At 44.1% G+C, this 71827-nt stretch overlaps 2 protein-coding genes and 1 pseudogene across 2 annotated transcripts; 1 reads left to right on the plus strand and 2 right to left on the minus strand.

The window, feature by feature from the left end:
* Nucleotides 1-2110: 2110 nt before the first annotated feature.
* LOC139424528 (DNA polymerase lambda-like) lies at nucleotides 2111-9665 on the minus strand (annotated as a pseudogene).
* A 492-nt stretch (nucleotides 9666-10157) lies between these two features.
* Nucleotides 10158-17041, plus strand: LOC139424531 (protein DPCD-like). Its single transcript, XM_071176457.1, has 6 exons — nucleotides 10158-10250; nucleotides 10484-10564; nucleotides 10690-10814; nucleotides 11035-11168; nucleotides 11540-11642; nucleotides 13128-17041. The coding sequence occupies exons 1-6, from the start codon at nucleotides 10187-10189 to the stop codon at nucleotides 13230-13232; spliced, it is 612 nt and encodes a 203-aa protein (XP_071032558.1). The 5' UTR covers nucleotides 10158-10186; the 3' UTR covers nucleotides 13233-17041.
* On the minus strand, nucleotides 16387-21208 carry LOC139424529 (fibroblast growth factor 8b-like). The gene is made up of 5 exons (XM_071176455.1): nucleotides 20431-21208; nucleotides 20268-20304; nucleotides 19373-19562; nucleotides 17054-17160; nucleotides 16387-16680 (listed from the first exon to the last, which is right to left on the minus strand). The coding sequence occupies exons 1-5, from the start codon at nucleotides 20487-20489 to the stop codon at nucleotides 16387-16389; spliced, it is 687 nt and encodes a 228-aa protein (XP_071032556.1). The 5' UTR covers nucleotides 20490-21208.
* Nucleotides 21209-71827: the final 50619 nt, after the last annotated feature.

The following is a 71827-nucleotide window of genomic DNA, read 5'->3' on the forward strand; positions in this document are numbered from 1 at the left end:
ACAATGCAGTAGTAACCAACAAGTAATCTAACCTAACAATTCCAAAACTACTACCTTATACACACAAGTGTAAAGGGATAAAGAATATGTACATAAAGATATATGAATGAGTGATGGTACAGAACGGCATAGGCAAGATGCAGTAGATGGTATCGAGTACTCAATGTTAGTGGTGGCTGTTTAACAGTCTGATGGCCTTGAGATTGAAAAATAGCTTCTGTCTCTCGGTCCCTGCTTTGATGCACCTGTACTGACCTTGCCTTCTGGATGATAGCGGGATGAACAGGCAGTGGCTCGGGTGGTCGTTGTCCTTGATGACCTTTATGGCCTTCCTGTGACATTGGGTGGTGTAGGTGTCCTGGAGGGCTGGTAGTTTGCCCCCGGTGATGCATTGTGCAGACCTCACTACCCTCTGGAGAGCCTTACGGTTGTGGGCAGAGCAGTTGCCGTACCAGGCGGTGATACAGCCCGACAGGATGCTCTTGATTGTGCATCTGTAGAAGTTTGTGAGTGCTTTTGGTGACAAGCCAAATTTCTTCAGCCCCGAGGTTGAAGAGGCGCTGCTGCACCTTCTTCACGACGCTGTCTGTGTGGGTGGACCAATTCAGTTTGTCCGTGATGTGTACGCCGAGGAACTTAAAACTTACTACCCTCTCCACTACTGTCCCGTCAATGTGGATAGGGGGGTGCTCCCTCTGCTGTTTCCTGAAGTCCACAATCATCTCCTTTGTTTTGTTGAGGTTGAGTGTGAGGTTATTTTCCTGACACCACACTCCGAGGGCCCTCACCTCCTCCCTGTAGGCCGTCTCGTCATGGTTGGTAATCAAGCCTACCACTGTAGTGTCGTCCGCAAACTTGATGATTGAGTTGGAGGCGTGCATGGCCACGCAGTCGTGGGTGAACAGGAAGTACAGGAGAGGGCTCAGAACGCATCCTTGTGGGGTCCCAGTGTTGAGGATCAGCTGGGTGGAGATGTTACCTACCCTCACCACTTGGGGGCGGCCCGTCAGGATGTCCAGTACCCAGTTGCACAGGGCGGGGTCGAGACCCAGGGTCTCGAGCTTGATGACGAGTTTGGAGGGTACTATGGTATTGAATGCTGAGCTGTAGTCGATGAACAGCATTCTCACATAGGTATTCCTCTTGTGGGTTAGGGCAGTGTGCAGTGTGGTTGCGTCGTCTGTGGACCTATTTGGGCGGTAAACAAATTGGACTGGGTCTAGGATGTCAGGTAGGGTGGAGGTGATATGGTCCTTGACTAGTCTCTCAAAGCACTTCATGATGACGGAAGTGAGTGCTACGGGGCAGTAGTCGTTTAGCTCAGTTACCTTAGCTTTCTTGGGAACAGGGACAATGGTGGCCAGCAGACTGGGATAAGGATTGATTGAATATGTCCGAAAAACACACCAGCCAGCTGGTCTGCGCATGCTCTGAGGACACGGCTGTCAGCTCAGAACAAAAGTGATGTAATTAAGCACGTGGAGCAATGAGTGTTGCAAAAGTGATTGCTTTTGCTAAAAACACTTTATCTGCCTTCCCAAAGAAAACTAGTTTGAAAAATTCTAAACATACAGTATTTTATGGAAGAGATGTATGTTTCTGGACCATGCACCATTCTGCCTTGTCGACTACATGATCGAGCAGCACAGATTACTGTTGGATTTGTGAAGGGAGTTCCTCCCTCACCACTTTTGCCCGTTAATGTCAATGGCCATAAACCAGTGTCCCGCAGCTCAGCATCATCGAATCTGCTCATCGGTTCCTTCGAATGGGGACTCTGGTTTGGCCTAGGTGTGGTGGGTTCGGTCACATCTTTTGTTCCATGTGCGCAACGTGATGGGTGTTGAGATGCGTTGCTCACCATCACTCACTTTGCAGGCTGACCTATGGTGAAGCAAAAAGAGCCAGCTGGCTCTTACCTCAGCCAATAATATTTGAGAGTGAGGACAGGCATGAATGAAAAAGAACAGTGGTTTAATATTCAATTCTCTGTAGTAACAAAGCAATAATAAACAACAAAGTTGTAAAAACAAGGATTACCTAAGTGATTGTTAAAAGTAGTGTTTAATATTTCTGTAATCACCATTATCTTCAAGAAAACATACCAAGCAGTCACCATGCATCTTAAGTGATTTTCCTTCTGTAAAATGAGATTATCATACAATTCAAGTCTAAAATCACAGTTGACATGTTGATATGACACTGTCTGAAATCTGCATACATAAGCATGATCTTCACCTCACCACTATCACCATCATAATTTTTCTGTAAAAATATATAACTTATGCATTGACTCATTCCACCAGTGTTAAAAACATTAACATCACCAGTCTCTTTCCTGAGGTTCCCTGAAAGGTATTCCCAGATGGGTGAAGATATCCTTCTCAGTGAGCGTGGGTCGTGGTGTCCCCCCATACACCTTCAAACTTCCTTGTCTCAACACGTCGCTGTTCAATGAGTGCTCTGATAGGCTCATGCGTTTTGTCTTGGCCAATGCCCTCATAGAGCGGTTAAATGTGCCGAGCCGGTGAAGTACATGAGGGAGCAGGCGAACTCGCCGTAGGGCACCACAATGATGTCGAGGCGGCGGTGGAGCCGGCCAGGTCCTGGCAGACGACACACACCCATGTACTTCTTATGCTCGCCACTCTCCTCATGGCTCACTAGGTCGTCCGTCAGGAAGCCTGAATAAAAAATTTAAAAAAGAACAAGAACTGGGTCGCATTCATTAGGGCACACTGTAGTAAATTGTTTTGAAAAAGAAAACACAAACGATCATGCCTAGTGAATTATGATCCGGCTCTCAGCTCATCCCATTATTAAATGAAAAAATAAATGATGAATGATATCATGTTGAAAGAAGATGAATTGTCAATACAAGAGAGAAAAACTATTAATGTAGCTATAATTGGTTGGGAATTCACCGACAGTTAATAAATCAAATGCCCTGTGTTTGGACATGTCCTCCTACCGCTCTGGTGGAGGCTCTGTAACACTTTGCTAAAGACACCCCGGTGGGACTTCCCGTCTGGGTGAGAGATGAGGACGTCAACATCTCCACATGTGTCCTTCCCCGGCGGTACGAACCACAGGCCATGGCCAGCAGGCCAGGGTCCAGGAACTGAGCTGCCTCCTTCACCTATACAGTAGAAAAGGACAGGGATATGTTACCGTTTGTCATGGAATAAGAGCGCTGCCTCCTTCACATAGATACTGTACATGCACAACTTGAGAGGAAGTTACAGTTTGCGATATCCAATAATTGTTTTTAGTTGGTAGCCCTTTACACTCGTACCTATAAATGGCAGATTTGGGCACTAATAAGTGCCTAAATTGGGACGTAGTAGCTATACAGTAACTATACATGACATCAGAGCTCAGGCTCTGCGCTTCACAGCGCTGTATGGGTTTGGACTGACAGCCGTTGTTCTGAACTCGAGCACCGCACGCGTTAAGAAGTTGCCCCACATCTCTCCCAGTACTTGGGCAAAATGTGATTTTTTTTTTGTTCTCTTAGTGAGGGAAATGCTGTAAATTAAGAGGACTCTATGTACTTTGAAAGATGAGACGATGAGGATTATTATAATAAATACCACGTTGATGTCACACAAGCCAAACACCTGTGAGTCCAAATGTGCACTTCACATTTCCATATCATAAAACTCATGGCATATACAGTGTCAGCGTTTATGATCACTATGTTTGATGTACAGTTACAAGATGACATGGCGTCATACCCTGGGTTGTTCTGAACAGAATAAGCCTGTTTGTAATTATGAAGATAATTTGCCACCTGAAAGCACTCGTGACTCCTTTTTCTGCGCACCAAAATTACAATCCTTTTCTCTGAATGACCTGGTGAAAGCCTAACTTAGTCATGTTGCCAATAGAACAAGCTTTCAAATCATGCCCACCTGACCCAGACTGTGATTTATGACAGACTGTTTTGGGATTGTGTAAACAGCAACAGTAAATTGTGTGATGGCGGGAATGCAGGGTTGTGTTTTAAACTAAACAACTACAAGTGTGCTTGCTCTAGTTTCTCAATGTTACAGCTAGGAGAGGTAAACATTTAAAAAAAGTACCTTTACAGTTGAAGACTTCTTTGAGTCATAAAAGTGCATTGAAATTGCTTAGGAACTGTGCACACTTTGGATAGGTGTGTGGCAACTGGAGACACCAGTTAGTCCTCTCACTCAAACTACCCCGCATTTTTTCAGGAATAGTGTTATCATGTTACAGAATGTATCCAGAGTATTTTCAGATTTCGTTATCAAAAAAATGCAGAGAAAAGTGCAGTAAATGTAAAATGCACATAAAATCAACAGTGTAATGTTTGGATTCAGTCTTGTGTCAGGTGAAATGTTGTGTGCTCACCTTTGGTCTAATAATTTTCCCATTTTCTCCAAACTGTTCTCTTTCAATTGTTACCATGGTTATGCATGTGCTTTTCATATTTCTTCTGTAAAAAGCATTTCAATTTAGCCCAATCCATATAGGCCAATTCCCACAAGTGTAACGGGTTAATGACTGAATTATTCCAGTCTGGGCCATTTTTGTGCTTATTTGCGATATTGTAGTCGCATTCTCATTAAATATTCATTGTATGGCAAAAAAATAAAAAAATAAAGACTTAATTCATTCATTTAGACTACATTTTCAACATATTGATACAACCTAACTGATAAAACGGCATAGTTTTGATTTGTAAAGCTCAATTAGAGTATAGTCTTGCACATCATGATATGTCATCAATGTCAAATATCACAATATTCAATTTAAGCATAAAATCGCCCAACTCTAGACCACACTGAATTAACTTCGTTTCACATACAGTGAAAAATGTTACTGTTTGGGATACAATATATGGTGGGGGCTATCTCACCTATACATTTACAACAGGACAAGGACATTTTGATTGTTTGAAATACAGTCAAATCTGCGGTGGGGGGTAGCCTGGGAATCCAAGTTGAATAGTTGTTTCCCTATTGTTTTTATGATACACTATTGTGTTTCCCTATTGTTTTTCTGATACACTATTGTGTTTCCCTATTGTTTTTCTGATACACTATTGTGTTTCCCTATTGTTTTTCTGATACACTATTGTGTTTCACAATTGTTTTTCTGATACACTATTGTGTTTCACTATTGGCTCAGTTAAAAAACAACTGTGAAAAAGAACAATTCAGCTTGGATCCCAGACCAGTGGTGGGGAGGACCACTTTGCATACAATGTATTTATCATGAATGGTTATGGGTTCTAGACCATGTTTCAAAGTTTTCCCCAGTAATGTTCTCTCAGGGGCCTTCATTATAACAGAAAGTTTGGTTTGTTTCTCGTTCATATTTGGACTCAAAATAACATGCTGTACACGTGTTGAATCTTCAACATAAGTCCTCAAGTTGTATTTATATTACCTACTTGAAATTAGAAAAGAAAATGGTCTATTTTCATAAAGCCTTGCAGGTCAACAGGTAAGCATTTGCCGTATTCAAGCAGGCCAGATACATTTTGACGACACTACCTATTATTTTGACAAGCCACAAGTCAAAAGGACACATGCTATAGTCATCTTTCTAATCTGCACTTTGTATCTGGCAGCCACGAAAGCAACAAGGAAATCCAAGTAATACTATATGAAAACAACTGGCTTTGTACCCGGTGCTCCCAGTGACCAGGGCCGCGTTTCATTCCACGATTATGTTCCCTCCCCTTCACAGATCTGATAGGACTGGACTGGTAAAAGCAATAAGGCAGAATCATAGTTAGATAGAGGACTCATCTTTGTATCTGTGCCATTATACATGCGACAGCATGGAGCTATCTCCATTTTAAAGTAGTCCATTTTCTTCTTCATTGGCTGATTGCTCCCAACTCACAGGACTCCCCACGCAGTTGACTACTTTAAAGTGGTGGAAGCCCATGCTAAAACGGGTTATATCCATGATGAGTCCTCTATCTTTATGGGCGTAATCTAGATGAGTTCTTGCTTTACACCCACCCAGTTATCTCAGATCCATGAAAGGGAGTGAACGGAGGCAGAGGGGGAGGAAACACCTTTCTGGAATGAAACACAGCCCTGGTATCTGCTGACATATGATGCGCCAAGTTTCTAAGAGTGAGTTCCCCCCCTTTGGGATGCGGCCGGCAGGACTCTGACAGTGGTATGTCTGCTTTCTCCATCACACACAGACCAGGCTAGGAGGACTGGACTGACAGTCTGCTTAGGGGCCAAGGCAAACTTAAAACATCTGAACTTGGCTTTGAGGTCCCATAGCATTTCACTTTACAAGATCTCTTGTTCGCAAGGGGGTTAGAGTACTGGACTGGAGACACTTTTCTAAAGAAACTCTCTTAACCCCACTAGATGAAGTGAGAAGAAAAGGCCTGTTTAGTCTATAACTAATATAATGTTAGAAGGTTACATTTTAACATTGATTGACCTTTAATGTGGGTGCTTGAGACAATAAGAGAGAGATGTGTTATCATTTCTTCAATGGCGGCTGCCTCTTCTCTGGGCATCCGGTCCAGAAAGTCGTCGTAGTGTTTGAGTCCAATTATTTGGCTGTGGTTCAGATTGGCCTTGGTGCGGATGTCCTCCAAAGTGCGGAACCCCTAAAATGGAAAATATATATTTTTTAATCTCATGTCAAATCGATTTGTATCACACCATCAAACACTAAATTAACTGCACGCTCCGCAATACAAAAATAACAAATCTTACACAGGCATAGCAGTGTTGCATGCAAAAATCAGAGAGCGAGAAAGAGAGACACACACAGACAGAGAGACTGACTGTGTGACAACCAACACCCTCTAAGATCAATCCATCTAACCTGTGTGTACCAAAGCTGGGCAGTCTTGGCCCCTGCTCCCCAGATATTGGCGAACATCTCCAGTACTGGCTTTGCCTCTCCCAAGTGATCTATCTTACGGAGGTGCCCACTCTCCATGACCTTGTCAGCCATTTCTTGCCAATGCCCTGGATCTTACAGGCCTCCTGAAATTTGACAGGCATGGTTTAGTCAATTACAAGGAGTTAAAAGGCCCACTGTAGCCATTTTATACCAATATAAAATCTTTCTGGATAGAAAATGATGTACCTTACTGTAATAGTTTTCCATTCAAATGGTCAAAAATAAACAAAAATAGCTTTTAAGCAAAAAACTAATTTTCTGAAGAAAGAATTTAGCAAGGACTGTCACAGTGGGGAGGGAAAAACAGAAAACTAGCTGTTATTGGCAGAGAGGTTTGGAACTGTGTTACTGGTCTACTAACTAATTTACCAAGCTGAAACTCCACCCAGGTTTTTCCCCAACGAATGGAAGAGAGGAGCTGTGCCAGCATATTTTATTTTTGTTACTTTAATTACTATTATTTTTGTATTTATATTGCAAGAAATGGCAGTTACAGGTGTTAAAAAACGCAAAGTTCAAACGGGGGGGCACTACCCTCCTCCAGGCCTCCCCCGCCGGGACTCAGCAGCACAACCTTGTTAAAAAAAACCTTGTCAAACCATGCAAAACATGCTGATTAGAAGGTCCTGTGTAGATTGTGTTTTCAACAAATGAAGCAACTATCAGGAAATAACATTGATCACATAGTTCACTAACTCCACTATACACGTCACGTTGCTTTTCCATCAGCATCTCATCAATGTGACGTTTTACTTGCTACACAGAGCACGTTGTTTTGAGAGCGGAGAGGAGCAGAGCGGGAGTGTCTATTCTATTTTTCCTACTGTACTATACCATATTAATTGATTATGCATAAATACAATAGCTTTTGCTCAGTTTTTTGCAGGTACTAGTGGTTGTACTAAATTATCCTCTAATTTTACAAGTTGCTAGATAGTCAATGTAGCTAGCTAACTAGTAGTAGCAGCTTCGTAACTTCATAAATCTATGTAAAATAACCATCGGTGTATAGCTGAGGCAATATGCAACAATAATCAACTATTTCTCATTATTTCAATTCACAAGATAGAATGAAGTTGATTCTTGAGCTTGACGTAACACCCCTTTGGACGACTAAAACACAAACCAATGTGACAATGCAGATGGTTTAAAAATAATTAAACTTCCAGTACGTTATAGACCTATTTTTAGTTCTTGCACGACAAAGTTACATATTTTTCGAGAAAATATTGTAAAAAAAAAAAAGTATTATTTATTGAGTAAATGTAAACATGTTTTTGACAGTTCATTGATTTAAAAGGAAGCATTTCCTCAATGACTTCATCAGCTGTTGTACAATATGATACAAAACACAGTAAAAACAGCATTTTTACTGCACTGGGCCTTTAAGGACTCCTTTCAGGACACCTGAAATTGAACCAGCAGCAATCAATTTATGCATCCATCAATACACGATTTATGCATCCATCTTGTCAATAACAGGGATGCAGTTGCGTAAACCAACCAACCAATCAGCCACATTTCACTATGTTTGCAATTGTGCGAATAGAGAGACAGCAATGAATTATGCTGACACAAATACAAAATGGCCGACCATAATCACCAACTATACAGATATGGGACTAAATAACCTACCTCATAGGATGTGATAGGCTTGTGGTAGCTCTTGAGGGGGTTGATGGCTTTGGAGTAGCCCAGTGCTCTCCATCTGTCCCCCTGGTGAGTGTAGGCCTTGGCCAGCACCTCCAGTCTATCGGTGATGTGCTTGTTGTGGTTGTCAACCTTGGACTGGGAGGACTGGGCACACACCCACTTCCCTGAGAGAGGCTTCTGTTGGGGGTCTGAGGGGGCAGTGGCAGTAATGGGGGTCTCGTCCTTGGGGTGCAAGCCACTGATCAGAGCCTCCAGATCGCTCTGGGAGACGCCATATTCGTCTTTGAAGTCATCTTTAGTGTCTTGGACCTATGGATATATGAAGTAATGAAGTGTATGATTAGAGCCAGAATAAGCTATCATGCTGTGACAGGGTTATGGTTAATGGTTATGTGGTCGTCAACCTACAGTCTCTGTCGACTCATCTGGTTTTGTTTCATCAGAGATCGGCTGCTTCATGTCCTGTGTGGCTGGGAGTGGGATTTTGTTGAGTACGTCTTCTTTGACACCGTCCTTTGTAGTTTCCATGTCTTTGTCTGGGTCGATTAGGCTGTAGTCTGCTGTATCCAGCAGTCTCTGCTCACTGATGCATAAGCCAGGTGCACTTCAACAGATAAACTCCAGAGGGCAACCTGTCCACTTTGAGCAGCCTGAGAGCCCTGTCACAGTCCATACTCTCATCCACTACTACATGGGTGACTGTGGGACAGAGGGAACTCTCCGTTTGGCCTCCATTCTGGACAATCTGTCTCTGGAAGATCTGACGCTCCCGATGCTGGCTGGTAATATGTGTACGGTGACGCCCTGGAAAGCACTCCCTGAAATGGGATTGTGAAAAAGTAGTTTTACACACACAGGGCTTGTTCAACATCGACTGCTGACTGATCTACCGTTATAAAATCATTATTATTTGTAGATCTGTCAGTCACAATTTGTCCAAAATGCATTACGAATTTGATTCTCTCAAACACGGCCCACACCTGTAACAGGTACAGTTTCATCAGACTTCCTCTTTGGTGGGGGGCATCCTTTCCCTCACGTGCCCTTGCTCTCTTCACTTTGGGGAAAGCTTTCATAATTCCGTAGGCAGACATTTCGCCAGGGAAAGGGGAGCTCTGAAAAACATAGAACAGAATGTGACAACTGACACTGGCTAGCTAGCTAACTTTAGCTGACTAGCTAAGTTAGCTAGCAAGCAGACAACAACAACGGCATTTAACTGTTTAGAACAGCTGGGATTCACTCACTCCACTGAAATATGTTACGTTATATATTTATTAAACTAATTTACTATCATTGGTCGATAAACTCTTGAAAATACATATGTTTTACCCCTTTGGACGACCAAAACACAAACCAATGTGACAATGCAGATGGTTTAAAAATAATTAAACTTCCGGTACGTTATAGACCTATTTTTAGTTATTGCACGACAAAGTTACATATTTTTCGAGAAAATATTGTAAAAAAAATCTGTATTATTTATTGAGTAAATGTAAACATGTTTTTGACAGATTATGGAGTTTAAAAAAAGGACAAATTAATTATACGTTTCACGATGACCTCCGTTGCCGTGGCTACACGTGATGTTTAGGAAGTGTCCGTTTTTTTCAATATGGCTGTGGAGAGCTGGACAGCTCTCCTAAAAGCATCCACGAAAACCGCTTTAATACACGATGGTGAGTGAAACAGAGAGATGCAGACAAGTTATCATCATTATTGTGTTTTGTATCACGACATTTACCCTTACATTCATCTAGTAAGACTTCAGTGTCCATTATAAGCTCGCTAGCATTAGCTGCGAACTACCACTAACCTTCACTTTGCCTAGCAAATCTGTTTAGCAAATATGACAGCTAGTTAGTTCACATTTAAATGCATTTCTATTGGTGCTTTGCAAACCTCTTTCCAGGGAAAAGGAAGATACACTATATCTTTACAGATGGGAAAGAAATGGCAGAAGAATATGACTTGGCAACAGATGAGCTCATTGGTAAGCTTGTTTCAGATTAGACAACATCTTCTAAAAAAGTATCCTGCATTAGCTACATTGCTTCCGGTGCATTATATTATTTCCACTCTCAGTTGTTGTTACTTACATGTATTCTTACTTTGCAGTACGAAAGTGGCGTTCGAAAAGCACCTTGAAGGGACAGGGACCATGGGAGATAGAAGTTGGAGAGCCAGTCCCATCTACTGTAGCCTGTTTGGAATCAGATGTTATCAAGGAAAACTGTTCAAACGTGAGTTGTATTATACAATATTTACATCTGTTATATTTCAGGCCATGATCTAAATTGCTAATTGATTCTAGTTCACTATCACCAACAGTACTCATCCAAATGTGTCAACTAATACTTTGACGATCGTGGAATTCACTTCATTTTCATCATTTCACTATTCAATTCATCATAAATAAACAGTATGCATTTAACAGTACAATGCTTTGTTGTATTTCCTCAGCCTGTATTTATGCGCAAAGACACAAAGACCAGTTTCCTGTGGAGAGTCCGGAACCTTCCGTACCCCAAAAAGGTCTACAACATTTCAGTGGAGCCTGATCAACGATGCTGCATCATACGAACAAATAACAAAAAGTAACATCCGAATAGCCTCTATTCCACTCTCATGCCAAAATGGCTTTACTAGTTATGCATACAGCTGATATGTTTCCCCTCCTTAGAAATCTACTGATAAACTGCTAGGCCTATATCACTTCAGATATTGTTAACTACAGGTCCTTGAAAAGTGATACCACATTCAAAGTCTATATAATTTATACAGTTGTAACATCTTCACAAAGGAGAAGGCCTCCTATATTTTCCTTTATTTTCTTTGTCAGTGCTTGTTACAGTTCCGCATATGTAAGTGAGGCTGGCTCTCCTATAGGTGGCACTGTTGACAAAAATATTGATCTCTTTGCCTTCAAGAAACCCTTTTCTCACTGCGGTGTGTTTATCCTTTGCAGGTACTACAAGAAGTTTAATGTTCCTGATCTGGACCGAAGCCAGCTGCCAATGGATAGTTCCGCGCTCAACTTCACCCACGGCAATAACACGTTAATTGTCAGTGTAAGTACTCCTGACAACAACAACAACAGCAACAAACAAACCAATTACAGTACTTCTCAAATCCCTTCTTGGATGATTTTACACTGAAAGTCTTATATCCAATATCCAAATTATTCCTTGTGTTTGTTAAAATAGGCAAACTATAATTTGATACTGGAGACTAGATTGAAACTCTATTTTTCTATTCGTCTCACTTGTATCAGAACACGCCTATAAACTCAAGGGAATCATTGAATTACTTAGAACAAACATTAGGATAGCCTACTAAGTATCTGATGAAGAGATTGACCGTTACTTTATGTGTATACCTATCATAATCGGTTTCTCTGTACTATTCGATTTCTTATTCCTTGTGTTTGTTAAAATTGGCACCCTATTCCCTATATATTGCACTACTTTTGAGCCCGACTCTGGTCGAAAGTAGTGCACTATATAGGGAATAAGAAGCCTCTGTTATCCCACTTTAGGTCAAACATTACACTACAGGATGTACATGGAAGGGAAATGGGTTTCTGTAGAGGTAATGACATATTCTGCCTTTCAGCAATGAATTATGCTGACACAAATACAAAATGGCCGACCATAATCACCAACTATGCAGATATGGGACTAAATAACCTACCTCATAGGATGTGATAGGCTTGTGGTAGCTCTTGAGGGGGTTGAAGGCTTTGGAGTAGCCCAGTGCTCTCCATCTGTCCCCCTGGTGTGTGTAGGCCTTGGCCAGCATCTCCAGTTTATCTGTGATGTGCTTGTTGTGGTTGTCAACCTTGGACTGGGAGGACTGGGCACACACCCACTTCCCTGAGAGAGGCTTCTGTTGGGGGTCTGAGGGGGCAGTGGCAGTACTGGGGGTCTCGTCCTTGGGGTGCAAGCCACTGATCAGAGCCTCCAGATCGCTCTGGGAGACGCCATATTCGTCTTTGAAGTCATCTTTAGTGTCTTGGACCTATGGATACATGAAGTAATGAAGTGTATGTTTAGGGCCAGAATAAGCTATCATGCTGTGACAGGGTTATGGTTAATGGTTATGTGGTCGTCAACCTAAAGTCTCTGTCGACTCATCTGGTTTTGTTTCATCAGAGATCGGCTGCTTCATGTCCTGTGTGGCTGGGAGTGGGATTTTGTTGAGTACGTCTTCTTTGACACCGTCCTTTGTAGTTTCAATGTCTTTGTCTGGGTTGAGTAGGCTTTAGACTGCTGTATCCAGCAGTCTCTGCTCACTGATGCAGGTGCTAAGCCAGGTGCACTTCAACAGATAAACTCCAGAGGGCAACCTGTCCACTTTGAGCAGGCTGAGAGCCCTGTCACAGCCCATACTGTCATCCACTACTACATGGGTGACTGTGTGACAGAGGGAACTATATAGGGAATAAGAAGCCTCTGTGTTATTCCACTTTAGGTCAAACATTACACTACAGGATGTACATGGAAGGGAAATGGGTTTCTGTAGAGGTAATGACATATTCTGCCTTTCCTTTCAAGTACAAGAAGCCCAAGGAGATATTAACCCTTGAGCACGAGCTACTCCGGGAGGTGAAGAAACTGAAGGGAACCAATGAAGGGGACGTCGACTGCAAAACACAATGAAGTCCCAGTGTGGATCTGAGGGGATGTCACTCAAACAAGTCGTTTTTGATTTGCACTGGTGATGCAGTATCCTGTATGTTTTCTACTCTGATTTCTGGTTCTCAATGGGATTCCACTATTGGAACATTTTTGCACAGTGCCTTGTCCATACTTTCCATTGTGTTTATTGTGGTCGGGTGAACAAACAGTTACTTGTTTAAACTTGTTAATTTTTGATGGAACACTTACAAGTGTTCTGTCAAAAAGGTATTTGAGAAACGTCACTGCTGCTCTGTAAAAAGTTCTGAATCGTTGTTGTCGAGATACGAACACTTATTGGGTTTAATACGTGATGTTGTCCTTTGAAGGTGAATACAATTCCATAACATTGTTAACAACTGTCTCTACATCTCTCCTTTAACTATGCAAACTATTAGTTGTTAAAATAGTCCAAACGCAGAGAGTTCATCCCCCTCCCACAATTCTTGGTCTCCTTCCCTTGTAAAACACTTTAACACACAATGCCTTTTCCCTATTCTTTCCACACACACAAACACACACACACTTTTGTCGACGGGGTCGCCCTTACAAGCACGTCCCATTTGTGTTAACTGATTACCCTTATGCTCATGATTGTGCAGCCCAGAGTAGGCCACCCTGAAAGCCATTATGGCCGAGCTAGCCAGTACTAGCAGGTCTTACTGGTCCCCTGAGCCTCGCCCTGTCCTCTAGGGGATGACTTTGCTGGCCCAGAGTCCTCCAACAAATCCTCTCGCAAACCCCAAGACTGGGGATAGCCAATGATAGGTATGGAGCTTGGATGACAGAAGCACTATATTACTGGGAAGTGAACAAGTCGTATGCTTCTTTGTAAATCTAGGCTCTTGCATGGCAGTAGTACTGAATTACCGCAAAGTGGGAAAAGGTTGTAGTCTCTTTTGTAAATCGAGTACCACGGTGAGCCACAATGAGAAACGTTATCTGACTGAATGCTTGCTAACTTTGACCATCAAACTCTAGGGAGATGAGTAACAAGACATTATATCTGACTAAGCTAATATGACTGAGGTTTGACCATCAGTTTGATTGTGAAGTTTTACTGATTTACTTTTGAACACAATGTGTTATTGCCATAGCAGCTGACCTAGAGCAGTTCAAAACAAAACATAGAGGCTGCGGGAAAAGAAAACAATGCTGCAAAAAAAAAGGAACAATTCCATTTAAATATAGATTCCTCTAACCTAGTGGTAATTCCTTGCATTTCTGGGACTCTATGTGCCTAACCAAGTGAGCAGTACAAGGGCTAAACACGGCGACTAAACCACAGGTCACTCGCTATTGTGCTTTGCGTACTTCCTAAAGGGGAGGAGATATGTCATGGGATTTGGGAACCAGATCCAACCAAAGCATAAGATCTGAGAAATAAATTCTCAACTAATTTCTCAAATCAAGAGTTGCTGTTGGATTGCTTTGACTTTGTGTTGTCCAAATAAAATCTTGGACACGGAATGAAACGACCATTTGGAGGGTGATTTGCGTACACTGCTGTCTTTTCTCATTTGGCAGAGCAGGATAATGCTTCAATTAAAGTGCACGATGTGTCCTAGTAGCCATGAGGATAGCCATTCAGTTCTCAATAGGAGTAACAATAATAACACTAAAAGTTAAGTTTTTATCCTGTCAGATTTATGGAACCTTTTTGATCACAGCTTTTAGTTGTTCATTTGTTTGCAAGCCCTCAAAGCTGGCGCTTGGCGCTTAGCTATACTGAAAAACCATTCCTCATATTTAGAATCCGACCTTTAGCAAACAACCAATAGGACATCCAGACTTCAAACAGTGAGAAAGAGAGAGGAAGGGAATAGAGCGAGAGAGAGGGTCTGCTCTGATTCTGTTGTGCAGCCAGGCCGACCGGGTCTTCTTCCCTGTCATCTGATTCTGTGGTGCAGCCAGGCCGACCGGGTCTTCTTCCCCGTCATCTGATTCTGTGGTGCAGCCAGGCCGTCCAGGTCTTCTTCCCCGTCATCTGATTCTGTTGTGCAGCCAGGCCGACCGGGTCTTCTTCCCCCTGTCATTTGGCCTCTGCTGGTCATGCTCAGTTGCTCCTGGGAAAGAGAGGAGGGTTTCTTTCTGCCACGTCCTTTCATTCCCGAACGCCTCTTCCCAGCCATTCCCCCTCTTTCAGCCGGTGCCACATTTTGCCACACTGAGCCCTGGTACTCTTTCGCTTTCTCTCCCTCCCTCCCTCCCTCCTGTGAGACTAGCTTCTTTTTGATAACTGACCCCTCCTCGTGTTATTATTCAAACCCACTATTGTATCACATGTCCTTTTATATGAGGGCCACAAAGGGCCCATTTGATCACAGGGTTACGGTGTGTGATCGTGAGAAATGCATCTACATGGTGGTAACCTTTGTCTCGAAACAAAATTGTGGGCTGACCTCATCTGCTTTTAATGCATAGCCCCAACTATTCAGGCCCAAGTCTCACTTGCTGAGCACATTGAATTGCAGTAGCCTGTCACAGATATTGCCCATCAGTTATCTGGGTCTCCAGTTTTTTAGGCAACGTTAGAACCTTTTGGGACCCCAAAGTGACCCAGCTATAAAAATGGTTAGAAACGGCACATTAACTCAAACTTCTTTTGTGATTTTAATACACACTCTACAATAAATATTTCCATCATTTAAACGTATTTTACAAATCTTCCAATTAAAAATATATTCATATATGTAGAAAACAGATGAATGAAAATGGCCTCCTAAATGCTAAATAATGTGTTTTACATGTATTCACTGTTATTTAGTTGATGCAACCACATGATGATCCAAAGATAGCTGCCATGTAATGTGTATTCATTATTTCCCTCTCATAACATCCTCTCTTTATAGCTGAGTAGGGTTATCACTAAGCCCAAGATGTCCTTTCATTCATTCAAATCTCTTCGAGTGCTTGAGCACTAAAATCGTACTCTGGTTATAAAAACTCTTTCCTGCGAATAAACCTCAGTCTGACATAGCAGATTAGATAGTCTACTCATTGTTTTAGACACAATCAGGTACAAAACATAACAAAAAGGAGTCCTTGCAAGGAGCAGAAGTATGGTAGTGGTATTTTAGTTTGGTGTGTTCCCCTCCCTCCCTATGCTTCCTCTTCTTCTTCATCTGTTCTTTCCTCAGTGGGCCCCTGAGCTGTGGTGATGGGTATGTTTAGTCCTCCGGGGGTGGAAGGGGACCACGGGGAGGGGGAGGACATCAAAGGGTTGGGTGCCACCCAGGAGGTGGCCCTTGGGCTGGCGTTTCATGAAGTGGGCCTCCCTCTGGTGTTGCTTGGTCCTGGAGGCCTTGCGGGGCCTTCCTTTACGTGTGAAGGCCATGTACCAGCCCTCATATTTAGCGTTCTGAAGAGCAGTGTAGTTGTTCTCCAGAACGATCTCTGTGAAGATGCAGTCTTTGCCGCGACCCTTCCGCTGTTAGAGAGAGAGAGAGGAGGTGGTGGGTGTGAGGGTGAGGGTGAAAGACAGAATGACGGAATGATTTAGGGGGTCAGTCTCTGAGGATGTTAAAATATTGTTTTGACAAGTAAATGTCCTATCAATCCTTCAAGTTTCTTTCCAAATCATGTCCCAACTCCCTACAAGGGCTTTTCTGGTCATAACTCAAGTGAAGAGCCTTACACAGGACAGACATAACTTTTCCCTGAAACTTTGTATTCATGGTCACAGTCAAAATTCTGACCGGATTTATTGAACTCAACCAACCTCCAGGGCTCACATGAAAAGAGATGTACATTTCAATGTGACTTCCCTAAATAAAGGATTAATAAGTAAATCTAATGTTTACCTTGCCAATCAATTTCCCCGTCTTGTTCATGCAGATGTAGTAGCCCGTCTTTGCCCCTTTGATCCGAATACGACTACCAAACGTGTCCGTCTCCACCACAAGTTTGGCTAGAAAAACACAAAACACATCATATTCTTAATGAACTTTATTCAGCTCAGACACAATGCACAATGATTCTCAAGCTTATGAGGTTATTCTATTTTGTGAACACGATATGCATGCATTCGTAACTTTGAGCTAAAACCTTTGTGAAAAATAATCCAATAGCGGTATCATTTGAGACTAAATTGAATTTGAAGACTGTGAGACTATGCCGGCCCAGTAGTATTGACGTGATGACATCAGAAAGGGTGTGAAGTTATTGTCATGACTGGTTCAGACGACTACATTTAACCTCGATCTAATAACCTTAAGTTATGTATTATATTATAATGACTTTAGCAGAGTTCTACTACTCGTTATCATGGCATCAATCTTGCATGCAGCGGGGAGACAAGTATTGTATATGGCAAAACATTCAAACATAAATTAAATTTGAAACATTGGCAAAAAACACAAGTCTTTTAGAATAGCAGCAAGTGGCTTTGACTTCACACTGAGCCATTGTCATTGAACGGCTATAAAATGCCGCGCTACACTAGATGATGGGGAGGAAGGAGGAACGAGGGAGTGAGAGAACATAGCGGTCAGCGACACAGCCACAAAAGCACAGAGCAGTGGTCAGATTTGGGCCTGCTACAAGAGTGACACCCACTTAGGACATGCACGCTTGAGCCAAGACGAGGTGTGTGTTTGAGGGAGAGGGAGATGAAGAAAGAAGAACAGAGAGAGGAAAGAGGGGATAAAATGAAGATGCTGACTTCACCGCTCTTTATAAACCGAGTCATACATTGAGTTGTAAAGCAATGAAAATTCCTCATTAAATGACACTCCAAAAAGCAGGCAGCAGGCTTAGGGAGAAATAGATGGTTGTGGTGGAAAGATGGCTAGACAGACCAAAAAAATACTTTGGTGACAGGAATTTGCTCCCTTTAAATTTCAGACAATTTTTTCCTTGAGGGGAGAAAAAAATCCCAACCTAGCATAGATTTCATCAAAACAGCTGTCTATATTGTACACTTTGTCCATAGGCTATACTCCAAGAAAGAAAAAAATCTAAAAGGGTTCTTTAACTGTCCCCATAGGATAAGCCCTTTTGGTTCCAGGTAGAGCCATTTTGGGTTACATCTAGAAACCTCTGTAGAAAGGGAACCCGAAAGGGTTCAATCTGCAACCAAAAAGGGTTCTCCTATGGGGACAGCCGAATAACCTGTTAAGGGTCTAGATAGCACTTTTTTTCAAATAGTGCACAGGAGGCCTATGAATACGTATAGACCACCACTGTTGAGAAATACACATTTTTAACTTCATGTGGATGAAACAGTGCGATGAAGTTGCCCTGAGAAATGTTGTGCTAATTATTCCACTTGGCAGAAATGCAGTTTACCCAAACCCTTCCAAAAACAATGCATTGTCTATAAGGGCCATTCAGCACCACTCTGGATAAGTGAGTTAAAACAATTCTGTTTTATCAATGACATTTATCACATTTTTGTAATTCTCGTGGCAAATGTCAATCAGTCACTGATATTTTAAACCACTAAATCTAATGTAAAAATGTCGTACTTTTTTTTGGAATGTTTAAGCAGATATGAATTAATTTATTTTGTGTTCAAATGATGGACTTGAGAGAGCTACTGTGTATTTATAACATTTAAATAGTTCGGTATTTGAATATTCATTGACATGTGTCCATCAAAGACCAATGGGGGACAGAATTAAACAAAAACACATTCGCCTCAAATAACTTTGGGTAAAAAATAGGGCATCTCAAGGTTATGAAAATTGCAAGTCATATGTCTTTCTTTCAACCGCTTCTGAGAGGGTAAACTACTCAGTAACTGTTTAAGAAGGTAGAAAGTAAGACGAGTTCTGATGTGTTTACCAGATATTCTGAGTGGGTTTCTCCCGAGAATCCCAGTCCAGAACAATACTATAGAATTCATTTCGAAATAATTTTCTCCCTCCCGCCTCCTACTCAAACCTAAACTTCTTCATGCTAAATAGAACTGTTTGCTTTTTAAATGGTAATATTTTCATAACACACCACTTTTCTTCTCCAATAGGCCTACATGACTTGTAAATTGACGTGTCCATAAGTAGACTTAGGTCATTTCAAAATCTGGAATAAGCCTGTTAAATCCTACAATTATTACGAAAATGCCTAGGTCTACTTGAAGGCACCCATTTGGTGCTAGGCGTGATTTATTCGTTTCTTACCGTGCACAGCTCCGTCGTCGCCCATGGCATTCACTTTCTTATTGCCCAGAACCTGGACATGTTTGCCGCTGGTCCGGCTGTAGAGCTGGTAGGTCCGAATCAACCTGCGGCTCATCCGGTCAGACAACCGGCACTGCTCGTTCACATGGTGCTTGAAATTAGGAGGTGGGGAGTGGGACTGCACTGTGTTCTATCAAACAAGAAAAACACATACAAAAGAAATGCATGAATAAAATAAGTACAAAATTAAAGCATCAATGAGAGAATAGCCGAACTGAAAGTTAATGCGAATTGATGTTCAGTCTAAATGAATGAGAAGCAGATCAAGTTATTTTCCAACTAAAACATATGTATTTCAATGAACACCAATCATATGCTTTTCATATGGGCTTAGGCCATAGGCACTTCAAAGGGAATTGCGGGCACATGGTTTTTAGAAGAGAAAAGGTGCCCTTGCACAGTGAGTGTTTGGGGAGATGCACGCAGCGAGTCCGCTGTCCTCACTCGAGATGACATGCCTATGATAGGTTGTTTTACCACGAATGATCTTTCACCCCCATCTCCCTTAGCTATATCCCTTAACGATTATTTTTCAATTCAGCCATACGCCATACCCATATGTTTTAACAATTACCTTTTAGGCTCGCTTTTACGTCTTTTCAAGATGTTTGACTTGTTGCCAACTACTTAGGGCTCATAATAAAATGTTTTCATTGTTATTACACTTTTATTGCAGATATGCAAACGAATTGGATTAATATCAATAAGAATAAAAACGTTTGTAAATTGATATAATTAGTTGCATTGATGGACTGAAATCTTTTTAAGGGGCTATGAAATGTTATTGTATGCCCATTGCGCTGCAAACTTCATAAAAATGCATGCAAGTTCGTACCTGTGTGTAAAAACACAGCGCTAAGAACTGAAGTAACCTGAAACATAAAAAAAATAATCATATTTATGTTTCATATACATTTCCAAATATGTCAAGTAACTGTATAGGCCTATATAGCCAATTCCTTAAATCTTCAGTTCAGTTCAGTAGTATAATAACTCACAGGTAGCCTAATCTCGATGTTTTAAACCTCATATTGAAATAAGTCAAATATTTCTTCATGAATTCCACTATTCCACATGAGTTCTCTGGGAAATAACAGTCCTTCCCAGTGGGAATTTCAGCCTGGATTTGATCTCCCTTCTGTTACAGCTTATAAATTGATAGCCCGACGATGGAGATCCAGAAACAACTGAAGGTTCGGTCCAATGTTCCAGGTAGGATTCACATTCACTCATTGACAGTATTCACAATCAAACGTTCCAGGACGATTTAAAGACGTTCAGGGGGCCATCCAGAATTACAAGTCCCAGGGATAGAGATCGCACTGTGATCAAGCGACCACCGTTATTCCACAAATCGGTCAATTCCCCCTCGTGTCAATCATCCCTCCTCTGCAGAATTCAAGGTCTTCTTTGATGTTGCTTAGTAGAGATAATGTATATCCCGGTTGCTTTCGTGGAATTGTAATACATCCGTATGCACTGGTGGGATGGAATTTTTACGCGCATGGAGATTAGCCTATTTGTATGCATATTTTACGCGCGACAGTGAGGAGATGCATGTCCATTCAATAAAAAATAAAAAGGGTGAATATTGCATAGATATTAATTAAAAATGGTAGCAAAATGTATAGTTCTATGTATTTGCAGCCACTGGTGATGTTTGCCTCTCAAAGAAACGCTGTTAGATGGTCGGTATAGCGGGGCTCCAATGTCAACCTCCCACACGTGTGTTTCTTGTGGTCCGGTTTACTTCAGAATACAGCGGCTCCTGCCCTCATCATTTACATACATTCACTTGCGAGAAAGGCAATATCCTTGCAGAGAGCAGGCGGAGCCTTTGGTGGGAGATAGTAACAGGCTGAGGAGGACTGAAAGTGGCATGCATTGATTGACACCTGACCATGTTGAGGTATTAAACAAATATTAGGCACATTAATTGACTAGGCTTGTGCCTTAATAGGCTACTTCCAGTGTTGGGATTGTTCCCGATTTCACAAGTTATCAAACATGAATGATTCAGCTCAATTCTTGATAGTATAAAACATGAACAATCCCGAACAAACCTATGAATTGTTATTTGTCAACTATTCAATCAACTAATTAATTTCCAATAAACCACGAATAAAGGTTAAATACAAATATGAATATAATGTTGGCCCTGCTGCATCACACAAGAGAATAGCAAGGAAACAAAGCCTCTGTTCCCTGGAATCTACTTAAGAAAATATACAGCTACATTAACCTCTTTCCCTACGGCAGGTTAGTGGTTGTTTCATACTGGAGGTTAGTGGTTAGTTCATACTAGAGGTTAGTGGATGTTTCATACTGGAGGTTAGAGGTGTTTTGAAGGACTCTGTTGCTATATATGACAAAACTGAAATGTTTCAATGAGCACTTTGTATCATCTGGTAGGCTGTTTGATTCAGTGTCTCTGTACAACCCTGTGTGGATGAACCAGTGAGAGCTGGTCAAACGTTTAGCTTTTTGCCATTCTCAGTGCAGGTGGTACATAAAGCCCTGAAATCTTTAGATCAGAGAAAGCTGCTTTTTAAATATGGCAGCTGATTTCATAGCTGAACCACTTACATATCTGTTCAATCTAACCCTGGAATGTAATAAAATTCCAAAGATCTGGAAATCAGCATTTGTCCTACCACTTTTAAAAGGTGGAGATCCAACTCTTTTAAATAATTATAGGCCAATCTCAAAGCTGTCACCTGTGGTGAAAATACTTTAAATCCTTGTAAGTGAACAGCTAAAATAGTTTTTATTTACTAACTCTATTTTATCAATGTACCAATCGGCCTTCAGGAAGAAGCATAGCACAATTACAGCAGCCATGAATGTTTTAAATGATATCACTGAAGCCATTGACAAAAAAACAGCACTGTGTTCACTTTTTATTGATCTCTCTAAGGCTTTTGATACAGTTAATCATGCTATACTAAGGCAGAGATTGTCGAGTGTAGGTCTTTCGGAGCATGCAGTTGCATGGTTTGCTAACTACCTGTCTGATAGAACTCAGTGCACTCAATTTGATGGGCTTATGTCTGTTAAATTGTCTGTCTTGAATGGTGTGCCCCAAGGCTCTGTACTTGGTCCTCTCTTATTCACTATTTATATAAATGATTTAGACAAAAATGTCCAAAATGCACAACTTCATTTTTATGCTGATGATACTGTTATTTACTGTTGTGCCTCGTCTCTTACAAAAGCTTTCCAGAACATGCAAACTGCTTTTCTTACTGTTCAACATACCTTGTGTCAATTGAAGCTTATCCTCAATACTGACAAAATTAAACGAATGGTGTTTTCTAATGCAAGAAATAGACCATTGAACCTTTCACCCATTACTACCTGCCAGGGCAAGGAGATTGAGGTTGTAACCTCATGTCAATATCTTGGAATTTTAATTGATGACGGCCTCTCTTTTAAATTGCATATTCAACAACTTACAAAAAAATTGAAGCTGAAATTGGGATTTTATTTTAGGAATAAGGCCTGTTTTTTTTTGAAGCCAGAAGGAGGCTAGTATCAGCTACATTTATGCCTTTACTAGACTATGGGGATATTTTATATATGAATGCTTCCGCTCAGTGTTTGAGATCAATTGACACTCTTTACCATGGCACTTTGTGATTTATTTTAAACTGCAAAACCCTTATGCACCACTGCACTTTGTATACCAGGGTTGGCTGGCCTTCTCTAGCCACTCGTAGGCTCAGTCACTGGTATACTTTTATTTACAAAGCCATTTTGGGTTTACTACCTTTTTATTTGTGCATTTTTATTGTTCAGAATGTGGTGGGTACTCTCTTCGTTTGCTGGACTTTATCCTGCTAACTGTTCCAAATGTCCGAACTGAATTTGGTAAAAGGGTTTCTATGTACTCTGCGCCATCGTCTTGGAACACCTTACAAAATACTTTTAAACTGGAAGAACTTGTCCCGATTGGTGTTTTTAAATCACTGATGAAGGATTTTGAGGCTGATTCCCTGACCTGTCAATGTTTTTAATTTGCTGTTTTATACTCTTGTGAATTCAATGGTTTTTACTAGATTACTTGTAGTTTTTCATGTTGTCTGTCTGTAATTTTTTTGTAATGACTTGGTGCTGCCTATCTTGGCCAGGGCGCTCTTAAAAAATAGATTTTAATCTCAATGAGCCCTTCCTGGTTTATTTATTTTTTTATTTTACCCCTTTTTTCTCCCCAATTTCGTGGTATCCAATTGTTGTAGTAGCTACTATCTTGTCTCATTGCTACAACTCCCGTAGAGGAGAGGTTGTTTCATAGTGCAGGTTAGTGGTTGTTTCATACTGGAGGTTAGAGGTTGTTTAATACTGCAGGTTAAGTGGTTGTTTCATAAAGAAAGTTAGTGGTGGTTTAATACTGCAGGTTAGAGGTTGTTTCATACTGCATGTTAGTGGTTGTTTCATACTGCATACTGTATTGTTGGTTGTTTCATACTGCAGGTTAGTGGTTGTTTCATACTGGATATTGGTGGCTGTTTCAAACTGGAGTTTAGTGGATGTTTCATACTGCAGTTTAGTGGTTGTTTCATACTGGAGGTTAGTGGTTGTTTCATACTGGAGGTTAGCGGATGTCTCATACTGCAGGTTAAAGGTAGTTTCATACTGGAGGTTAGAGGTTGTTCATACTGGAGGTTAGTGATTGTTTCATACTGCGGTTTAGTGGTTGTTTCATACTGGAGGTTAGTGATTGTTTCATACTGCGGTTTAGTGGTTGTTTCATACTGGAGGATAGTGGTTGTTTCATAATGAATGTTGGTGGTTGTTTCATACTGCAGGATAGAGGTTGTTTCATACTGGAGGTTAGTGGTTGTTTCATACTGCAGATTAGTGGTTATTTCATACTGCAATTTAGTGGTTGTTTCATAGTGGAGGATAGGGGTTGTTTCATAATGAATTTTGGTGGTCGTTTTATACTGGAGGTTAGTGGTTGTTTCATACTGAATGTTGGTGGTTGTGTTATACTGGAGGTTAGTGGTTGTGTTATACTGCATATCGGTGTTTGTTTCATACTGGAGGTTAGTGGTTGTTTCTTACTTCAGGTTAGTGGTTGTTTCAAACTGAAGGTTACTGGTTGTTTCATACTGGAGGAAGGTGGATGTTTCATACTGGAGGTTAGTGGTTGTTTCTTACTTCAGGTTAGAGGTTGTTTCACCATGGAGGAAAGAGGTTGTTAATACTGGAGGTTAATGATTGTTTCATACTGAATGACGTAGGTTCTTTCATACAGCAGGTTAGTGGTTGTTTCATACTGCAGGTTGGTGATTGTTTCATATTGGAGGTTAGTGGTTGTTACATACTGCAGGTTAGTGGTTGTTTCATACTGGAGGTTAGTGAATGTTTCATACTGCAGTTTACTGGTTGTTTCATACTGGAGGATAGTGGTTGTTTCAAAATGAATTTTGGTGGTTGTGTTATACTGGAGGTTAGTAGTTGTTTCATATTGAATTTTGGTGGTTGTGTTATACTGGAGGTTAGTGGTTGTTTCTTACTTCAGGTTAGAGTTGGTTTCATACTGGAGGATAGTGGTTGTTTCATACTGCAGGTAGGAAGATGTTTCATACTGGAGGTCAGTGGTTGTTTCTAACTTCAGGTTAGAGGTTGTTTCATACTGGAGGTTACTGGTTGTTTCATGCTGCAGGTTGGTGGTTTTTCTCATACTGCATGTTGGTGGTTGTTTCATACTGGAGGTTAGTGATTGTTTCGTACTGAATGATGGAGGTTCTTTCATAAAGCAGGTTAGAGGTTGTTTCATACTGCAGGTTAGAGGTTGTTTCATACTACAGGTTAGTGGTTGTTTCTTACTTCACGGTTATGGATTGTTTCATATTGGATATTAGAAGATGTTTCATACTGCAGGTTAGTGGTTGTTTCAAACTGGAGGTTACTGGTTGTTTCATACTGGAGGAAGGTGGCTGTTTCATACTGGAGGTTAGTGGTTGTTTCTTACTTCCGGTTCCAGGTTGTTTCATACTGCATGTCGGTGGTTGTTTCATACTGGAGGTTAGTGGTTGTTTCTTACTTCAGGTTAGAGGTTGTTTCACCATGGAGGAAAGAGGTTGTTAATACTGGGGGTTAATGATTGTTTCATACTGAATGACGTAGGTTCTTTCATACAGCAGGTTAGAGGTTGTTTCATACTGCAGGTTAGAGGTTGTTTCATACTGGAGGTTAGTGGTTGTTTCATACTGCAGGTTAGTTGTTGTTTCATACTGCAGTTTTGTGGTTGTTTCATACTGGAGGTTGGTGGTTGTTTCATATTGAATGTTGGTGGTTGTGTTGTACAGGAGGATAGTGGTAATTTCATACTGCAGGTTGGTGGTTGTTTCATACTGCGGTTTAGTGGTTGTTTCATATTGGAGGATAGTGGTTGTTTCATAATGAATGCTGGTGGTTGTTTCATACTGCAGGTTAGAAGTTGTTTCATACTGGAGGTTAGTGTTTGTTTCATACTGCAGTTTAGTGGTTATTTCATACTGCAGTTTAGTGGTTGTTTCATACTGGAGGATAATGGTTGTTTCAAAATGAATTTTGGTGGTTGTGTTATACTGGAGGTTAGTGGTTGTTTCTTACTTCAGGTTAGAGTTGGTTTCATACTGGAGGATAGTGGTTGTTTCATATTGAATTTTGGTGGTTGTGTTATACTGGAGGATAGTGGTTGTTTCTTACTTCAGGTTAGATTTCGTTTCATACTGGAGGATAGTGGTTGTTTCCTACTGCAGGTAGGAAGATGTTTCCTACTGCAGGTCAGTGGTTGTTTCTAACTTCAGGTTAGAGGTTGTTTCATACTGGAGGTTAGTGGTTGTTTCATACTGGAGGAAGGTGGATGTTTCATACTGGAGGTTAGTGGTTGTTTCATGCTGCAGGTTAGTGGTTTTCTCATACTGCATGTTGGTGGTTGTTTCATACTGCATGTTGGTGGTTGTTTCATACTGGAGGTTAGTGGTTGTTTCATACTGCATGTTAGAGGTTGTTTCATCATGGATGAAAGAGGTTGTTAATACTGGAGGTTAGTGATTGTTTCGTACTGAATGATGGAGGTTCTTTCATAAAGCAGGTTAGAGGTTGTTTCATACTGCAGGTTAGTGGTTGTTTCTTACTTCACGGTTATGGATTGTTTCATATTGGATATTAGAAGATGTTTCATACTGCAGGTTAGTGGTTGTTTTATAATGAAGGATAGTGGTTCTTTCTTACTTCAGTTTACAGGTTGTTTCATACTGGATGTTAGGGGTTGTTTCACACTGGAGGTTAGTGGTTGTTTCATACTGGAGGTTTGTGGTTGTTTCATACTGCATACTGTATTGTTGGTTGTTTCATACTGCAGGTTAGTGGTTGTTTCATACTGCAGTCTAGTGGTTGTTTCATACTGGAGGGTAGTAGTTGTTTCATATTGAATATTGGTGGTTGTTTCATACTGCAGGTTAGGGGCTGTTTCATACTGCATATTGGTGGTTGTTTCTTTCTGGAGGTTAGTGGTTGTTACTTACTGGAGGTTAGTGTTTTTTTCTTGTTTCATACTTCCAGGATAGAGGTTGTTTCATACTGGAGGTTAGTGGTTGTTTCATACTGCAGGTTAGTGGTTGTTTCATGCTGGAGGTTAGTGGTTGTTTCATTCATGGCTGTTTCATTCTTCAGGTTAGTGGTTGTTTCATACTGCAGGATAGTGGTTGTTTCATAATGTAGGTTAGTTGTTGTTTCATTCCTCAGGTTAGGGGTTGTTTCATACTGCACATTAGTAGTTGTTTAATGGCCCCATTGGACCAACCTTGATCTGCTGTTTTTCATTTTACATATACAGTGCCTTGCGAAAGTATTCGGCCCCCTTGAACTTTGCGACCTTTTGCCACATTTCAGGCTTCAAACATAAAGATATAAAACTGTATTTTTTTGTGAAGAATCAACAACAAGTGGGACACAATCATGAAGTGGAACGACATTTATTGGATATTTCAAACTTTTTTAACAAATCAAAAACTGAAAAATTGGGCGTGAAAAATTATTCAGCCCCTTTACTTTCAGTGCAGCAAACTCTCTCCAGAAGTTCAGTGAGGATCTCTGATTGATCCAATGTTGACCTAAATGACTAATGATGATAAATACAATCCACCTGTGTGTAATCAAGTCTCCGTATAAATGCACCTGCACTGTGATAGTCTCAGATGTCCGTTAAAAGCGCAGAGAGCATCATGAAGAACAAGGAACACACCAGGCAGGTCCAAGATACTGTTGTGAAGAAGTTTAAAGCCGGATTTGGATACAAAAAGATTTCCCAAGCTTTAAACATCCCAAGGAGCACTGTGCAAGCGATAATATTGAAATGGAAGGAGTATCAGACCACTGCAAATCTACCAAGACCTGGCCGTCCCTCTAAACTTTCAGCTCATACAAGGAGAAGACTGATCAGAGATGCAGCCAAGAGGCCCATGATCACTCTGGATGAACTGCAGAGATCTACAGCTGAGGTGGGAGACTCTGTCCATAGGACAACAATCAGTCGTATATTGCACAAATCTGGCCTTTATGGAAGAGTGGCAAGAAGAAAGCCATTTCTTAAAGATATCCATAAAAAGTGTCGTTTAAAGTTTGCCACAAGCCACCTGGGAGACACACCAAACATGTGGAAGAAGGTGCTCTGGTCAGATGAAACCAAAATTGAACTTTTTGGCAACAATGCAAAACGTTATGTTTGGCGTAAAAGCAACACAGCTGAACACACCATCTCCACTGTCAAACATGGTGGTGGCAGCATCATGGTTTGGGCCTGCTTTTCTTCAGCAGGGACAGGGAAGATGGTTAAAATTGATGGGAAGATGGATGGAGCCAAATACAGGACCATTCTGGAAGAAAACCTGATGGAGTCTGCAAAAGACCTGAGACTGGGACGGAGATTTGTCTTCCAACAAGACAATGATCCAAAACATAAAGCAAAATCTACAATGGAATGGTTCAAAAATAAACATATCCAGGTGTTAGAATGGCCAAGTCAAAGTCCAGACCTGAATCCAATCGAGAATCTGTGGAAAGAACTGAAAACTGCTGTTCACAAATGCTCTCCATCCAACCTCACTGAGCTCGAGCTGTTTTGCAAGGAGGAATGGGAAAAAAATGTCAGTCTCTCGATGTGCAAAACTGATAGAGACATACCCCAAGCGACTTACAGCTGTAATCGCAGCAAAAGGTGGCGCTAGAAAGTATTAACTTAAGGGGGCTGAATAATTTTGCACGCCCAATTTTTCAGTTTTTGATTTGTTAAAAAAGTTTGAAATATCCAATAAATGTCGTTCCACTTCATGATTGTGTCCCACTTGTTGTTGATTCTTCACAAAAAAATACAGTTTTATATCTTTAAGTTTGAAGCATGAAATGTGGCAAAAGGTCGCAAAGTTCAAGGGGGCCGAATACTTTCGCAAGGCACTGTATGTATGTGTAAGTAATATCTATTCCATGTGAATTCACGGCACAGAATGGTTTTCACATATAACATTCTAGACGCTGTTGCTGCCTTTGACAAATGGTCTCTTTCTCTCTGTCTCTCACAATCTCCATCTTGCTTCACTTTCACTGTCTGTGTTGGGTTCTTTATAGTTGTGTGTGTAGGTGACCTACACTACCGTTCAAAAGTTTGGGGTCACTTAGAAATGTCCATTATTGTCCATTAAAATAACATCAAATTGTGTAGACATTGTTAGACATTGTAGACATTGTTAATGTTGTGAATGACTATTGTAGCTGGAAAAAGCAGATTTTATATGGAATATCGACATATGCGTACAGAGTCCCATTATCAGCAAACATCCCTCCTGTGTTCAAATGGCATGTTGTGTTAGCTAATCCAAGTTTATAATTTTAAAAGGCTAATTGATTAAGTAGTACTCGCAAAACACCAGTCTCAACGTCAACAGTGAGGAGGTGACTCTGGGATGCTGGCCTTCTAGGCAGAGTTCCTCTGTCCAGTGTCTGTGTTCTTTTGCCCATCTTAATCTTTTCTTTTTATTGGCCAGTCTGAGATATGGCTTTTTCTTTGCAACTCCATCTTTGCAAAGGCCAGCATCCCAGAGTCGCCTCTTCACTGTTGACATTGAGACTGGTGTTTTGCGGGTACTATTTAATGAAGCTGTCAGCTGAGGACTTGTGAGGCGTCTGTTTCTCAAACTAGACACTCTAATGTACTTGTTCTCTTACTCAGTTGTGCACCGGGGCCTCCCACTCCTCTTTCTATTCTGGTTAGAGACAGTTTTCGCTGTTCTGTGAAGGAAGTTGTCATGTACTGTCATGTTGTCTTGTCTCTGTCCTTTCCCTTCACCCTGTCTCCCTCTGCTGGTCGTGTTAGGTTACCTTTTCTCCCCCGCTTTCCCCCAGCTGTCCCTTGTCTCCTCTAACTACCCATTCACCCCGTTCCCCACCTGTTCCCTTTTTTCCCTCTGATTAGGTCCCTATATCTCTCTCTGTTTCTGCTCCTGTCCTTGTCGGATTCTTGTTTGTTTGTGTCATTCATGCCTGAACCAGACTGTCGTCATGTTTGCTGTAACCTTGTCCTGTCCTGTCGGAATCTGCCGGTCCATCTGAGCCTACCTATGTTTGGTAATTAAAGAAGCTCTGTTTAAGTTGATTCGCTTTTGGGTCCTCATTCACGCACCGTAACAGAAGAATCCGACCAAGAATGGACCCAGCGACTTCGGATCCTCTCCACTCAGCCGTCGAGATCCAGGGAGCGATGCTAGGCAGACACAAGCAGGAATTGTCTGCTGCTCGACATGCCGTTGAGACCCTGGCCACCCAAGTCTCCAACCTCACAGAACAGGTTCACCATCTCCGCCTCGATCCACCGGCCACTTCCAGGGCTTTCGAATCTCCGGAGCCCAGAATCAATAACCCGCCGTGTTACTCAGGGGAGCCCACTGAATGCCGCTCGTTCCTCACCCAGTGTGATATTGTGTTTTCTCTCCAGCCCAACACTTACTCCAGGAGCACTGCTCGTGTCGCCTACGTCATATCTCTCCTTATTGGACGGGCTCGTGAGTGGGGCACGGCAATCTGGGAGGCAAGGGCTGAGTGTACTAACCAGTATCAAGACTTTAAGGAGGAGATGATACGGGTTTTTGATCGATCTGTTTTTGGGGAGGAGGCTTCCAGGGCCCTGTCTTCCCTATGTCAAGGCAATCGATCCATAACAGACTACTCTATTGAGTTTCGCACTCTTGCTGTCTCCAGTGGCTGGAACGAGCCGGCCTTGCTCGCTCGTCTTCTGGAGGGTTTCCGCGCAGAGGTAAAGGATGAGATTCTCTCCCGGGAGGTTCCTTCCAGCGTGGATTCCTTGATTGAACTCGCTATTCGCATTGAGCGACGGGTTGATCTTCGTCACCGAGCTCGTGGAAAGGAGCTCGCGCTCTCCGTCGCTTCCCTCTCCGCATCACTACCATCTTCCTCTGCCGGCTCGGGTGCTGAGCCCATGCAGCTGGGAGGTATCCGCATCTCGACTGAGGAGAGGGAACGGAGAATCACCAACCGCCTCTGTCTCTATTGCGGTTCCGCTGGTCATTTTGTCACTTCATGTCCAGTAAAAGGCCAGAGCTCGTCAGTAAGCGGAGGGCTACTGGTGAGCGCTACTACTCCTGTCTCTCCTTCAAGATCCTGCACTACCTTGTCGGTCCATCTACGCTGGACCGGTTCGTCAGCTTCCTGCAGTGCCTTAATAGACTCTGGGGCGGAGGGCTGTTTTATGGACGAGACCTGGGCTCGGGAACATGACATTCCTCTCAGACAGTTAAAGGAGCCCACGGCCTTGTTCGCCCTGGATGGTAGTCCTCTCCCCAGGATTCAGCGTGAGACGCTACCTTTAACCCTCACTGTTTCTGGTAATCATAGTGAAACCATTTCTTTTTTAATTTTTCGTTCACCTTTTACACCTGTTGTTTTGGGCCATCCCTGGCTAGTTTGTCATAATCCTTCCATTAATTGGTCTAGTAATTCTATCCTCTCCTGGAACGTCTCTTGTCATGTGAAATGTTTAATGTCTGCTATCCCTCCTGTTTCCTCTGTCTCTTCTTCACAGGAGGAGCCTGGTGATTTGACAGGGGTGCCGGAGGAATATCACGATCTGCGCACGGTGTTCAGTCGGTCCAGGGCCACCTCTCTTCCTCCACACCGGTCGTATGATTGTAGTATTGATCTCCTTCCGGGAACCACCCCCCCCCGGGGTAGACTATACTCTCTGTCGGCTCCCGAACGTAAGGCTCTCGAAGATTATTTGTCTGTAGCTCTTGACGCCGGTACCATAGTCCCCTCCTCCTCTCCCGCCGGAGCGGGGTTTTTTTTGTCAAGAAGAAGGACGGGTCTCTGCGCCCCTGCATAGATTATCGAGGGCTGAATGACATAACAGTGAAGAATCGTTATCCGCTTCCTCTTATGTCTTCAGCCTTCGAGATCCTGCAGGGAGCCAGGTTTTTCACTAAGTTGGACCTTCGTAACGCTTACCATCTCGTGCGCATCAGGGAGGGGGACGAGTGGAAGACGGCGTTTAACACTCCGTTAGGGCACTTTGAATACCGGGTTCTTCCTTTCGGCCTCGCTAACGCTCCAGCTGTCTTTCAGGCATTAGTCAATGATGTCCTGAGAGACATGCTGAACATCTTTGTTTTCGTTTACCTTGACGATATCCTGATTTTTTCACCGTCACTCCAGATTCATGTTCAGCACGTTCGACGTGTCCTCCAGCGCCTTTTAGAGAATTGTCTTTTTGTGAAGGCTGAGAAGTGCACTTTTCATGCCTCCTCCGTCACATTTCTCGGTTCAGTTATTTCCGCTGAAGGCATTAAGATGGATCCCGCTAAGGTCCAAGCTGTCATTGATTGGCCCGTCCCTAAGTCACGCGTCGAGCTGCAGCGCTTTCTCGGCTTCGCGAACTTCTATCGTCGTTTCATCCGTAATTTCGGTCAGGTGGCAGCTCCTCTCACAGCCCTTACTTCTGTCAAGACGTGCTTTAAGTGGTCCGTTTCCGCCCAGGGAGCTTTTGATCTCCTCAAGAATCGTTTTACATCCGCCCCTATCCTTGTTACACCTGACGTCTCTAGACAGTTCGTTGTCGAGGTTGACGCGTCAGAGGTGGGAGTGGGAGCCATCCTTTCTCAGCGCTCCCTCTCTGACGACAAGGTCCACCCATGCGCGTATTTTTCTCATCGCCTGTCGCCGTCGGAACGTAACTATGATGTGGGTAACCGCGAACTGCTCGCCATCCGGTTAGCCCTAGGCGAATGGCGACAGTGGTTGGAGGGGGCGACCGTTCCTTTTGTCGTTTGGACTGACCATAGGAACCTTGAGTACATCCGTTCTGCCAAACGACTTAATGCGCGTCAGGCGCGTTGGGCGCTGTTTTTCGCTCGTTTCGAGTTCGTGATTTCTTATCGTCCGGGCTCTAAGAACACCAAGCCTGATGCTTTGTCTCGTCTCTTCAGTTCTTCAGTAGCCTCCACTGACCCCGAGGGGATTCTCCCTGAGGGGCGTGTTGTCGGGTTGACTGTCTGGGGAATTGAGAGGCAGGTAAAGCAAGCACTCACTCAAACTCCGTCGCCGCGCGCTTGTCCTAGGAACCTTCTTTTCGTTCCCGTTCCTACTCGTCTGGCCGTTCTTCAGTGGGCTCACTCTGCCAAGTTAGCCGGCCACCCTGGCGTTCGGGGTACGCTTGCTTCCATTCGCCAGCGTTTCTGGTGGCCCACCCGGGAGCATGACACGCGTCGTTTCGTGGCTGCTTGTTCGGTCTGCGCGCAGACTAAGTCCGGTAACTCTCCTCCTGCCGGCCGTCTCAGGCCGCTTCCTATTCCCTCTCGACCGTGGTCTCACATCGCCTTAGATTTTGTCACCGGACTGCCTTCGTCAGCGGGGAAGACTGTTATTCTTACGGTTGTCGATAGGTTCTCTAAGGCGGCTCATTTCATTCCCCTTGCTAAGCTTCCTTCTGCTAAAGAGACGGCACAAATCATCATCGAGAATGTTTTCAGAATTCATGGCCTTCCGTCAGACGTCGTTTCGGACAGAGGTCCGCAATTCACGTCTCAATTTTGGAGGGAGTTTTGTCGTTTGATTGGGGCTTCCGTCAGTCTCTCTTCCGGCTTTCACCCCCAGTCTAACGGTCAAGCAGAACGGGCCAATCAGACTATTGGTCGCATCTTACGCAGTCTTTCTTTTCGCAACCCTGCGTCTTGGTCAGAACAGCTCCCCTGGGCAGAATACGCCCACAACTCGCTTCCTTCGTCTGCGACCGGGCTATCTCCTTTTCAGAGTAGCCTCGGGTACCAGCCTCCGTTGTTCTCATCTCAGTTCGCCGAGTCCAGCGTCCCCTCCGCTCAGGCTTTTGTCCAACGTTGCGAGCGCACCTGGAAGAGGGTCAGGTCTGCACTTTGCCGTTATAGGGCGCAGACTGTGAGAGCTGCTAATAAGCGTAGAACTAAGAGCCCTAGATATTGTCGCGGTCAGAGAGTTTGGCTCTCCACTCAGAACCTTCCCCTTAAGACGGCTTCTCGCAAGTTGACCCCGCGGTTCATTGGTCCATTCCGTATCTCTCAGGTCATTAATCCTGTCGCAGTGCGACTTCTTCTTCCGCGATATCTTCGTCGCGTCCACCCGGTCTTCCATGTCTCCTGTGTTAAGCCCGTTCTTCGCGCCCCCGCTCGTCTTCCCCCCCCCCCCCATCCTTGTCGAGGGCGCACCTATCTACAGGGTCCGTAAAATCTTGGACATGCGTCCTCGGGGCCGTGGTCATCAGTACCTAGTTGACTGGGAGGGGTACGGTCCTGAGGAGAGGAGTTGGGTTCCCTCTCGGGACGTGCTGGACCGTGCGCTGATTGATGATTTCCTCCGTTGCCGCCAGGTTTCCTCCTCGAGTGCGCCAGGAGGCGCTCGGTGAGTGGGGGGGTACTGTCATGTACTGTCATGTTGTCTTGTCTCTGTCCTTTCCCTTCACCCTGTCTCCCTCTGCTGGTCGTGTTAGGTTACCTTTTCTCCCCCGCTTTCCCCCAGCTGTCCCTTGTCTCCTCTAACTACCCATTCACCCCGTTCCCCACCTGTTCCCTTTTTTCCCTCTGATTAGGTCCCTATATCTCTCTCTGTTTCTGCTCCTGTCCTTGTCGGATTCTTGTTTGTTTGTGTCATTCATGCCTGAACCAGACTGTCGTCATGTTTGCTGTAACCTTGTCCTGTCCTGTCGGAATCTGCCGGTCCATCTGAGCCTACCTATGTTTGGTAATTAAAGAAGCTCTGTTTAAGTTGATTCGCTTTTGGGTCCTCATTCACGCACCGTAACAGAAGTAGTACACAGCGTTGTACGAGATATTCAGTTTCTTGGCAATTTCTCGCATGGAATAGCCTTCATTTCTCTGAACAAGAATAGACTGACGAGTTTCAGAAGAAAGTTATTTTTTTCTGGCCATTTTGAGCCTGTAATCGAACCCACAAATGCTGATGCGCCAGACACTCAACTAGTCTAAAGAAGGCCAGTTTTATTGCTTCTTTAATCAGTACAACAGTTTTCAGCTGTACTAACATACGTAATTGTAAAATGGTTTTCTAATGATCAATTAGCCTTTTAAAATTATATTCTTTGATTAGCTAACACAACGTGCCATTGGAACACAGGAGTGATGGTTGCTGAAAATTGGCCTACTGTATGTAGATATTCCATACAAATCAACCGTTTCCAGCTACAATAGTCATTTACAACATTAACAATGTCTACCTTGTATTTCTGATAAATTTTAATGGACAAAAACAAGGACATTTCTAAGTGACCCCAAACGTTTGAACGGTAGTGTATACTATATGGTAAGAACATAACAGCAATGTGGTTAATAACAAAGTAATGTTTTAGGAAACCCCAGAAAACCAAGTACACCCCCTAAGAACTATAACACCTCAGGTCACTTCTCAATGATCTAGACAGACCCATTTAACTTCTTTCAACATGGTTGGCATCATAACATGCTAATTGCCATACCAATAAAACATGCTCTACTGTAATTTCCACAATGTCAGAAAATAACCAATCACAAGTCCTTTCCTTTCTTCTTTTAGAGCTGCTTTCTCCTTAGATCTGTGAATAATGTGGGAACCTTTTGTACGCTCAACAGCTCAACAAGCTCGACAGCTGTTCAAGTGTCAAAAGTATAATTATCTGAATTTCAGTCAAATTCTTTGCAGTAAATCAGTCATTCCGGCCAATGTTAGGGATTTAGAGGATGAAAATGTACCTGCCTTATTAGTTCCAGAGGGATACTGCAACAAGAGAGTTTGCCACCTGGAACGCTTCAGCCACTTTGTTCCTGGGCTGGGTTTTCCAACTTAGTGCCTACCTCCCAAACACACCCTATTCCCTATATAGTCCACTACTTTCAACCAGGGACCAAAGGTCTCTCGTCAAAAGTAGTGCGCTACATAGGGAACAGGGTGCCATTTGGGACAAAGCCTATGAAACACTGATGGACAACTTGATTGCTCATTGTGGGACTGGTGTATGCTCTCAGGAGAGTGTGGCCTACTATGGCCTATATATCATAATACATATACATATAAATATACATATTTACATATACATATAAAAAATAAAAAAAGAATGAGAATCAAAATTGTCAACGGGACAACAGTAACAACAATAACCAAGGGTCAAAATAACCATACATTCAACAATAATAAGTGTACAGTAGAGTACATGTGCAGGTTGATTGGTCTGTCAGACACTGTCCCTCAACTTATGGAGAGTTATTCATCCCTACATCTCTCTCTCTCTCTCTCTCTCTCTCTCTCTCTCTCTCTCTCTCTCTCTCTCTCTCTCTCTCTCTCTCGCTCTCTCTCTCTCTCTCTCTCTCTCTCTCTCAGGGAATGGTTGTCTACAGTGGACAGACTTCTTTGACTCTGGCTCTCATAACATCCTCATCCAACAGCTACCGGCAATTTCTGAACAATTTCCCCTCCGAGGATAAATTAAACCCAAATGACATTTAGGAGAGATGATTTGTCAGACATGTTTGTGTAAAACTACAGACTTCTACCTCGTTTTTATTCGATCCAACCACCGCCTAATACTTCTCCTCGTCTCAAGTGACCAGGGGTTCTGGCCTATAACGAGTTGGAGAGGAGTTGTAGTCGAGGCTAGGAGCTGGAACATCTCCAAACATTACCCCTTGTTCCTCAAGCCTCGGACTGTTGTATTTCACCTCAGTGTTAGCCTAGTCCCCACAGCCTGTGCTGCTTTTCACATTTGGACCTTGGCTTCATCGGCTACTAATACAAAGCCTTGGTATCAGCGCGCCACAGAAGACAGCATCACTAGAGGCTGTAAAGAAGAAGAAAGGAGGATAAAAAAGAGAGGGAAACTTTGGCAAGAGAGAACGTCGCTTATTCTTAGAAGAGCAGTGACTGAATGTCTGAAAAGGACCCGAGACTGCAGCCTGCAGACTCCCATTCACTCAGAGGCATTATTCCCCAGGCCTAATGCGAGACATAAAAATACACCGTGCCATGAGGCAGGGGCAGTGGAAAGGTAGACACCATAGAGAATGAGGGGAAAAAAGACAGAATGACAGAGAGAGAACGTTCCCATTGTGGAAAAATAAGAAAATGTGGGAATTTGGGGACTTGTCAGTGTCATCTGCTGGTCTGGACTGTCATTCGCCACCAGCCACTGCGGTTTCCTGAACCGCACTGTGAGAGGAGAAGAAGCCCATTCCACTGCTCCAGAGCTCAGATGTGTTGTAATTATGTTGCAGTTGTCTGTTATTGCAATGGTGTAAACCGCAGATGTGCCTGTGACCGCACCAATGTTTTCACCTGGTGGTAACTCAGTATGGAACAGTGCCACTGTAACAGGGTTACAGCTAGTTTACACCAGTACCACTGTAACAGGGTTACAGCTAGTTTACACCAGTACCACTGTAACAGGGTTACAGCTAGTTTACACCAGTACCACTGTAACAGGGTTACAGCTAGTTTACACCAGTACCACTGTAACAGGGTTACAGCTAGTTTACTCCAGTACCACTGTAACAGGGTTACAGCTTGTTTACACCAGTACCACTGTAACAGGGTTACAGCTAGTTTACTCCAGTACCACTGTAACAGGGTTACAGATAGTTTACACCAGTACCATTTTAACAGGGTTACAGCTAGTTTACACCAGTACCACTGTAACAGGGTTACAGCTAGTTTACACCAGTACCACTGTAACTAGGGTTACAGCTAGTTTACACCAGTACCACTGTAACAGGGTTACAGCTTGTTTGCACCAGTACCACTGTAACAGGGTTACAGCTAGTTTACACCAGTACCACTGTAACAGGGTTACAGCTAGTTTACACCAGTACCACTGTAACAGGGTTACAGCTAGTTTACACCAGTACCACTGTAACTAGGGTTACAGCTAGCTTACACCAGTACCACTGTAACGGGGTTACAGCTAGTTTACACCAGTACCACTGTAACAGGGTTACAGCTAGTTTACACCAGTACCACTGTAACTAGGGTTACAGCTAGTTTACACCAGTACCACTGTAACAGGGTTACAGCTTGTTTACACCAGTACCACTGTAACAGGGTTACAGCTAGTTTACACCAGTACCACTGTAACAGGGTTACAGCTAGTTTACACCAGTACCACTGTAACAGGGTTACAGCTAGTTTACACCAGTACCACTGTAACAGGTTTACAGCTAGTTTACACCAGTACCACTGAAACAGCGTTACAACTAGTTTACACCAGTACCACTGTAACAGGGTTACAGCTAGTTTACACCAGTGCCACTGTAGCAGGGTTACAGCTAGTTTACACCAGTACCACTGTAACTAGGGTTACAGCTAGTTTACACCAGTACCACTGTAACAGGGTTACAGATAGTTTACACCAGTACCATTTTAACAGGGTTACAGCTAGTTTACACCAGTACCACTGTAACAGGGTTACAGCTAGTTTACACCAGTACCACTGTAACAGGGTTACAGCTAGTTTACACCAGTACCACTGTAACAGGGTTACAGCTAGTTTACACCAGTACCACTGTGACAGGGTTACAGCTAGTTTACACCAGTACCACTGTAACAGGGTTACAGCTAGTTTACACCAGCACCACTGTAACAGGGTTACAGCTAGTTTATTCCAGTACCACTGTAACAGGGTTACAGCTTGTTTACACCAGTACCACTGAAACAGGGTTACAGCTAGTTTACTCCAGTACCACTGTAACAGGGTTACAGATAGCTTACACCAGTACCATTTTAACAGGGTTACAGCTAGTTTACACCAGTACCACTGTAACAGGGTTACAGCTAGTTTACACCAGTACCACTGTAACTAGGGTTACAGCTAGTTTACACCAGTACCACTGTAACAGGGTTACAGCTTGTTTACACCAGTACCACTGTAACAGGGTTACAGCTAGTTTACACCAGTACCACTGTAACAGGGTTACAGCTAGTTTACACCAGTACCACTGTAACAGGGTTACAGCTAGTTTACACCAGTACCACTGTAACTACGGTTACAGCTAGCTTACACCAGTACCACTGTAACAGGGTTACAGCTAGTTTACACCAGTACCACTGTAACAGGGTTACAGCTAGTTTACACCAGTACCACTGTAACTAGGGTTACAGCTAGTTTACACCAGTACCACTGTAACAGGGTTACAGCTTGTTTACACCAGTACCACTGTAACAGGGTTACAGCTAGTTTACAGCAGTACCACTGTAACAGGGTTACAGCTAGTTTACACCAGTACCACTGTAACAGGGTTACAGCTAGTTTACACCAGTACCACTGTAACAGGTTTACAGCTAGTTTACACCAGTACCACTGAAACAGCGTTACAACTAGTTTACACCAGTACCACTGTAACAGGGTTACAGCTAGTTTACACCAGTGCCACTGTAGCAGGGTCACAGCTAGTTTACACCAGTACCACTGTAACTAGGGTTACAGCTAGTTTACACCAGTACCACTGTAACAGGGTTACAGATAGTTTACACCAGTACCACTGTAACAGGGTTACAACTAGTTTACACCAGTACCACTGTAACAGGGTTACAGCTAGTTTACACCAGTACCACTGTAACAGGGTTACAGCTAGTTTACACCAGTACCACTGTAACTAGGGTTACAGCTAGTTTACACCAGTACCACTGTAACAGGGTTACAGATAGTTTACACCAGTACCACTGTAACAGGGTTACAACTAGTTTACACCAGTACCACTGTAACAGGGTTACAGCTAGTTTACACCAGTACCACTGTAACAAGGTTACAGCTAGTTTACACCAGTACCACTGTAACAGGGTTACAGCTAGTTTACACCAGTACCACTGTAACAGGGTTACAGCTCATTTACAAATGTAACAACAGTAACAGCTTAACAAAATAGACCTACCAATAGGTAAGAATAGCTGTTTTGTAGCTGCATTGTAAGAAAACGGAGACCATACTGTTCCCTTTGCTAGAAGACTCCTCCAATCTTATGTCAGCCATGAAGAAAAAGCGTTCAGAAGTCTAGTAAATATTTGGCCTTTACTTCCCACTCAATTAACCGGCTCAAACGGTGAGTCAACTGGTGGGTGGGTGGGAGAGAGAGAGAGAGAGAGAGAGTGCGAGAAAGTGCACACACACACAGTGCCCATTTGGCTTGAGGGGTGGGAGGATGGGGGGAGGAGGAGGAGGGGGCGAACGCCAGCCAGTCCCACTGCCTGAGAAAATTTGAAAAATGAGTTGTACAATCTCACCAAACGACTCCAACTCACTCGCTGAAGTATTTATTAGTGCTAAACGGGAGTTGAGAGTTTGAATGGGTTTTTGGACAGTCTGAAACGACTGTCTGAAATGGCTGTCTGAAATCTCTAACATTGCCCTGGTGCTTACAGGTGATGAAGGGGTATAAGCTACCCGGTTACCTGCTTCACCATAAAACAAATTTATTCACCTCAAATAGCAGTTGAGCTAAGGCTCAGCCTAAAAGAACAGTTTAGGACAGTTCGGAATTGTTGTTTGGGCAACATAGCTTGGGGTCTCCTTCTCTTCTACATCTTTCAACCATGGACGAAAAGACACAATGCAAGAATGATCCAGAAGGAAACTCCTTAATGGAGATGGAGAGCTGGAGGTGGGGTTAGGTAGAAGTGGAGGAGGAGTTAGGTGGAGGTGGGGTTAGGTGCAGGTGGGGTTAGGTGCTGACAATGAGGTAGACAGTTGCAGTTGGCTCAGCGCTCGGTCCTCTCTTCTCCCCCATGACTGGGATGTTTCCCTTAACTTCATCGCTGCGGTCCCCCGCGTATGCACTGTGATTTACAGTCTTGTAAACACATAGGAAGTAGCATTGAAAACGGTTTAACAAAGTCAATAAAAGCAGACATCATTCCTGGTATTGTGCATCCTCATCTCTGACCCTTTCACTCCCTCTTTCCTTCCATCCATCCCTCCATTCCCTCTCTCCTTCCTTCTATCCATCCCTCCTTTCCCTCTCTCCTTCCTTCTATCCATTCCCTCTCTCCTTCCTTCTATCCATCCCTCCATTCCCTCTCTCCTTCCTTCTATCCCCTCCATTCCCTCTCTCCTTCCTTCTATCCATCCCTCCATTCCCTCTCTCCTTCCTTCTATCCATCCCTCCATTCCCTCTCTCCTTCCTTCTATCCATTCCCTCTTTCCTTCCTTCTATCCATCCCTCCATTCCCTCTCTCCTTCCTCCTATCCATCCCTCCATTCCCTCTCTCCTTCCTTCTATCCATTCCCTCTCTCCTTCCTTCTATCCATCCCTCCATTCCCTCTCTCCTTCCTTCTATCCATTCCCTCTCTCCTTCCTTCTATCCATCCCTCCGTTCCCTCTCTCCTTCCTTCTATCCATCCCTCCGTTCCCTCTCTCCTTCCTTCTATCCCCTCCATTCCCTCTCTCCTTCCTTCTTTCCCCTCCATTCCCTCTCTCCTTCCTTCTATCCATCCCTCCATTCCCTCTCTCCTTCCTTCTATCCCCTCCATTCCCTCTCTCCTTCCATCTATCCCCTCCATTCCCTCTCGCTCTCTGTCCTCCCCCTCCCTCCCACCATTCCTCCATCTAATCTTATTCTGTCTGCCCACCCCGCTCTCGCGTCCTCCCTCCCTCCCTCCCTCCCTCCCTCCCTCCCTCCCTCCCTCCCTCCCTCCCTCCCTCCCTCCCACTCCTCTCTCTTTTTATTTCTTAGCATTGGGCAGAGAGAGAGAGCGGACAGAGCAGAGCCGATGGCTTTAGCAGGCCTACCTGCAGGGTTGCTTAGAGCGGCACAGTGTTTCATCTCTGTACAGGAGAAGAAGTGGCCCCCGGCCCCCATCAGCCCCCCGGCCCCCAGCCCTCTAAACAGCTGTGTGAACCTGTGAGGGAGAAGAGGGGAGAGGACCATGAAAACTGGGGAAAGAAGAAAGAGAGGACATTCAGTGGGCCTGGGGGAATCGGGACTTGCTTCCCTCTTGGTTGCTCACTCGTTTGGTTTCTCTCTGTAACACTCTCCCTTGATTTCAGTCTTTTACCCCCTTCCCTCCTCACCGTCTCATTTTACCTCTTTCAGTCTGTCACTCTTTATCACTCTATATCACTCTTTCTCCGTACTCCACCCTGTGACTCCCACTACTTTTACAGATCCCTCCACTGTATCCCCGCTAACAGCCTCAACCTAGACCCTCTACTCCCCTGCTCCTTAGTTAGAGCTGCAGCGCTAGAGCCCTCGACGCCTTAAAAAGCTTCTGAAAGATGAGAAAGAAGGTCCTCAAGCCCAACGTTTTTCGAGCTTAACGTCATGTCCCCAAAGCATCATCACCATCATCAACCCTTCTCTTTCTCTCTCTCTCTCTCTCTCTCTCTCTCTCTCTCGCTCTGGTGAGATCACACTCCTGGTTTGGAAATTCCTCACACTCATCCAAGAGGTGGATATTTAAAAGGGAACAATTGGTGAGAATCCCACAGTTCACACTGACTTGGGCGCCACTCAAATCACATCTTGTGGCTTTATAATCCTATTGTTGTCTCCCTATCCGTACCAGTTCCACTTTACATAGGGCTGCTTGGCTGGTGGTGGGCTTGTCTTGGGGCTGGGGGTGTTTGTGTTGGAGAGAAAGTCTATCACTGGGGTATATCACTGAGTATTGTATAGCAACCACGGCTTCTAGGCTTTCTTTGACTTGAAATGGGAGAGGTGAGGGCTTAATTCTCTTTTTCCCACTAGTGCTGATCCTAGTACAGTGTTGTGATGCTTTTGCACATGTTCTGTGTGGGAGAATTACTAATTGGTCTATAACTCAATTAGCTTATTTTCCCTCCACGTAGAAATGTGAGGAGTATGATTTGTCTTGTTCTTTGGTATAGTGGCACCAGTGGGCTCTATGGCCTTGGACGGCTCTCACACATTGAGGACGTGGTTCTGCAGACGAGCCAAACTCTGACGTCACCCAGGCCTTTGTGATCTACCGCTCCCGATGTCTGAGGCAAGGGGAAAGAGGTTGAAATGGGTCAATGTGGCACCGACATTTAGCTCGATGTCCATTTTCTGAATCACATTGAGGCCTTGTAGTTAAACATATGCAGTACAAGCACCCTATCCAGTGTTTTCCTATTCGTATTCTCTTGTGTACTGTATGTACTAAACACCCACCCAACGTGGTGTAAACAACGTCAATACGATCTAGAAACAAGAATATAGCAAGCTTTCGTTGTTTTATCGTCCAATGTTTTAAAACTCACTTAACGACAGGATATTTAATGGTATCATAATGGTTATGGATTACTGGCAAAGTACTCCAGCAGCCCTTCCCCTCCCTTTGGTTTGAAGCGAACATTAGAAGATGTTAAAACTGACATGTGACTCACCTAGCTCCTTCCAACCTCTCCTCCCTTCCCAGGAGTAACCGACTCCAGGGGAGTGCACCATATATACAATGAATGGATGGATAGAGAGAGAGAGAGAGAGGGAGAGAGAGAGAGAGATAGAGAGAGAGAGAGAATGAGATGCACATTAGAGAGAGAGAGAGAGAGAGAAGGGTTAGAGATAGAGAGGGGTGGCTGAGAGATCTTAGCAACAGAGAGATACAAAGAAAGTGGGAGAGAGAGAGAAAGAGAGAATGATATGCACATTAGAGAGTGAGAGAGAGAGAGAGATAGAGAGAGAGAGAGAGAGAGAGAGAGAGAGAGAGAGAGAGAGAGAGAGAGAGAGAGAGAGAGAGAGAGGTGGTTGAGAGATCTTAGAGACTGAGAGATACAAAGAAAGAGGGGGAGAACAAGAGAGAAAGAGAGAATGAGATGCACATTAGAGAGAGAGAGAGAGAGATAAATAAAGTGAGAAAGCAGAGAAAGGGAGAAGTTGCTCAAGTTTGGAAGTTTGGAATTCGGAGGAGAGCCACGGAGCTGCACAGAGCGAGAGAGTGAAAGAGAGAGAGATAGAGAGAGAGAGAGAGAGAGAGAGAGAGAGAGAGAGAGAGAAAGAGAGAGAGAAAAGGGCCAGCCCAGTGTTGAGTGCTGTTGTGTTTGTTTAGTCTCCTTCAAAGGCTGAGCTTAATTATTTTACCATGCTGTGCCGAGCTCTGCACTGCACTGACTGAGTGACTGCAGCATCCATGGCCCGCTCCGGATCTATCTGTTAACCCCACTCTCTCTCTCTCATTCTCTTTCTCTTGCTCTCTCTCTCTTTTTCTTTCTCTGTTTATCTTTCTATCGCTCTCTCATTCTATCTGTCTTTCTATGCCTTTCTCTCAATTCAGTTCAATCCAAAGGGCTTTATTGGCATGGGAAACATATCTATTTCAATTGCCAAAGCAAGTGAATTAGACAAACAAAAGTGAAATAAACAATTAAAAGTGAACAGTAAACATTACACTCGCAGAAGTTCCAAAAGAATAAAGACATTTCAAATGTCATATTGTGTCTATATGCAGTGTTGTAACGATGTGCAAATAGTTCAAGTACACAAGGGAAAATAAATAAATATGGGTTGTATTTACAATGGTGTTTGTTCTTCACTGGTTGCCCTTTCCTTGTGGCAACAGGTCACAAACTTTGCTGCTGTGATGACACTGTGGTATTTCACCCAATAGATATGTGAGTTGATCACAATTTGATTTGTTTTCGAATTCTTTGTGGGCCGGTGTAATCTGAGGGAAGTATGTGTATCTCTCTCTCTCTCTCACCTTTAGAGACCCAGCCTCAACATTGTTATTAGAGTTATTAGTATTTTTTTCTGCTAGTTTGTCTATTAGCTACATGAGCAAAGATGGCTGCCAAATGTGTTTTTTTTCTGGTTTCCATATTCTTGTGTCCCAGGCTGTTGTCCTGGCCGCGTGACAGTTTCTGACATGCTTCTTTTGCCACATGCGCGTACCGTCATGCCAAATGTGTCATTTCATTTGAATGTGTTGTATATCGAATGGTCTCGTTGAAAGATGGCTAACATGGCCAGGACATTAATCTCAAGTGAAACGCAAGGCCAGGACGCCATGATGCACATAACATGCCTACAATAACAATATGATGCACTTTACATGCCTAGAACAACAATATATTTGTGTGACTATGAATATTTGCAATAATGAGTTCCCACTGCAAAGAGTAATTGATGTATGATAAAAACATGAATGGGGGGGGGGGGGGGGGGGGGGGGGGGGGGGCGTATAGTACTTGAAGAGTATAGTGTGCACCCAGAAGGTCAGTTCAAGTATTGTACAATACAAAGGGACTTAAAGAACTGTCAACTTTGACAGTGATTCATACTGTACTTATGTACATGTCGACAGTACACCTAGACACATATTTTCAGTCTTCCAGGCTTAAACCACATGTCAACATGTACATCTCTGACCCTGGACCGTATGTAACTATAAGCTAGTGTGGGTCAGACAGATTCTGCCATCCCGGGACCTCAGCTACCTTACTCACACTGTCTGCACCAGTCACCAGTCACCGCTGCTGTGAAAGTCACAGGGAAACCCAAACCCTCGTCACAGCATCAGGGTCAAAGGTGGGGGGATAGCAGACTCTTTACTATTGTTTAATGGGATGGTCTCTGCACGCCTTAGGGTTGAGTTTGAGTTCTATAAAATGAACAAATGTGTGGAGATGTTTGAGGAGATATGATGTGTTGGGGGGGCTGTCTGTATAGCTGGGGAAGATGTTTTGGAGATACAGTTGTAGGAGTGGGTATTGTGATGATGGTTTGTATCATGTGGTAGATAGAAAGGTGAGTATGGTAAATGTATGCAGTACAGGATATATTTTTTCTTTTTTCTTTCTCTCTCTCTCTTTTCTCTCTCTCTCTCTCTCTTTTCTCTCTCTCTCTCTTTTCTCTCTCTCTCTCTTTTCTCTCTCTCTTTTCTCTCTCTCTTTTCTCTCTCTCTCTCTCTCTCTCTCTCTCTCTCTCTCTCTCTCTCTCTCTCTCTCTCTCTCTCTCTCTCTCTCTCTCTCTCTCTCTCTCTCTCTCTCTCTCTCTCTCTCTCTCTCTCTCTCTCTCTCTCTCTCTCTCTCTCTCTCTCTCTCTCTCTCTCTCTCTCTCTCTCTCTCTCTCTCTCTCTCTCTCCCTCTCCCTCTTTTAATAAAAATGTTTGTCCATTTCAGAGGACCAAAAATAAACATAGTTTGTAGAGCTTTTTACTGTGTTGTTACATTCTACACACATTTGACATACATGGCACTTTTTCTTCCACAGTAGTTACATGGCAAGAATCTAGGTATTTGATATACATTACATCTGGATAGATAATACTTAAACACATGCGGTATACATTATATATGGTATACATAGTATATCGGGTTTTCAGTCCCCTCAGCTTCTCTCATTCCATCCCACCTATCTCTGTAAACCACCATCTTCTTAATGTTTCTATGTGCCATATATTTTTCAACTGTGCTGTGATGTTTCACATCAATTCTGAACCTTTCTAATCGCATAGTATCTACAGATTGTAAGTGATATTGTTGATTGATTGACTATGGCTTTTCAAATGTCCCAACGGTGCTATTTGTAAGGTACGTTTTTGGTAAATGTGATTTTTCAGCCATTCCTGAACCTGTGACCAGAAACAAGCTACACAGGGGCAATACCAGAATAAATGATCTAATGATTCTGTCTCTTTGTAGCAAAATCTGCAGAGTTGAGATGGGTGTATGCCCTATGTACATCCCATTCCCTTTGTGGCAAGAATTTTGTATAATCATTTCAATTGAAAAACTCTAGGTTTTGAATCAAGCTCTGTTTCAACCCGTATGGCGCTGCTGTCAACATTTTGGTCATCAAAGTATATTGTTCTATTTATCCCTATTTTTCTTTCTTTCTCCCTATCTCCTTTCTTTCTCTTTCTCTCTTTTCGCTCACTCCCTTTCTCTCTTTCCCCCCTCCCTACTCTATCTCACTTTTCTCCTCTCTCGCCCTCTCCATTTCTCTCTCTCTCCAATCTCTCTTTCCCTGTCTTTCCTCTCTCTGAGTATCTCTCTCTCCCTCCCCTCTCCCTCTCTCCTCTGCCACCCCCTCTCTTCTATCGTTCACAACCTGGAGAACCAATCAGGCGGTGTGTAAGCAGGGCCTGTTCGCCCCAACCGTGTCGTGCGGTTTAACCTCTGGCTCCGAACGACCCCGTCTCACAGCACGACCACTGCTTGGGTGGGAGGGTTGGGTGGGGGGGACAACCACAAGAGTTCAGAGACCACCAGGCATCTAAGAACTCAGAACTCCTGTCCCCCATTAAAATACCCCTGGGCCTGTACTGTGATTCAAGGCTTGTTGTTAAGTAGAGAAGGGTGAGATCTTCTATAAAAAGAGACGATGAGGCTAGTTTTATAAAACCAGGTTTGTGTCAAGTTTTGAGGAGTCCATAGTCGTCGGTATGTCTTTTACAAATATGGTCCTCCATATCCCCATGGTCCATATCACCATGGTCCATATCCCCATGGCCCATATCACCATGGTCCATATCCACATGGTCCATATCACCATGGTCCATATCCCCATGGTCCATATCCCCATGGTCCATATCCCCATGGTCCATATCACCATGGTCCATATCACCATGGTCCATATCCCCATGGCCCATATCACCATGGTCCATATCACCATGGTCCATATGACCATGGTCCATATCACCATGGTCCATATCACCATGGTCCATATCACCATGGTTCATATCACCATGGTCCATATCACCATGGTCCATATCCCCATGGTCCATATCACCATGGTCCATATCACCATGGTCCATATCACCATGGTCCATATCCCCATGGCCCATATCACCATGGTCCATATCACCATGGTCCATATGACCATGGTCCATATCACCATGGTCCATATCACCATGGTCCATATCACCATGGTCCATATCACCATGGTTCATATCACCATGGTCCATATCACCATGGTCCATATCCCCATGGTCCATATCCCCATGGTCCATATCCCCATGGTCCATATCACCATGGTCCATATCCCCATGGTCCATATCACCATGGTCTATATCACCATGGTCCATATCACCATGGTCCATATCACCATGGTCCATATGACCATGGTCCATATCACCATGGAATCTCAATGGAATTTTCCAGCACTAAGTCATAACAACACAAAAACGGTTACCTTATTTGTACTTTGACTATGTCTTCCCTTTATCTTCAGAATAGAGGTTATCAGTGAGTTTGGTTGTCAGGACATGGTTCATCCTCTTTAGAGGATTAAACTAACAAATGAAGTCTTCTTTTAGCGTGGCAGGACACTCAGGACAGAACCCTAACAGGCTGGAAGGAATGCTTTTAACAATATGCTGTTGGACATATTAGAACACGAGACCTTCAGAGATTGACACATTCCAGGGGGGCATTTTTGTCGCTCTTCAAACCTCAGTCAACGCTACTATCTCCTTCTCGCCCCTCCATGCCCCCCCCATCACCTACAAGTCCTTAAAAGTCTCCACCGGTGTGTTAGTTGATGCTTAGGGTCTTGAAATCTTCCTGACCATGTGAATAACTCAGAAAATAGTCACTTTAATGTCTCTACCCAAGTACCCAAATGGAATTGAATGACATTTTAGGTGATACCTAGGCCCAAAGTATTTCCTGGTCAGGTCATGTGGTCAGGAGGACAAGATAAACCCCTGTGTCACGACTCCCACCGAAGGTGGCTCCCCTGCCTGTTCGGGCAGCGCTCGGCGGTCGTCGCCGCCGGTCTACTAGCCGCCACCGATCCCTTTTTCCTTTTCTGTTTGTTTGGTCTTATTGGTTGCACCTGTCTCTTATTTTGTTTCTTGATTCCGTCTATTTAAGCCTGTTAGGACCGCTTGTTTTTGTGCGGGATTGTATTTCTGTTAGTCAGCTTGTGCGTGGTGTTTTTCTGTCCGTTTGCGCCCTGTGTTGGGTCAGACAATTTTGTGTCGATTTTCGCCTGTTGTTTTGGGCATTCGTTTTGGGAATCCTAATAAAGTCGGTTACCCCAGTATCCTCTGCTCTCTGCATTTGACTCTGCACCCACCACTCCAGGCGTTGTGACACCCTGGCTCTATGGATTGCCTACTGTTTGTTCCAACATCCACTGAAATGCTCATCTAGTAATCATAATGTAACAATAGATTTTCTAAACTCTGTTGAGCTTTAAAAATCCTCATGACCCCTTCTGTATCATTAGGTGGACATCAGAGGAGGCTGTTGGGAGGAGCTATAGGAGGATGGTCTCATTGTAATTGCTGTAATGGAATAAATGGAAGTGGTCAAACAGGTGCCTTCCATATGTTTGATGTGTCTGATACGGTTCCATTCATTCTATTCCAGCCAATTACAATGAGCCCATCCTCCTGTAGCTCCTCCCACCGGCCTCCACTGGTGGACATCTGTCTAGCCTCTCTGTTTTAAGAGCAGGTTGACGTTTATCTAAGAGGAAATTGCTCAGTTCAAGGTTAGGGTTAGGCATTAGGGTTAGCAGTGTGGTTAGGGTTATGGTTAGATTTAGGCTTAAAATCAGATTTTATGGCTATGCCAGCTATTGACCACTCCGCAGAGCTGCCTCTAGAACAAGATTCATGACAAAAAACATTAACATGCGTTCTACTCAAGGGGAATTTCTTCAACCGTTGACAAGGCATGTAACACAATCCCACACAACCTCCGACATCAGCTAGTAGTGCAGACAGTGTGGCTCTGTGTGTGTGTGTGTGTGGTAGTTCGGTTTTGATTAACCCATGGATAAAACGAGGGTAGGGTAGGTCAGGAAGTTGGGGGAAACACATGGAACCAACTTTCAGCACAACTATGCCAAAAATATTTTCTCCGTCTCTCCCTCTCTCGCTCTCTCTCCATCTCTCTCTGTCCTTTACAGTTAGGATAACATTCAGAGGGGGGGCAAATTCCACATGGCACATTATCAGTGTGTTGAAAGCACCTGACTGCTATGTGACAGTCTGCCACAGTGTCAGTCAGTGACAGTTCCCCTTTAGAGGGGATGGGAGGGGGAGAGGAGGGGCGAAAGGGGTGGGAAAGAGGTTGATCCATTTGATACTGGTTCTCACTGGACACCCTGACAGGAGCTGTCGTTGGAGTGGTGGGAGGGCGAGGTGGGGGGCAGGATGGGGTTCTTATCCATCAAAGACCCACCCCTATCTGCCGCGCTGTCCGTCAAATCCTGGGGGGGGGGGGGTCGTGTTTGGATAAGGTTAGGGACTGGGTTGCGTGTGTGGGTGTGTGTCATGACAACACCTCTGCTCTCTAGGCTGGATCGTTAGGACATGGCACCCTGGCCTCATGTTACTGTGCTCTTACTGCCCAGGGTGAGGGGGGTGAGGGGTGAGGGTAGGGGGCACAGGGTAACATCAGAGGGAACGACCTAAACTGGAGAGACCTTTAACATTTGCTCGTTGCACTTTTGCCCTGAATATATAGACAATATGCAGACGTCCCCCTACAGATGTAATCTAATACAAGTCACCGTCTCATTGTTGAAGGGAGTTAGAGTACAATAACAAAGCCTTCAGAAAGTATTCACAACCCTTGACTTTTTCCCCATTTCGTTGTGTTACAAAGTGAGATTTAAAATGGATTTAATTGTATTTTTTTGTCAATGATGTACACAAAATATTCCAATGTCAAAGTGGAAGAAGAATTCTAACATTTGCCCCCGCAAAAATATAGAAAATAAAACACTAATATATCTTGATTAGATAAGTATTCAACCCCCTGAGTTACTGCATGTTAGAATCCCCTTTGGCAGCAATTACAGCTGTGAGTCTTTCTGGGTAAGTCTCTAAGAGCTTTGCACACCTGGATTGTACAATATTTGCATATTATTATTTTTAAAATCCTTCAAGCTCTGTCAAAATGGTTGTTGATCATTGCTAGATAACCATTTTCAAGCATTGTCATAGATTTTCAAGCCAATTTAAGTCAAAACTGTAACTCGGCCACTGTAACTGTAACTGTAACTTCTTGGTAAGCAACTCCAGTGTATATTTGGCCTTGTGTTTTAGGTTATTTTCCTGCTGAAAGGGGAATTTGACTCCCAGTGTCTGTTCTTAGCTTTATTCCATTTATTTTTATGCTAAAGCATTCCATAGTCCTTGCCGATGACAAGCATACCCATAACAGGATGCAGCCACCACCATGCTTGAAAATATTAAGAGTGGTCCTCGGTAATATGTTGTGTTGGATTTGCCCCAAATGTAATACTTTGTATTCAGGACATGAAATTAATTTCTTTGCCACATTTTTTTTGCAGTTTTACTTTAGTTCCTTATTGCAAACCAGATGCATGTTTTTAAATATTTGTATTCTACCAGGCTTACTTCTTTCACTCTGGCTTTTAGGTTAATATTGTGGAGTAACTACAATGTTGTTGATCCATCCTTAGTTTTCCTATCACAGCTATTAAACTCTGTAATTGTCTTAAAGTCACTATGGGGAAATCCCTGAGTGGTTTCCTTCCTCTCCGGCAACTGAATTAATAATGGATGCTTGTATCTTTGACTGGGTGTATTGATACACCATCCAAAGTGTAATGAACAACTTCACCATGCTCTCAAGGGGTATTTAATGTCTGCTTTTTTTTACCCATCTACCAATAGGTGCCCTTCTTTGCGAGGAATTGGAAAACCTCCCTGGTATTTGTGGTTGAATCTGTGTTTGAAATTCACTGCTCACTGACGGACCTAACAGATAATTGTATGTGTGAGATACATAGATGTGGTAGTCATTCAAAAGCCATGTTAAACACGATGATGGCACGGAGAGTGATTCCATGCAACTTATGTGACTTGTTAAGATTTTTTTTTACTCCTGAACTAATTTAGGCTTCCCATAACAAAGGGGAAGAATACTTATTGACTCAAGACCTTTCAGCTTTGAATTTTTAGTTAATATGTAAACAATTGTAAAAACATAATTCCACATTGACATTATGGGGTGTTCTGTGTAGGCCGGTGACACATCTCAATTGAATCCATTTTAAATTCAGGCTGTAACACAACAAAATGTGGAGAAAGTCAAGAGGTGTGAATACTTTCTGAATGCACTATATATTGGCAAAAGTAGCTCATTCATTTTACCACAGTTTTAGACCCTCCTGTATAACCCACATCTTTAATTACAAAGTGACACTGGGAACAAAATGACAAACCTTCCAAAGACCCGTGACAACGTAGTGCTCAAACACACTAACACAAACAATATCCCATAACTCACAGGTGGGAAAAATGCTACTTAAGTATGATCCCCAATTAGAGACAACGATAACCAGCTGCCTCTAATTGGGAATCATACAAATCACCAACATAGAAAATCAAACCTAGAACCCCACATAGAAAATACAAACTACAACAAAAAACCCTAGTCACGCCCTGACCTACTCTACCATAGAAAATACAGGTTTTCTATAGTCAGGATGTGACATTAGTCTATTACAAACTGTGCATTGGGATCTGCTTGATCTCATTAAATGTCTTTGTATTGCTCGAAATGACCTGAAAATCGCAAAGTAAACTTTGGTTATTGATAAAACACACTTGTGTTCCTTTTCACACCAAAAAAAGAAGCTTAAGAAGTAGGAATAGCGCCATAGTCTATTTTTGACTCCAGAGGTGTTTGTATATTGTGTCAGAAAACCATAAAACCAACAGTTGTGCTTAAGGAGGACACGGAGAGAAAGACAACCAGTAATCTTGTGGTCTTCCGGTACATACAGATGAAGGATCTTAAATCGATCACCCAGTGGTTGCAAGACATTTCCCACGCAGCAGGAAATGCAATCGTTGTAGTGTATTCAAGGTTTCAAAAGGCTTCTGAACTTTGTAAATTCCACTTAAATATGTCAGACCTGATTTTCAAAAATGTATCGACCCCTACGAAAAAAATGTCCATTCATTATAATTCACACAATCATTCAGATGTCCTGTTGCTGCAGGATTATTTTCCTGCTGCGAGATACTGGTCAAATGAAGATCCTATGGCTGTAGCCAGTTTGGCCAGGAGAGCCTATACAACCTCTATAACCAGTAGTCATTATCATTCTGTCACAACAGTAAGTTTGGCAGCAGGACAGTGACAGAACGGGCCAGAGGAGATCTTAAACTTAACTGCTGTGCTGTGAGATTTTGGTATCCTAGATGTTGTCTGTGTTTTGATCGTTTCGTTTCTCTTCTCTGTGACTTGACTATCATTTATACTTTCTTACGTTGTATTGTGACTTTGATATCAGTCTCTCAAACTGTTGAAGAATCTCATTTTGCTTGAGTTTTCCCATCTGTGGTTAGTTAGCTCCCTCTACTGTTAAATGTGTATCATACAGGACAATTATGCCAATGCAGCAAGAGGCTTAATATCCACTACACTGCACGATCATTAGTACAATAGTACCCTTTAGTCAAAGGTACTCTTTATACATTTGATATTAGTCCAATCATTTGTTTACTATTGATACGATGTGCACCAGGACATTTTGCCTTTTGAAAACAACACTTTTGTATTTGTCATGCCCATGCTACGCGATTGTAGCGTTGCAATTCAATCTTGAAATCTTGTATGTTCTTATATCAACCGCAAAACACAGACACACCAATGACTGTAAAGAGAACCCCCCCAGCTCATCTCCTCCTCCTCCTCCCCCCTCCTTCCTTACCTCCTATCTTTCACCTCCTCCCACACCCCTCATCCCTACCTCCTCTCTTCCTCCTCCTCCCCCCTCACTCCTTACCTCCTATCCTTCACCTCCTCCCACACCCCTCCTCCCTACCTCCTCTCCTCCTCCTCCTCCCCCCTCCCTCCTTACCTTTTATCCTTCACCTCCTCCCACACCCCTCCTCCCTACCTCCTCCTCCTCCCCCTCCCTCCTTACCTCCTATCCTTAACCTCCTCCCACATCCCTCCTCCCTACCTCCTCTCCTCCTCCTCCTCCCCCCTCCCTTCCTCCTTACCCCCTATCCTTCACCTCCTCCCACACCCCTCCTCCATACCTCCTCTCCTCCTCCCCCTCCCTCCTTTCCTCCTATCCTTCACCTCCTCCCACACCCCTCCTCCTTACCTCCTCTCTTCCTCCACCCCCCTCCCTCCTTACCTCCTATCCTTCACCTCCTCCCACACCCTTCCTCCCTACCTCCTTTCCTCTCCTCCTCCTCCCCCCTCCCTCCTTACCTCCTATCCTTCACCTCCTCCCACACCACTCCTCCCTACCTCCTTTCTTTCTCCTCCTCCCCTACCCCCCCTCTACCCCTACCCCCTCTACCCCTACCTCGTCCTATCCATGATGCGATCTATAAATAGTCTCTCATCAGTAGATGGCGAGTGGTGCTGACCCTGGCCTTCTCTCCCTCCAACCCTCCGTCCAGCAGAGAGAGAGAGGTGATTGATGGGGGCTCAGGCCCCGGGCCAACCTTCCACTTGGGCCCTGCTGGCTGGCTGTATAAATAATGGCAGGTCAGAGCCACTGAGGATGGAGGGATGGAGGGAGGAAAGAGGAGAGAAGAGGAAAGCACTCTAATGGTCTTACTCACAGGTACTGCATTGTTAGTGTCTTTCATTTTCTCTCCTCTTTTTCTCCCTCGCTATCCCTTATTTCTCTCTCTCTCTCTCTTTCTCTCTCTCTCTTTCTCTCTTAAGTCAATTCAAAGGGCGTTATTGTCATGGGAAACTTGTTAACATTGCCAAAGCAAGTGAAATAGCTAATAAACAAAAGTGAAATAAACAATCAAAATGAACAGTAAACCTTACACTCACAAAAGTTCCAAAATAATTTTGAATGTCATATGTCTATATACTGTACAGTGTTGTAACGATGTGCAAATAGTTAAAGTACAAAAGGGAAAATAAATAAACATAAATATGAGTTGTATTTACAATGGTGTTTTTTATTTACTTGTTGCCCTTTTTTGTGGCAAAAGGTCATAAATGTTACTGCTGTGATGGCACTGCTGTGCAGCTCAGTTTCCACCTCAATCTGTGGGAAATGTGCGAATAGCCTGTCTTCTCTTGAGAGCCAGATCTGCCTTCGGCAGCCTCTCTCAATAACAAGACTATGCTCACCGAGTCTATACATAGTCAAAGCTTTCCTACATTTTGGGTCAGTCACAGTGGTTATGTATTCTGTTTAGGGCCAAATAGCATTCTAGTTTGCTCAGTTTTTTGGTTAATTCTTTCCAATGTGTCAAGTAATTATTTTCTTGTTTTCTCATGATTTGGTTGGGTATAACTGTGTTGCTGTCCTGGGGCTCTGTGGGGTGTGTTTGTGTTTGTGAACAGAGCCCCAGGACAAGCTTGCTAAGGGGACTCTTCTCCAGGTTCATCTCTCTGTAGGTGATGGCTTTGTTAAAGAAGACTTGGTAATCGCTTCTCTTTAGGTGGTTGTAGAATTGAACAGTTATTTTCTGGATTTTAATAATTAGTGGGTATTGACCTGATTCTGCTCTGCATGCATTATTTGGTGTTTTACATTGTACACGGAGGATAGTTTTCGGGTTTGTGAATTATTTTGTGAATTATTGGTTGGTGAGCGGACCCCAGACCTCACAACCATAAAGGGCATTGGGTTCTATAACTGATTCAAGTATATTAAGCCAGATCCTAATTGGTGTGTCGAATTTTATGTTCCTTTTGATGGTGTAGAAGGCCCTTTTTGCCTTGTCTCTCAGCTCGTTCACAGCTTTGTGGAAGTTATCTGTAGCTCGAGGTATGTATAGTTTTTTGTGTGCTCTAGGGCAACGGCGTCTAGATGGAATTTGAATTTGTGGTCCTGGCAACTGGATATTTTTTGGAACACCATTATTTTTGTCTGACTGAGATTTACTGTCAGGGCCCAGGTCTGACAGAATCTGTGCTCTAGGTTCTGCTGTAGGCCCTCCTTGGTTGGGGACTGAAGCACCAGATCATCAGCAAAAAGTAGACATTTGACTTCAGATTCTAGTAGGGTGAGGCCGGGTACCTTCGCCAATTCGATATATATGTTGAAGAGGGTGGGGCTCAAGCTGCATCCCTGTCTCACCCTATTGGAAAAAATGTGGTTTTTGCCAATTATAACTTGCTTTTTGTGTACATGGATTTTATAATTTATGTTTTTCCCCAACACCGCTTTCCATCAATTTGTACAGCAGACCATCATGCCAAATTTAGTCAAAGCTTTTTTTAAATAAGCCAAGCATGAGAAGACTTTGCCTTTGTTTAGGTTTGTTTGTCAATTAGGGTGTGCAGGATGAATACGTGGTCTGTCATACGGTAATTTGGTAAAAAGCCAAATTTACATTTGCTCAGCACGTGGTTTTCACGGAGGAAATGTCGGAGTCTGCTGTTAATGATAATAAGGATTTTCCCAAGGTTGCTGTTGACGCATATCCCACAGTAGTTATCGAGGTCAAATTTGTTTCCACTTTTGTGGATTGGGGTGATCAGTCCTTGGTTCCAAATACTAGGGAAGATGCCAGAGCTGAGGATGATGTTAAAGAGTTTAAGTATAGGCAATTGGAATTTGTGGTCTATATATTTTATCATTTAATTTAGGCTACCATCAACACCACAGGCTTGGAGGGTTTGTATTTTGTCCTGTAGTTCATTCAATGTAATTGGAGAATCCTGTGGGTCCTGGTAGTCTTTAATAGTTGATTCTAAGATTTGTATTTGATAATCTATATGTTTTTGCCATTGTTTTTTTTTATAGAGACAAAAGATTGGAGAAGTGGTTTATCCATACAGCTCCGTTTTGGATAGGTAGCTCTTCATGTTGTTGTGTGTTTAGTGTGTTCCAATTTCCAATTTTCCCAGAAATGGTTAGATTCTATGGATTCTTCAATTTCCCTTGAGCTGATTTCTGACGTGCTGGTTCTTCTTTTCCCGTAGTGTATTTCTGTATTGTTTTAGTGATTCACCATAGTGAAGAGTAGTGTCTTCGGTTGGATAGGTTTCTTCTTAGGTTTTTGCATTCTTCATCAAACGATTTGTCATGAAATTTTCTTTGGTTTTCTGTTTTATTTATTTTATTCCAATGTATTTGATGAAGTCTGGGTTCCTGCTCTTAAGGCCAAAGGCAGATGACCTCAGACCTCTCTCTCTCTTTCTCTCTCTCTGTCACGCCCTGACCTTAGATATCTCTGTTTTCTATATTTTTGGTTAGGTCAGGGTGGTTAGAGTGGGTACTCTAGTGTTGTATGTCTAGGGTTTTGTATGTCTAGGGTTGTTGTCGGTCTAGGGGTTTTGTATTTCTATGTTGGCCTGATATGGTTCCCAATCAGAGACAGCTGTTTATCGTTGTCTCTGATTGGGGATCATATTTAGGCAGCCCTGTTTCCCACTTTCTGTTGTGGGATCTTGTCTATGTGTAGTTGCCTGTCAGCACTCGTTTGTATAGCTTCACGTTTCATTTTGTTATTTTGTTAGTTTGGTCAGTGTTCATTCAGTTAAATAAAATAATGTACGCATCACACCCTGCGCCTTGGTCCGATCGTTATAACGAACATGACACTCTCTCTCTCTCTCCCATCTCTCATCCTCTCTCTCTATCATGGCTTTGGCCTTTTGACGACCAGCTTTCATTTCCTGGCTAATTCCTCCTGGTCTAGAGAATCCATCCTAACTCTGCTTGTCTGTGATCTCTCTGATCCATGTGATCTCTCTACTGCTGGGTAAGAGTAAGAGTCCACTCTCACTGTCTGTGACTGATGTACACGCACACTAGCTCTAACAGGGTCATCATTCACGTGTGAATGTAGACACACGCACACACGCACTCACGCACGCACGCACACACACACACACACACACACGTAACAGGGTCGTCGCTCACACACACCTTCCTGTATTGGCCCAGTAGTCATATTACCTCCATAATACCAAAGTGTGCCATTTTACTGTGTGGCTCCTTAGATCTGCATCAATACCATCAGCTTCTCAAGTCAATAAAGGTGGATTAGGTAGCAGTGGAAATAAGAGGAACCAGCAAAATATAACCAGGCAGCTTGTTGTGCTTGGATACACACAGCTTATATCATTGCCAGGATGATAAATACAAGGGGTTAGCTTCCATCTCCGAGGCCTGAGGGAGGCATTGAACTCTGCCTCTGCAATAATGACTTTGTCCACAGAATCGATCCACCGTTGATCCATGTACAGTAATTCTTAGATCATCATCACCGCGATGTGTGGGCAGGGGGTTGGGGGATGGATAGGTGCGTGTGTGTGAGTGTGTGGGTGGGGGGTGGGGGGATTGATAGGTGTGTGTGTTTGGAGGGGGATGGATAGGTGTGTGTGTGTGTGTGTGTGTGTGTGTGTGTGTGTGTGTGTGTGTGTGTGTGTGTGTGTGTGTGTGTGTGTGTGTGTGTGTGTGTGTGTGTGCGTGCGTGTGTGGGCACGAGCTCCCTACTGCAATAACTTCAAGTCATATTCCGGTGCTCCATCCAGGTGACAAGTTAACGACGTGGAGGCCTTGGCCTCGATTTGGGACCAGCTCAGAAGTGTTCTAATAATTTCTCCTCGTTGGAGACGCACCTTCAGAGCAATATCTGTCCATCTCTCTCAGGAGTTCACTTATTACTTATTTGAGCTACATTTCTTTTTAGTTTTACCTGCATTGCAGTAGGCTCTTTCTCAATTTGTCTTTCCTTGATTCCTTGCATCCTCTCGTCTCATCTGCTTCAAGCGCATTGGAGAAGAAAGTCTGAGGGGAGGGACCTTGAACTGTCTTCTCCAATACAGTTGAGCAGGAGGCAAGGAGATAGGATGTGAGGAAAGACTGAAAAAGAGTGTCCAAGACTAGTACGCATCTATCTGTCTCTGATTTGGAACGTGGCCCGCTTTAGGGTCCGAGGAGACTTAGCCCGTCCTCTTTAGGCTGTACACTTTTTCCTGTTTGAGAGGGAGCTATATTTCATTGTCATTTCACCCTCTCCTTAGGTCGATATAATGGTGAGAGACATATAGCCCAGCCTCCGCAGTGTTCTGGCTGCAGAAGGGGTTTAAGAGTTCACACTGACAGAGTGACAAAAAAGCGGCCCTTGGGTATGAACGACGGATGGGATATGCCCTCTTTTTCCCACAATGCAATCTGTCTAGGACTGATCCTCTTAGTGCGAGACAGCAGCTGGGGTCATTGGGGTGTGCGTGTCAACACACACACACACACACACACACACACACACACACACACACACACACACAGCAGCTGGGGCCCTTGGACAGAAGGACAGTTTACCTTCTGTCTGGACAGAGACATAGCTCATCTGGAAGGTCCGGGGCCACAGGCTGTTTCCCTGACACCACTGTTCTTAAGTGGTGATTTAGGAGGGGACGGCTTTTCAGTCCTGTGTGTACAGGCTTTTGTTCCAGCCAGTTCCAGTTCCACCTGTTTCCATTAATCAAGGGCTTGATTATTGGTTAGATGAATCAGGTGTGTTTCCTCTGGGTTGGAAGAAGAACTAGAACAACACTGATTTAGGAAGCTGATGTTTACCAGACGGTGAATCTGCAGGTATCACTGGACACGTTTGTGAGGTGCTGTAGCTTGTCTACTAGTAATTACATTTGGTTTTCTTGTCCGATATACACACATCTCCTCTTGCCAACAGGTAGGTGCCCATACCGTCATTTTTGCACCCATAAAATAGATTGTGAATGCCTTTTCTGCATAATACAGCCATCTTCCACTCTGTCTGTGTCTATCAGCCTGTGTGCCAGAATTTTTCAGACTGTGATCTGTCACTGTTCTCTCCCATCTGTGTGTGTGTTCATCAGCCAGTTGGTGAGAGAGTGGGCTGTGTTCATCAGTCAGTTGGTGAGAGAGTGGGCTGTGTTCATCAGTCAGTTGGTGAGAGAGTGGGCTGTGTTCATCAGTCAGTTGGTGAGAGAATGGGCTGTATTCGTAAGTCAGTTGGTGAGAGAGTGGGCTGTGTTCATCAGTCAGTTGGTGAGAGAGTGGGCTGTGTTCATCAGTCAGTTGGTGAGAGAGTGGGCTGTGTTCATCAGTTAGTTGGTGAGAGAGTGGGCTGTGTTCATCAGTTAGTTGGTGAGAGAGTGGGCTGTGTTCATCAGTCAGTTGGTGAGAGAGTGGGCTGTGTTCATCAGTTAGTTGGTGAGAGAGTGGGCTGTGTTCATCAGTTAGTTGGTGAGAGAGTGGGCTGTGTTCATCAGTCAGTTGGTGAGAGAGTGGGCTGTGTTCATCAGTCAGTTGGTGAGAGAGTGGGCTATGTTCATCAGCGAGTTGGTGAGAGAGTGGGCTGTGTTCATCAGTCAGTTGGTGAGAGAGTGGGCTGTGTTCATCAGCGAGTTGGTGAGAGAGTGGGCTGTGTTCATCAGTTAGTTGGTGAGAGAGTGGGATGTGTTCATCAGTCAGTTGGTGAGAGAGTGGGCTGTGTTCATCAATCAGTTGGTGAGAGAGTGGGCTGTGTTCATCAGTCAGTTGGTGAGAGAGTGGGCTGTGTTCATCAGTCAGTTGGTGAGAGAGTGGGCTGTGTTCATCAGTCAGTTGGTGAGAGAGTGGGCTGTGTTCATCAGTCAGTTGGTGAGAGAGTGGGCTGTGTTCATCACTATCAACTAATTTAACTAGGCTTCATCTGGTGCACCATATAATTTAGCCCTTGTGCAGAAAGAGGGAAGAGAGAGAGGGAGAACAAAAGAGAGGAGAGATGGAGGGAATGAGAGAGAGAGAGAGAGAGAGAGAGTTGACTGGCGCTACAGATAACAATTAGTGAAGCTTGTGTAATTTTGTATCTCTCTTTCTCCGCATTTCCCTCGTTCTCACCCTCATCTACAGTCTCTCTCTTTATCCATCACTCCCTCCTCCCTTCTGTCTTTCTTTTGCTGTACCCTCTTTATCTCCCTCCCTCCCTCCCTCCCTCCCTCCCTCCCTCCCTCCCTCCCTCCCTCCCTCCCTCCCTCCCTCCCTCCCTCCCTCCCTCCCTCCCTCCCTCCCTCCCCCCTCTCCATTCCCTCCCTCCCTCCCTCCCCCATTCCCTCCCTCCCTCCCTCCCCCATCTCTTAATTGGGAGCCACAGAGAGTGGTGGAAATCGCATTAACGTGGGCCCTAGCCTGAGCCGGGCCATCCATCTTATTTTTTATTACGGCGTGCCAGGGCTGCCGTTCGATTTGTCACCGGCCTCGTTCGCTGATGACGGGCATTAGTCATCGCCGAACGTTCCCGTACTACACACACACACAAAGACAAGCCCGTACACGTACACACGTACACACACACAAACACACATTCACACACACACCATGTTAATGTTATCATCTCCTAGTGACAGCTGGGTCTGTCCGGGGAGGGTAGAATCCGCCTGAAGACAGCAGAACATCCGTCAACGGAATATTTCCATGGCCAATGGGACCCGGGACCTGGCGCTACCACGGCAATAAGCCACATTAAAGCACTTATGAGTGGCGGAGGGTGTGTGTGTGAGGTGTGTGTGCTGAGAGGGGAGGTTGTGTGTGTGTGTGTCTGCGTGCCTGTGTGTGTGCGTTAGCATGCATGCGTGTGAGTGTGTGTGAGAGAGAGAGAGCAAAGGGGCGGTGAGACAGGGAAGGGGATAGGAGGTAATTTGTTGCAATTAATTATGCTGTGAGTGTGGCTTTGTTGTGTGGGAGAGTGGTATATCTGTTGGAATGTTGCCCTTTTAAGGCTGTGATGCCATTTGTTTGATTTATGCCCCATGCCAGCCTGTGTGTGTGTGTGTGTGTGTGTGTGTGTGTGTGTGTGTGTGTGTGTGTGTGTGTGTGTGTGTGTGTGTGTGTGTGTGTGTGTGTGTGTGTGTGTGATATTTAATGCATATACTTTGCTCTGCATGACAAAACTCGCTTGACAATGACGTCAGACAAACACAGTTATGTACTTTGCCTTAAGCACCAATCATCCTTTCTGACCTCACACTTGACCTTGCTCTCATCCCCGTCTTCCATGCCACACCCCCAGACTGTCTGCACAAATGGCCATAGGGAAGTGGGCTGGTCCATCTTCAGGCCAATGGGTTGGTCTCATGGGAGAGTAATATTTTTGTTGTTGTTGGGGGGGTGGGTTTAAGGAAAGTGTGTGTGTATGTGCATGAATGTATGTGAGAGAGAGGTCTGTGTTTACAATAAAATGTCTGTCTCAACACCACCATTCTTATTCTGTTACTCTTTCATTCTAAAGTTCCCTGCATTTGCCACAAGGGGTCAGTAAAATCATACATTTCTATGCATCAATTCGAGGGTATGCTTCTCACACCAAGGTGCCAAATGGGAAAGTTGTACACACAAATATCATGTAGACTCCCAATAACCATGTATGTATGTATGTGTAACTATAATAGGATACTCTTACACCTTTATGTCTTTAACTCCTGACCTCTGAGTGGAAAGACATGTAATTGCCTCAATGAGTGTTGCCTGGAGTGGTGTGAAACCAACCGGAGTGGTGTGAAACCAACCGGAGTGGTTCCTGACTCTCACTCCATCAGGCTTAATATAAGTATAAATTGTCATTCTGCAGTGACCTCAAACATGTGTGAATACAAATACACACACACACACACACACACACACACACACACACACACACACACACACACACACACACACACACACACACACACACACACACACAGCTCACCCTTTAATCATTTTCAATAGACACTCCATCTACATGTCCAACCATCAGTCAACAGTTAATAGCAGTACTCCCAGTAGGATTCACTGAGTCACCGCCAAGTTCCTTAATTACCACCGGGAAGGAAGACAGAGTTTGAAAAAAGTCAACAAGATTTCCTATCATGTCTAACGCTAGAGTCAGTCTTTTTTTAACACTGCTAAACTCCTCAATTACACAGAATTAGAAACAATAGACAGTCTTCTCTCTATCAGTCATTCTCACTCTCTCTCTCTCTAATCATATCTCTGCTAAACGATGGCATGGGGCGAGGATATTAGGTTCCCTCTCTACTCATCCATCATGGCCGCACTTAACATGATCAGCTCCCCCGTTTTTTTCAGTGCAAAACAATGGGGGACAGTCTCTTCCCCGCTCTAACAGAGTCAACGAGGAATTTAAATACTGCACAAGAGACTGGTGCGAGACTGGGGCTCAGAGGGGAGACTGATTAAGAGACAGGAGATGGGAGAAGATGAGGGAGAAGATCTGTCATCGACGATATGTTGGAATTATTCGAATTAAATGGGACGTTAGTGTGGAGTTGTGTTACACCACACATACACACACATGCAAGCACACACATGCAAGCACACACACACACACACACACACACACACACACACACCACACCACCCACTGTCTGGTATTGATGGGTAATTTATCAGAGGGGAGCTCGTTCCAACTTGATGAGAATATTACAGTGAATCATGGAGTGAAATGCCCTGATTAAGACAACAAGATTTAAAGTGAAATCATCCTAGGTCATTTGTAATCTTGTAACTGAAGTGCCAGTGGTGAAGGTGTGGCTGCTTATGTTTAGAACCACATTCCTGTAAAGCTTAGAGAGGATCTCATGTTAAATAATGTTAAAGTAATATGGCTACAGGTTCATCTGCCTCACCTAAAGCCCATTCTGGTGGGAAGCTGCTATAGACCTACAAGTGTTAACAGTCAGTATCTGAATAACGTGTGAAATGCTTGATAATGTATGTGATATCAATAGAGAGGTATATTTTCTGGGTGATTTAAAATATTGACTGGCTTTCATCAGGCTGCCCACACAAGAGAGAGCTTCAAACTGTAACTAGTAATTGCAACCCGGTTCAGGTTATCAATCAAGCTACCAGGGTAGTTACAAACAGCACAGGAATGAAATCATCAGCATGCATTGATCAGATCTTTACTAATGCTGCAGATATTTGTTTGAAAGCTGTATCCAAATCCATCGGATGTAGTGATCACAATATAGTAGCCATACCTAGGAAAACCAAAGTTCCAAAGGCTTGTGTATACGAGGGCACAGAGAAAGTTTTGTAGTGATTCCTATGTTGTTGACGTGAAGAATGTTTGTTGGTCCTTGGTGTGTAACGACGAACAACCAGACGCTGCACTTGACACATTACTAATCCCAGTTACTAATAAGGATGCACCTATTAAGAAAATGACTGTAAAAACTGTTAAATCCCTATGGGTTGATGAGGAATTTAAAAATGGTATGTTTGAGAGGGATGAGACAAAGGATATGGCATATAGGTCTGGCTGTACATTCGATTAGCAATCATAGTGCAAATTGAGAAATCATGTGAATAAACTGAATAAAAAGAATAACCTACACTATGAAACAAAGATAAATGACAAAGAATGATAGTAAAAAGCACCTTAAATGAAATTTTGGGCTAAATCATTAATTGAATCTGATGGCTCATTCATCACAAAACCCACTAATAACTACTTTAATGATTTTTTCATTGGCAAGATTAGCAAACGTAGGCATGACATGCTAGCAACAAACACTGACACTACACATCCAAGTATATCTGACCAAATTATGAAAGACAAGCATTGTAATTTTGAATTGCGTAAAGTAAGTGTGGAAGAGGTGAAAAAATGATTGTTGTCTATGAACAATGACAAGCCACTGGCATCTGACAACGTGGATGGAACATTACTGAGGATAACAGGGGACCATATTGCCACTCCTATTTGCTATATGTTAAATTTAAGTCTACTAGAAAGTGTGTGCCCTCAGGCATGGAGCGAAGAAAAAGTTATTCAAAAATCAAATACATTTTTATTGGTCACATACACGTATTTAGCAGATGTTATTGCGGGTGTAGAGAAATGCTACCTAAGAATAGTAAAGCCCCCTTAACTGTCTCAAATAGCCGACCAAACAGCCTGTTACCAACCCTTAGTAAACCTTTGGAAAAAATGGTGTTTGACCAGATACAATGCTTTTTTAAAGTAAACAAATTGACAACAGACTTTCAGCACGCTTACATGACTACATGGAACTCTATTCCACATCAAGTAACTCATCCCAGCAGTAACATTTTATTTAAAAAACAGATACAAATACACCTTATGGAACAGCGGGGACTGTGAAGCAACACAACCATAGACACATGCATACAAACACACGATAACACACGCACTATACACACGTGTACACATGGATTTTGTGTTATAGATATTTGGTAGTAGAGTAGAGGCCTGAGGGTACACACTTAATATGTTGTGAAATCTGTTATGATGTATTGTCATGAAAAAAATAATGTATAATTGCCTTAAATTTGCTGGACCATAATAAATACAAATTCAATAATTGCATGTGGTGATAGTGGTAACATTTGTAGAGTCATCCCCATGTGACAGAACCAGAGTAGGAATACTTCCCTTTTTTCAGTCATGCTCTTAAGTGGAGTCACAGAATGTTGTTAAGGAGGGAAAAGAAGAGAAAGGGAAGGAGACAGGGTAAAATAAGGAGACAGGGTGAAGGAGGGAGACAGGGTGAAGGAGGGAGACAGGGTAAAGGAGGGAGACAGGGTGAAGGAGGGAGACAGGGTGAAGGAGGGAGACAGGGTAAAGGAAGGAGACAAGGTAAAGGAGGGAGACAGGGTAAAGAAAGGAGTCAGGGTAAAGAAAGGAGACAGGGTAAAGGAAGGAGAGAAGGTAAAGGAAGGACAGAGGGTAAAGGAGGGAGACAGGGTAAAGGAAGGACAGAGGGTAAAGGAGGGAGACAGGGTAAAGGAAGGACAGAGGGTAAAGGAGGGAGACAGGGTGAAGGAGGGAGACAGGGTGAAGGAGGGAGACAGGGTGAAGGAGGGAGACAGGGTGAAGGAGGGAGACAGGGTAAAGGAAGGAGACAAGGTAAAGGAGGGAGACAGGGTAAAGAAAGGAGTCAGGGTAAAGAAAGGAGACAGGGTAAAGGAAGGAGAGAAGGTAAAGGAAGGACAGAGGGTAAAGGAGGGAGACAGGGTAAAGGAAGGACAGAGGGTAAAGGAGGGAGACAGGGTAAAGGAAGGAGAGAAGGTAAAGGAAGGAGACAGGGTAAAGGAAGGAGACAGGGTAAAGGAGGGAGACAGGGTAAAGGAAGGAAACAGGGTGAAGGAAGGAGACAGGATAATTGAAAAAATCCCTATCCACCATGTGCTCTCTCTCTCTCTCTTGCAGTGCATGCTGGGAGTTTTTGGGAGTTTGAATGTTTGGTGTGGAGGGCTCTATCCTAACTAACTTTCTTGATTATTTTCTTTACATGTTAGTTTCTATGGTGGAGGGTTAATGCAATATTTGTTTTAGCGGTATCCACAGTTTTTTCAAAGTTAGGGTGGAAGAGGACAGAGTAACTTTCCTGGGGTTTGGAAGGTGTGGTGTGCGCGATGGCTTCTCAGCCTAGCGCGGAGGAGATGCTGTCGATAAGGCATGGATTCAGGTGTGTTCCTGAGAATGGAGTTAAGGTGGAGGAGGTTCTGCTCGCGGTCGGTGAACAGGTAGGAGCTGAATTTATACATTCTCCTTCTAGAATGAACAAAGCTGTGGCTGTGTTCATGAAAAGGGCTAATTTGGTTGGTAGGCTAATTGCTAGCGGAATATTTGTAAGGGATGTGTTGGTGTCAATTTCATCTCTCTCTACCCCTTCGACAAGAGTGGTAGCTGCAAATTTGCCTCCGTTTATTACGGATGACCCAATCAGGAAAGAGCTGAGTCGTTTTGGTAAGTTTGCTAGCGGTTTACGTGTACTGTCAGCAGGCTTTCAGGCAGATGCCGTTAAGCACTTTGTTTCATTCCGGAGGCAAGTGTTTATGTTTATGAACAACAATAAGCAACAACTAAATGTGAATTTTAAAGTGAGGCACGGGGAGGGGCAGATAGTCCACAATGTTTTGAGTGTGGGGATTTGGGGCATAAGAGCTTTGCGTGCCCACATAAAGCCCGTAGACAAGGTGAGGGTACAAGCGCCAGTGGGGGAAATCAAGGTCAAAGTGCACGGGGTAAGGAGATGCAGACAGCAGAAGCTGGGCCTAATCATGCCAGGGAAGGTGGTGTAGATGAGGCTGGGCCTAGTCAGGCTAGAGATGGTGGTGTAGATGAGGCTGGGCCTAGTCATGCCAGGGAAGGTGGTGTAGATGAAGCTGAGCCTAGTCAGGCTAGAGATGGTGGTGTAGATGAGGCTGGGCCTAGTCAGGCTAGAGATGGTGGTGTAGATGAGGCTGGGCCTAGTCAGGCTAGAGATGGTGGTGTAGATGAGGCTGGGCCTAGTCATGCCAGGGTAGGTGGTGTAGATGAAGCTGAGCCTAGTCAGGCTAGAGATGGTGGTGTAGATGAGGCTGGGCCTAGTCAGGCTAGAGATGGTGGTGTAGATGAGGCTGGGCCTAGTCAGGCTAGAGATGGTGGTGTAGATGAGGCTGAGCCTAGTCAGGCTAGAGATGGTGGTGTCGATGAGGCTGGGCCTAGTCAGGCTAGAGATGGTGGTGTAGATTAGGCTGGGCCTAGTCATGCCAGGGTAGGTGGTGTAGATAAGGCTGAGCCTAGTCAGGATAGAGATGGTGGTGTAGATGAGGCTGGGCCTAGTCAGTCTAGAGATGGTGGTGTAGATGAGGCTGGGCCTAGTCAGGCTAGAGATGGTGGTGTAGATGAGGCTGGGCCTAGTCATGCCAGGGTAGGTGGTGTAGATGAGGCTGGGCCTAGTCATGCCAGGGTAGGTGGTGTAGATGAGGCTGGGCCTAGTCAGGCTAGAGATGGTGGTGTAGATGAGGCTGGGCCTAGTCATGCCAGGGTAGGTGGTGTAGATGAGGCTGAGCCTAGTCAGGCTAGAGATGGTGGTGTAGATGAGGCTGGGCCTAGTCAGGCTAGAGAGGGTGGGGTAGCTGAGGCTGGGTCTAGTCAGGCTATGGATGGTAGTGTAGCGGAGGCCGGGAATAGTCATGGTATGAATGGTGGTGTAGCGGAGGCTGGGTCTAGTCAGGCTATGAATGGTGGTGTAGCGGAGGCTGGGTCTAGTCAGGCTATGAATGGTGGTGTAGCGGAGGCTGGGTCTAGTCAGGCTATGAATGGTGGTGTAGCGGAGGCTGGGTCTAGTCAGGCTAGAGAGGGTGGGGTAGCTGAGGCTGGGTCTAGTCAGGCTATGGATGGTGGTGTAGCGGAGGCTTGGTATAGTCAGGCTAGAGATGGTGGTGTAGATGAGGCTGGGCCTAGTCATGCCAGGGTAGGTGGTGTAGATGAGGCTGAGCCTAGTCAGGCTAGAGATGGTGGTGTAGATGAGGCTGGGCCTAGTCAGGCTAGAGATGGTGGTGTAGATGAGGCTGGGCCTAGTCATGCCAGGGTAGGTGGTGTAGATGAGGCTGAGCCTAGTCAGGCTAGAGATGGTGGTGTAGATGAGGCTGGGCCTAGTCAGGCTAGAGAGGGTGGGGTAGCTGAGGCTGGGTCTAGTCAGGCTATGGATGGTAGTGTAGCGGAGGCCGGGAATAGTCATGGTATGAATGGTGGTGTAGCGGAGGCTGAGTCTAGTCAGGCTATGAATGGTGGTGTAGCGGAGGCTGGGTCTAGTCAGGCTATGAATGGTGGTGTAGCGGAGGCTGGGTCTAGTCAGGCTATGAATGGTGGTGTAGCGGAGGCTGGGTCTAGTCAGGCTAGAGAGGGTGGGGTAGCTGAGGCTGGGTCTAGTCAGGCTATGGATGGTGGTGTAGCGGAGGCTGGGTCTAGTCAGGCTAGAGATGGTGGGATAGCTGAAACTGGGCCTAGTTATGCTATGGAGGGTGGTGTAGATGATTCTGGGCCTAGTCATGCTATGGAGGGTGGTGTAGATGATGCTGGGTCTAGTCATGCTATGGAGCGTGGTGTAGATGATTCTGGGCCTAGTCATGCTATGGAGGGTGGTGTAGATGATGCTGGGTCTAGTCAGGTTATTCTAGTGGACAAGGAGAGTTTAGTGGGGAAGTGTAAGAGATTAGGGTGGGGGGTTGTCAAGCGGAAAAGGAAAAAGGGTGTGGACAAAGGCACCATGGAAATGTTACCTGTTGCTGTGGGTGATGCCCTGACCAGAGAGGAAGGGCAGGTGGTCAGGGTGGGAGATAGAGATGAGGAGGAAAGTGAGTCTGTGGAAGAGGATGAGGAGTTAATGGGCCCGGAGCTGACAGCCAGTCAAGCAGAGGGGTCTAAGTACATGTTGAGAGAATTGACAAGGTTCCTGAATGAGACTAAGAGGAAAAAAGTTCATCTTGAGGCTTTTTTTCTGATCCGAGAAAGTTTGTAAGATCAGTACAACACGCTATGAAAAATGAGGGGCGTGGTGTCCTCTCACCCAGGAAACGGTTTAGGTTGAGGAAGGGGGTCACAACAGTGCGTAAAGGTTTACCTTCAGACACGGTTTAGATGTATATTTTCTTTCTGACACTAGGGCTTTTTGAGCTTTGCTATTGGTCTCTTTCTCTGCTGGCTTTTCTCCCACTTCTTATGGAGACTCTTCGGGTAGACTCGCTCAATATAAATGGCGCCAGAGATGCGGGAAAGAGGAGTGTGTTGGGTGAATAAATAAAAAATAAAAAAAAGTACAGGTGTTGTTTCTGCAGGAGACGCATAGTGATGTGTTGAATGAAGTCGATTGGGGGCTCTGGTGGAAATGGGCAAGTGTGTTGAGCCATGGGACAAATCTTAGTGCAGGGGAGACAGTCCTTTTTGCACCGGGGCTGTCTGTGTGTTGAGCCATGGGACAAATCTTAGTGCAGGGGAGACAGTCCTTTTTGCACCGGGGCTGTCTGTGTGTTGAGCCATGGGACAAATCTTAGTGCAGGGGAGACAGTCCTTTTTGCACCGGGGCTGTCTGTGTGTTGAGCCATGGGACAAATCTTAGTGCAGGGGAGACAGTCCTTTTTGCACCGGGGCTGTCTGTGTGTTGAGCCATGGGACAGATCTTAGTGCAGGGGAGACAGTCCTTTAGCACCGGGGCTGTCTGTGTGTTGAGCCATGGGACAGATCTTAGTGCAGGGGAGACAGTCCTTTAGCACCGGGGCTGTCTGTGTGTTGAGCCATGGGACAGATCTTAGTGCAGGGGTGGCAGTCCTTTAGCACCGGGGCTGTCTGTAAAACGTTGCTCCTCAAAGGAGGTGTGTAAAGGTAGGCTGCTTGTTGTTAAAGCAGAAATTAACAACATGGGTTTTGTCTTTATAAATGTGTATGCGCCTAACACAGGGAGAGAAAGTGGGGTTCTATTTGGGAGTCTTAGACAGGAACTCTCACAGGTAGCGCCTGAGGAGACGCTGGTGGTCGGAGGGGACTGGAACTCTCACACGTAGGGCCTGAGGAGACGCTGGTGGTCGGAGGGGACTGGAACTGTACAATGGATTTTACAAAATACAGAAATGGGGAAGAGCCTCATTCAGTGTCAGTGGGAGTGTTAAGGGACATCATTAATCAGATCGACCTAGTGGATGTTTGGAGAACTAAACATCCAAACACAAGACAGTATACATGGGTGAAGGTTTTTGGGGCTAGGGTGAGTGCAGACCGACTTGATCGGTTTTACATGTCTAGGAATCGGAGCAATAGGCTGCTGGGCGCTACCATTCTCCTGGTGGGGTTTTCAGATCACCACATAACCATGGCACGGCTGTCTATTTCACCAGGGCCCCGGCAGGCATCTTATTGGAAGTTCAATGTAAAGCTCTTACAAGATGCCACTTTTTGCTCAGGTTTCCAGACCTCTTGGGAAAGGTGGGGGCAGCGAAGAGAGGAGGGATGGGGGAAAGTCCAAATTTGGCTTTTCTGTCGACAGTACACAGCTCTCTCATCCTCAGAGGCTAGGAGAGTATTGGGGGAACTAGAGTGTTGTATTAGTGAGATGGAGGTAGAGATGGTGGGGCAAGGCAATGTAGGCCTCCAGGCTAATTTGGCTGAATTACATAGGGACCTGGGCAGTTTTTCCAGGTTAAAGCAAAGGGAGCACTTGTAAGAGCAGGTTCTCCATGCTCAAGGAGATGGATGCTCCCAGCTCCTTCTTCTTTGGTTTGGAAAGACAGAGCAGTGAAGCCAAGGGTATGTATTGTCTACGGCTGTCTGATGGGCGGGTGACCTCTATATAGGGCAGAAGTGTGTGATCCTATGTGTGCTCAAGTCTTGTTCGCAGGACTCCCTAAGCTCTCTCTGGCACAAAAGGATGAAATGAACATTCTTCTGTTGTCCCATGAACTGGCAAAGGCCGTAACCCAGATGTCCCCCGGTCGTGCACCGGGGGTCGATGGACTCCCAATGGAGTTTTATAAAAAAGTCTGGGGAATAATTGGACAGGACTTCTTTTGCGTGTTGCGTGAATGCGTCTGGGTAGGAGAGATGCCGATGAGCTGCCGTCGGGCGGCTCTGACTCTCCTGCCCAAAAAAGGGGACTTGTGTGAACTTAAGAACTGGAGGCCTGTGGCATTGCTCTGTGTGGAGGGTTCTACATGGAGCCCTTGCCACTAACAGCTGGTTGGTACGGGTTGAACCGGGAATCGGGCAGGGGTGTCTTTTCTGTAAAATGAAAGAAACTGTGATTCATGTGTTTTCTGTGTGCACCAGGTTAATTACATTAATGTCTCTGTTGGAATGTCTGTGTGAGAGGTTGGGGGTGGTTTTTACTGTTGGGATGTTCTTAATGGGATACAGGTATTCGAGTAAGGAGAAAGCCAACAGTGTTTTGTTGAACTTTCTGTTTGCTCAGGCAAAGTTAGCTATTTGGCTAACAAGGAGGAACAGGGTCAAAGGTGGGGGGATAGCAGACTCTTTACTATTGTTTAATGGGATGGTCTCTGCACGCCTTAGGGTTGAGTTTGAGTTCTATAAAATGAACAAATGTGTGGAGATGTTTGAGGAGATATGATGTGTTGGGGGGGCTGTCTGTATAGCTGGGGAAGATGTTTTGGAGATACAGTTGTAGGAGTGGGTATTGTGATGATGGTTTGTATCATGTGGTAGATAGAAAGGTGAGTATGGTAAATGTATGCAGTACAGGATAT

The sequence above is a fragment of the Oncorhynchus clarkii genome, chromosome 13 (genome assembly GCF_045791955.1).
Source record: "Oncorhynchus clarkii lewisi isolate Uvic-CL-2024 chromosome 13, UVic_Ocla_1.0, whole genome shotgun sequence".
In the NCBI taxonomy this organism is placed as follows: Eukaryota; Metazoa; Chordata; class Actinopteri; order Salmoniformes; family Salmonidae; genus Oncorhynchus; species Oncorhynchus clarkii.

What these genes read in the sequence shown, in the direction of transcription:
- LOC139424531 (XM_071176457.1), top strand. Translation starts at nt 10,187, where the DNA reads ATGGCTGTGGAGAGCTGGACAGCTCTCCTAAAAGCATCCACGAAAACC. An exon ending in AACCGCTTTAATACACGATG is followed by an intron (nt 10,251 to 10,483) that starts GTGAGTGAAACA and finishes ACCTCTTTCCAG; the next exon opens with GGAAAAGGAAGATACACTAT. An exon ending in ATACGAACAAATAACAAAAA is followed by an intron (nt 11,169 to 11,539) that starts GTAACATCCGAA and finishes TATCCTTTGCAG; the next exon opens with GTACTACAAGAAGTTTAATG.
- LOC139424529 (XM_071176455.1), bottom strand. Translation starts at nt 20,489, where the DNA reads ATGAAGAAATATTTGACTTATTTCAATATGAGGTTTAAAACATCGAGA. An exon ending in CGCTGTGTTTTTACACACAG is followed by an intron (nt 19,563 to 20,267) that starts GTACGAACTTGC and finishes CTTGTTTGATAG; the next exon opens with AACACAGTGCAGTCCCACTC. An exon ending in CGACGACGGAGCTGTGCACG is followed by an intron (nt 17,161 to 19,372) that starts GTAAGAAACGAA and finishes GTGTTTTTCTAG; the next exon opens with CCAAACTTGTGGTGGAGACG.